Source organism: Bos grunniens, chromosome 5, assembly GCF_055505025.1.
Source record: "Bos grunniens cultivar Pamir isolate PY7600 chromosome 5, Bosgru_T2T1.0, whole genome shotgun sequence".
Lineage (NCBI taxonomy): Eukaryota > Metazoa > Chordata > Mammalia > Artiodactyla > Bovidae > Bos > Bos grunniens.
This window is the reverse complement of record NC_141169.1, coordinates 99,649,010-99,721,098: the sequence shown is the minus strand read 5'-3', so window position 1 is coordinate 99,721,098 and position 72,089 is coordinate 99,649,010. Positions and strand designations below refer to the sequence as shown.

General features: G+C 37.5%; 4 protein-coding genes and 1 pseudogene across 4 annotated transcripts; all 5 read right to left on the bottom strand.

Moving 5' to 3' along the window:
- Window positions 1–12,211: 12,211 nt before the first annotated feature.
- On the bottom strand, window positions 12,212–13,294 carry LOC147372698 (taste receptor type 2 member 7-like). Its single transcript, XM_086403658.1, has one exon. The coding sequence runs from the start codon at window positions 13,139–13,141 to the stop codon at window positions 12,212–12,214; it is 930 nt and encodes a 309-aa protein (XP_086259784.1). The 5' UTR covers window positions 13,142–13,294.
- A 16,008-nt stretch (window positions 13,295–29,302) lies between these two features.
- LOC147372697 (taste receptor type 2 member 20-like) lies at window positions 29,303–30,214 on the bottom strand. Its single transcript, XM_086403657.1, has one exon. The coding sequence runs from the start codon at window positions 30,212–30,214 to the stop codon at window positions 29,303–29,305; it is 912 nt and encodes a 303-aa protein (XP_086259783.1).
- Window positions 30,215–35,877: 5,663 nt separating this feature from the next.
- Window positions 35,878–42,151, bottom strand: LOC147372696 (taste receptor type 2 member 43-like; annotated as a pseudogene).
- Window positions 42,152–44,578: 2,427 nt separating this feature from the next.
- Window positions 44,579–49,129, bottom strand: LOC147372695 (taste receptor type 2 member 42-like). The gene is made up of 3 exons (XM_086404343.1): window positions 48,948–49,129; window positions 48,346–48,551; window positions 44,579–44,655 (listed from the first exon to the last, which is right to left on the bottom strand). Exons 1-3 carry the CDS (start codon window positions 49,127–49,129, stop codon window positions 44,579–44,581), a joined length of 465 nt encoding a protein of 154 aa, XP_086260469.1.
- A 3,175-nt stretch (window positions 49,130–52,304) lies between these two features.
- Window positions 52,305–53,147, bottom strand: LOC147372694 (taste receptor type 2 member 31-like). The gene has a single exon (XM_086403656.1). The coding sequence runs from the start codon at window positions 53,145–53,147 to the stop codon at window positions 52,305–52,307; it is 843 nt and encodes a 280-aa protein (XP_086259782.1).
- Window positions 53,148–72,089: the final 18,942 nt, after the last annotated feature.

Sequence of the window (72,089 nt, the reverse complement as noted above, 5' to 3'; positions counted from 1 at the left end):
CTCAACACGGGGGTCTCTGGAATCCCTGACAGTTTGTGCAATGTTCTTCTTGTGTTTCCACAAAGAATGGAGCAACAGGAGAAAGGAAATCAGGGAAAGAAAGAAGGGGGGAGGGACTCCATAGTGAAGATAATAATAAAATTTAAATTTTGATATTCATTCACATTGCATAACTCAGTCATATTTCTCTCATGCATCTTTTGGACATGACACCAGAAGACATCAACATTATATGGCCAAGGAAAACTTATGACTAGGAAGGGCACAGTTACCAGTGGAAGCATGAAAACAACCTTGTTAATTCTCCATTTTAGCCAAAGGAAAGGAGGATGGGAGAAACTGGCAATCTTCAGGAAATAAAAGACAGCAAGGCAAGTAGCAAGCCAAGTGCTTGAGTGACTGGTCAGTATCCAGATACAAAAAAAGATATATTTTCTTCCCACAGTACCAAAGCCTGCCTGATAGAACATCATTGAAAAGAACATGACAGTGGTTATCCATAATTGACTGATTCTGGCAAAGGCCAAACTAGTAAGAATGAAGTCAAGCAAGCTCAACTTCTGATTTCTAATCCAAGCAATGCAAGTTATGAGTCCAATAAATCCATTCCCTAAAATTCCTATTATAAATTCCCCACCAGTCACAACCATGAAAATCTTCTCCAATATATTCAACATGACTGCAAAGAGAAAACTCTGATCCATAGTTTGTTGACTAATTTCAAGATGATTTATGAGATAATGATATAGGCTTTGTGTTTGATTGTGCAATAGTTGTTCTTCTCCTTTTTTTTTTTTTTAATTGTGGCTCTTCTTTTTAGCTAGGAAGCCCAGCAATATGTAATAAAAGTGTGGAGTCACTTTCTGTAACACTCATTGGACATTTCCATACAGCTCTGCCAAGAATTTCCACTCTTGGTCCAGATGTCAGCTACAGTAATATTCTATGTACAGAGATGATTGAAAGGCCAAATTTTCATTTGCTACCATGTAAATTAAGGCCTGGATTGATTTTCACACTTTTGAATAAAAATTTGTTCTCCTCTCCCAAAGAATTATAACATTTGATATGCAAATTTGAATTGTGAAATAGGAACCTCCAACACCAACTTTCACATTAAAATTCTTTACCATGTAGATGTAACCAGAAAACCCTATTCTTTTGGTAAATTATGAAACATTCACAGTAGAGGTCACTGCATTACAGGATAAGATACAGTGTCTGAAGTTTTTAGGAAACTTGGCAGGCAATATATGAATCTAATCTCAGTATCATAATCCCCCTCCATTATGAAAGACAACTTACTGAGCGTTGTACCTCTTAACCACTAAAAAGGGTACAATATTTGACAGGCCTTTTGGATTTCAGAGTTAATAAAAACCTGAGTGTGCTACTTTCACTTGTTTGTTTGCAGAATAATCATAATGCTGCTAATTATGAGTAGGGCCTGAACAAGCTAAAGCTATTCAGAAAATCTAGGCTCTTCTATATGAATTGAGACAATTCAATGATCTATGAAGTGTGGATTAAAAGAGACCAGATAATGCAATTGGAATTGACATTAAAGTGGTCTACATCATCTGCTCATGTAATTCACTTGTGACTTTCAGACCTGTTCATAGAACCATTTAACTTCAGCTTCTTCATCATTACTGGTCAGGGCATAGACTTGGATTACTGTGATATTGAATGGCTTGCCTTGGAAACGAACAGAAATGATTCTGCTGTTTTTGAGATTGCACCCAAGTACTGCATTTCAGACTCTTTTGTTGACTATGAGGGCTACTTCATTTCTTCTAAGGGATTCTTGCCCACGGTAGTAGATATAATGGTCATCTGAGTTAAATTCACCCATTCCAGTCCACTTTAGTTCATGGATTCCTAAAGTGTTGATGTTCTCTCTTGCTGTCTCCTGTTTGACCATTTCCAATTTGCCTTGATTCATGGACCTAACATTCCAGGTTCCTATACAATAATCACTCTTTACAGCATCGGACTTTACTTCCATCACCCGTCACATCCACAATTGGGTGTTGTTTTGCTTTGGCTCCATCCATTCATTCTTTCTGGAATTATTTCTCCACTCTTCTCCGGTATTATATTAGGCACCTACTGAACTGGGGAGTTCATCTTTCAGTGTCATACTTTTTTTCCTTTTCACACTGTTCACGGGGTTCACAAGGCAAGAATACTGAAGTGGTTTGACGTTCCCTTCTCCAGGGGACCATGTTTTGTCAGAACTCTCTGCCATGACCCATCAACCTTGGGTGGCCCTGCATGGCATGTCTCATAGTTTCATTGAGTTAGACAAGGCTGTGGTCCATGTGATCAGTTTGGTTAGTTCTCTGTGATTGTGGTTTCATTCTGTCTGCCCTCTGATAGATAAGGATAAGAAGCTTATGGAAACTTCCTGATGGGAGAGACTGACTGAGGGGGAAACTGGGTCTTGTTCTGATGAGCCGTGTTCAGTAAATCTTTAATCCAATTTTCTGTCAATGGGTGAGGCTGTGTTTCCTCCCTGTTGCTTGACCTGAGGCCAAACTATGGTGGAGGTAATGAAGATAATGGTGACCTCCTTCAAAGGGTCCCCTGCACCCACTGCTGCACTCGGTGCCTCCGACTCTGCAGCAGGCCTCTGCCGACTCACGCCTCCTCCAGAGATTCTGGACACTCATGGGCATGTCTGGGTCAGTTTTTTGTGGGGTCACTGCTCTTTTCTCCTGGGTCCTGGTGCACGCAAGGTTTTGTTTGTGCCCTCCAAGAGTCTGTTTCCCCAGTCCTGTGTAAGTTCTGGTGGTTCTATGGTGGGGTTAATGGCGACCTCCTTCAAGAGGGCTTATGTCATACCCAGGTCTGCTGCACCCACAGCCCCTGCAGCAGGCCACTGCTGACCTGTATCTCCACAGGAGACAGTTCTGGCTCAGTCTCTTTGCGTTGGGCATACATTTTGTATGCCCACATCTGAGCAGCTCAGGCAACCAGGTGCTTGGTGAGCTCACTGTCCCAGGTGGGCTGTGCGTCTCAATCACCTCCCCAATCCCAACCACTCAGTTTTCTGGGTGTGCCACGACAGCACTATCTCAGATATGCCATATGTCTCCTTTGGAGAGCTGATCTCAGGCTGCAGCCTTCCTGGCAGAAGATGCCATCTCTGGGGCTGAGATTGTAGCAGCCCCTTGCCTTTGGGCTCTGGATGTCTCAAGCCTGCCTCTCTGCTCCTGGATGGGGAGGGGCTGGTACATAGCTGGTACACAGCTGGCTAGCTTTCCTTTGGTAGTCATTCAACCCTTTGTTCTGTGAGCGAGCCAGGATGCCCTTTAGGTTGTTAGGTTACAGTCTTTCATGGGAAAGTTCTTTTTTCTGCAGTTGCAGTTAGGTGTGTATTCTGTGGGGTGTGTTTTTTTTTTTTTTCCTTCTATTTTTTCTCCTGGTTATGTTGCCTTCTGATATTCCAAAAGTTCCCACAGACCCGCCTGTGAGAGGGTTTCCTACTGTGTGGAAACTTCTCCTCCTTCACGACTCTGTCCCCAGGAAGGTCTCCATCCTGACTACAGCCATGAAATTAAAAGATGCTTGTTCTTTGGAAGAAAAGCTATGACCAACCTAGACAGCATATTAAAAAGCAGAGACATTACTTTGCCAACCAAGTTCCATCTAGTCAAAGCTATGGTTTTTCATAGTCATGTATGGATGTGAGAGTTGGACTATAAAGAAAGCTGAGCACCGAAGAATTGATGCTTTTGAACGGTGGTATTGGAAAAAGCTCTTGAGAGTCCCTTGGACTGCAAGGAGATCCAACCAGTCCATCCTAAAGGAAATCAGTCCTGAATATTCATTGGAAGGACTTATGCTGAAGCTGAAGTTCCAATACTTTGGCCACCCGATGCAAAGAGCTATCTCATTGGAAAAGACCCTGATGCTGGGAAAGATTGAAGATGGGAGGAGAAGGGGACAACAGAAGATGAGATGGTTGGATGGCATCACTGATGTGATAGACATGAGTAGACTCTGGGAGTTGGTGATGGACAGGGAAGCCTGGTGTGCTGCAGTCCATGGGGTCACAAAGAGTTGGACACTACTGAACAACTGAACTAAACTGAACTTCAGATCTGTTCAAGATGTCTCTATTCTACATAATTCCTACTTAATTATAGATTGCAACTATCCATGCCCAGATTTGTGGCTTAGTGGCTCATATAACATCCAGTTCATGATGATCACATGAATAATGAACATCGGTGGCTCAGACGGTAAAAAAATCTGCCTACAGTGCAGGAGACCTGGGTTCGATCTCTGGGTTGGGAAGATCCCCCAGAGAAGGGAACAGCTGTCCACTCCAGTATTCTGGCCTGGAGAATTCCATGGACAGAGGAGGCTGATGGGATACAGTCCGTGGGGTCTCAAAGAGTTGGACACGACTGAGCGACTTTCACACACTTAAATAAAGTCTCTATGAGGACATAGTGGCATGATGGTTCTGCATGATATACCGTAGCCTTACAGATCCACCTGGGCTTTCCCAGGTGGTACTAGTGGTAAAGAGCCCTCCCACCAATGCAGGAGACATAAGAGAAGCAATTTCAATCCCTGGGTCAGGAAGATCCCTGGAGACAGGCATGACAACCACTCCTGTATTCTTGCCTATCAAAGAGGACCTCTATGTTAGGCTCTTCCAATAAAGGATGGTAGAAGGAGACTGTAAGGCTGATGAAGGAAAATGGGATTTGTTATCTCCCGTTTATTTCTGGCTGGATTCCTACACGCTCCCTGTCTACTCATTGTTTCTGTGAGCACCACTCCAGCAGTGTTTCTTCATCCTGTCAGCATTTCCTTCCCCTCGGAGCAACTGAATCCAGTTTTCAGTGTTTCTGGTGCTGTACTGAACCCTCCCTCTGTACACCAGCCTGCTCCCCCTCTTCTGAGTATAATCCCAGCACAACCTCTCCCTCATGTTCAGACCACTTCTATAGGCTGAGTCACAGTGCCAGTTGAGCAATGTATCTTCCTTAAGGTCTGAAATTCAGTGCCATGGGTTCCCTTTTCTAGGTTTCTAGGCTTTAATCATTTTAACCTCTCTCCTTTGTTCCTTAACCCTAGGAATGAGAGCTACTTCCTGTGGCTGCTCTCTTCATCACCCTGTAGGGTTCTCTTTCTACTCTTTTAGTTATTTTATTAACAACTCTATACCCAGTTAATAAGTCTATACATTAAAATATTCTTTTCAAATCGATATGATAGTTTCTTTCTTCTGATCTACTTTGGTTGATATATCCATCCATTTAAATCTTAATTTTAAATAGTATTATTTTAGTTCTTTGATGTCCATTTGTGATCCTTTCAAAGACTATTCCCAGGAAGCAGAGTTGTAGGCTTATTGTTAGGATAAAACTTTTTAATTGATTTGCTTCCACTTAATGACTTTTAATAAATTTAGTTCCTCTAAAGTTTAGGTTGGCAAATTATGGTCCACAGGCTGCTGCCTATTTTTGTAAATAAAGTTGTTGAAATACAGCTATGTCCATTCATTTATGTATTGGCTATGGCTGCTTTTGAGCTACAATGGCAGAACTCTGTAGTCACAGCTCCATATAACTTGAAAAACCTAAAATATTTACTCTCTGACTCTCTACAGAAAAATGTTCACTGACTTCTATGCTGGAGTCATGCCATCAGGCTAGCACAAGGCCTTGGCTCCCTCTAGTTTCACTTTTGCACACCCAGGTGTAAGCTGTGCAACAGGATGAAGGGGAGTTTCCCCAGTGGTTTGGAAGAGGCTTTGGAGACTTACTGAAGTGTCCTAGAAAGTCTGTACTAAAGATGATGATACCAGTTTTGTGGTTCTGTTTCCCTTAGCATGTCACCATATGATTAATATGGAAATTTAAGAGAAGAGGCTAAAAGAGATCATTTCTTTGAAGAGAATAATCAGTTTATCTCACCATCTAAATGAAAGGAGAAGCATGTATAGAAATTGACATATATCTCCTAGAGACTGGGGAACAAACAGCTGGGATTATACCTGAAAAAGTCTATAAGTCAAAATGTGGCTATAGAATGGTTAGAGCAGAGAGCACTGCTTGAGAATGGCTGCCCTTCCAGAGTTCACTGGGACAGGTTTCCTGTTTCTCACGGGACAGACATGATCTTTATAAAGGGAGCTTGACACGGATCACTTGAAAGGAAACTCCTAAAAATCATCTCATGAAAGAGAAAAGTAATCCAGGCAAATACCGTCCAGGTAAATTTCAACATCAGAAACCAGAATCATAATCATTTCTTATGATTCAGTACCTTTAAGGAATCAGCACAGGAACCTCAGATAGGACAGCCCATGTGAAAAGATTCCAATAAAACCCACAAAGGTACTGATGGTAAAGGGTCAATGCTGCAAACTCAGGGTGTTTCAACCTTGCATGTTCCAAAGAAAGATTTGACACTTGACTGGTTTCTGGAAGAGAACCTCTAAGCACTTGGAATATCCTACCTAGCAAGAGTATCTCTGTATACCTGGGGTCTTGAGTCACGCCAGATAGTCTAGTTTGTGCTAACAACGTCATCTATAGTGATTTCTTTTTTGTTTTCTTGGAGCTCAGAGCTATGCTGTTTCAATTTGAGCTGGAGACCAAGTAGCTACAATCAATCACATGGGTGCTCCATGTTTATGTCATGAATCCCTAATAAAACCCCTGGACACCAAGGCTCCAGTGAGTTTTTCTCATTGGCAATACTTTACATGTGTGGTCATACATTCATCATTACTGGGTGAACCAAGCACTGTTCCTCTCCACCAGGAGAGGACAATTTGAAAGTTGTGTCTGTTTTCTCCTGGGCTCCACTCTACTCTATGTACCTTTGGCCTTTGCTGATTTTCATCAATATCTTTTTATTTTAATAAAGTATAACACTGATTGTACTGAGCTCTCTGGGAGTCATTTAATGGGAGTCATCAAACCTCCAAGTGTCTTGGCAGAATGAATCTTCATTAAAATATTCAGGATGACTGATAGCTTTTGACAGCCCAAAAGAGAACTGTAGATAATGCTAGCTATAGATGGAACCATAAAGGAACCAAAAGCAGCACAGATGATAGGGAGATAAATAGCAATCTGCAAAAAATCCTCTCCTATGTTAGATTTCCAGGCTTAAATGGGGTCTGAAATTGCTGAGTGGGAGAACTTTTATACTGAGGGACAAATTTAAACTTTATTTTTAGTCTGGGCTGCACTTGATGTATAAGTGATGATAGAAGCTGTGGGGGCTGCCTAAGAGAAGGCAGAGTAGAATAAATTCTTATTCTTGAAAGAGAAGAATAACTCAGTAAAACAGGATTGAAGGGGCAGTGGCAAGAAAAAATAAATTTGCTTACTGGTTTTGGTGCTTGAAAACAAGTTGCTTTTACATCATATATAGACAAAGTCTTTCTATACTCTGCTCTCTAAAAATGCAGGCATTCCATATCTACATTAAATTGCCCCGGGACGGGATCAAAAGCAAAAACTTCTGTCAAAACATGGGATTCCTGAGAACAGCAGTGTTAATAAGTTGCACTCAGTACCCAAATTAGCACTCTATCTGGGAAATGAGAAGAATGAAAGACTACTCTGCGTTTTAAAGTATTCAATAATTTCTGTATTTTCTTCTTTCACAATAAACTCTACTGTGCCCTATGCTCTGGGCCATCTATTTTCTAAGTCCTGTGCTTTCACTCTTATTCATTTATTTATTTGAGACCACCTGATCAAGAAATAATCTGGTTCTAATGAGTGTTGCAACTGCACCTCTAGGCATCAGTGAAGGTTGTGTAGTAAATTTAACTGGAGAAGGCAATGGCACCCAGTCCAGTACTCTTGCCTGGAAAATCCCATGGATCGAGGAGCCTGGTAGGCTGCAGTCCACGGGGTCGCAAAGAGTCGGATACGACTGAGCGACTTCACTTTCACTTTTCACTTTCATGCATTGGAGAAGGAAATGGCAAACCACTCCAGTGTTCTTTCCTGGAGAATCCCAGGGATGGAGGAGCCTGGTGGGCTTCCGTCTATGGGGTTGCGCAGAGTCGGACATGACTGAAGTGACGAAGAAGCAGCAGCAGCAGCAGCAGTAAATTTAACATGCCAGTTCATTCTATGCTCATTATTTCTCTAGCACACTTTTGGTCATGTTGTTGTTGTTTTGTTGTTCAGTTGTGTCTGACCCCCAGGACCCCATGCACTGCAGACCACCAGGTTTCCCTGTCCTTCACTATCTCCCTGAGTTTGATCAAACTTCATGTCCATTGAGTTGGTGATGCCATCCAACTATTTCATTCTCTGTTGACCCCTTCTCCTCTGCCCTCAATCTTTCCCAGCATCAGGATCTTTTCCAGTGATTTGGCTCTTCCCATCAGGTGGCCAAAGTATTGCAGCTTCCACTTCGGCATCAGTCCTTCCAATGAATATTCAGGATTGATTTCCTTTGGAGTAACTGGTTTCATCTCCTTGCTGTCCAAGGGACTCTCAAGAGTCTTCTCCAGCACCACAGTTCAAAAACATCAATTCTTTGGCACTCAGCCTCCTTTATGGTCCAACTCTCACAGCTATACATGACTACTGGAAAAATCATAGCTTTGACTATATGGACCTTTGCCAGCAAAATGATGTCTCTGCTTTTTATTATGTTGTCTAGGTTTTTCATAGCTTTTCTTCCAAGGAGCAAACATCTTTTAATTTGGTGGCTGCAGTCACTGTCCACAGTGATTTTGGAGTCCAAGAAAAGAAAATTTATCACTGTTTCCACTTTTTCCCCATCTATTTGCCATGAAGTGATGGGACTGGATGCCATGATCTTAGTTTTTTAATATTGAGTTTTAAGCCAGCTTTTTCACTCTCGTCTTTCATCTTCATCAAAAGACTCTTTAGTTCCTCTTCCTTTTCTGTCATTAAAGTGGTATCATCTGTATACCTGATGCTGTTGATATTTCTTGTGGTCTTGATTTCAGCTTGTTCATCATCCAGCCTGGCATTTCTCATGATTACTCTGCATATAAATTAAATAAGCAGGGTAACAATATAAAATCTTGATGTATTCCTTTCCCAATTTTGAACAGGTCCATTGTTCCATATCCAGTTCTAACTGTTGCTTTTTGGCCTGCATACAGGTTTTTCAGGAGACAGGTAAGGTGGTAGTTTGGTATTCCTATCTCTTGAAGAATTTTCCATAGTTTGTTATGACTGACATAGTGAAAGGCTTTAGTGTAGTCAATGAATCAGATTGTTTTTTTAATGATGCAGCAGATTGTTTTTTAATGATCTTGCTTTTTCTGTGATCCAGGAGATGTTGGCAAATTGATCTCTGGTTCCTCTGCTTTTTCTAAATCCAATTTGTGCATCTGGACATTCTCAGTTCACATACTGCTGAAACCTTAGTTTGAAGGATTTTGAGCATAATCTTGCTAGCATGTGAAATGAGTGCAATTGTATGGTAGTTTGAATATTCTTTGGCACCGCCTTTCTTTGGGATTGGAATGAAAACTGACCTTTTCCGATCCTGTGACCACTGCTGAGTTTTTCAAATTTGCTGGCACGTTGAGTGCAGCACTTTCACAGAATCTTTTAAGATTTTAAATAACTCAGCTGGAATTCCATCATCTTCACTAGCTTTGTTCGTAGTAATGTTTTCTAAGGTCCACTTGACTTCACATTCTAGGATGTTTGACTCTAGGTGAGTTGAACACACCATCATGGTTATCCTGGTCATTAAGAACTTTTCTGTATATTCTTGCCACCTCTTATGTTTCTGTAAGGTCCTTGCATTTCTGCTCTCTAGTGTGCCCATCTTTGAGTGGAATGTTCCCTTGGTATTTCCAATTTTCTTAAAGAGATCTCTAGTCTTTTCCATTTATTGTTTTCCTCTATTTCTTTGCATTGTTTACTTAAGAAGGCTTTCTGATCTCTCCTTAGTACTCTCTGAAATTCTGCATTCAGTTGAGTAAATCTTTCCCTTTTTCCTTTGCCTTTAGCTTATCTTCTTTTCTCAACTATTTGTAAGACCTCCTCAGACAACCACTCTGCTTTCTTGTATTTCTTTTTCTGGGGGATGGCTTTGGTCACCATCTCCTGTACACTGTTACAAACCTCTGTCCACAGTTCTTCATGCACTCTGCCTACCAGATCTAATCCCCTGAGTCTATTTGTCACCTCCACTGTTAATACATTAGCCACAGTAATGAGTTGTTATAATTTCCAAATAGTCATTGCATTGTCTTGGGGTTTTTTACATCTCTGAGACTTGCTACCAGAGCTTTTATAGTTGTAATCTAGCCACAAATAAATACCTTTCTTTCCAAGCACTGCTCTTATATCTCATCAAAATTCCCAATGTCTTAGTGATATTTGGAACACATTTTGAATCTGTTCATCTACCCATCCAAAACATACTTGCTAAATACCAAGAAGGTGAGAAAGATAGTCTTTCCTGGTAAGCAAGTCTGCTTTTTAAGTGTTATGCTCTTCTTGGTTTAAAATCATGCTGGGCAATTGGTGACAATATCAAAATAATGAAGCATCAGAATATCCTACATTATGAGAGAGAGAGGAGGAAGAGAGGATCATGGAACCAATAAGTAATTGAAGAAAATATTGAAAATTAAGTCTGAGTGCATCAGAAAAACAGAAATAGTTTGGGGTCTCTGGAGTCTAGATATTTTTCTATTTTAGCTTTTATTTTACCAATTTGAGTTTTTATATTTTTGCTTTTAAAAGATGTATTGGAATAGTGTTGAAAATTTATCAAATGATTCTTTAGTATTAATCATTGAAACATTTTTCCTGTTTACATGCAATATCCTCCTGCTTGAGAACTTATCCCAGTTGTTTGCCAAAGTCAGCTTGATATTCAACGGTTCTCTGGGATGATGTTTTGTCATTTTCCTTTTGCCATGTGTTAATTGCTCCCTGATCCTTGGTTGTATTTTTGTTTTTATTGCACTCATTCTTTACTAAATCTAAATATTTAATCTATGTGTATATGTGTGCTCAGCTGCTCGGTCATGTCTGGCTATCTGCGACCCCATGGACCATAGCCCACCAGGCTCCTCGGTCCATGGGATTTTCTAGGCAAGAATACTAGAGTGGATCGCCATTTCCTACTCCAGGTGATCTTTCTAATCCAGGGATCAAACCCATGTCTCCTGTGTCTCCTGCATTGGTCAGCAGATTTGTTACCACTGAGCCACCTGTGGTCACCCATAATTTTTTTTTAGCATTGAGGAATTTGTTTCCTTGTTAAGAGATTTTCACAAAATGCAATTTGGAATATTGCCATCCCCTGGATATCCTTGCATTTTCTGACATATATCATTCCTTTTAGCTTCTATAGCCTTAGATGATTTCACTAATCATATTATATCATTAATTAGATGATATATATTCCAAATTCTAAGTCTACTAGTTAATCCACTTTTGTATGGTTGAAACACTTAATTGTTTCTTGATGCATTTTATTTGAAATATTAACAAGTCATGGCTTATACCAAGAAGTAGTCACTAATGACCTGAGGCTTTAAAACAACTTTATTTTTGTGTTCAGATATTCACCTTTTATTTTTAATTAAAATGTCAACATATTCCTGAACATATTTACTCTCCTTATTTTGGTGCTCTTTTCTATTTTTAAATGAAAACTTAAAATAATTACCTTTCTTTAGGAATTAAATCTCTATATATTTTTTCAGGTATAAATATATCTACATTAATACATATTTATGGCTATTCTTTATATATACATATGTTTTTGTGAAATCAATATAGTACAAATTAAGTGAGATTAAACTAATATTTTGCCTAACATAAAATGCATAATTTTACTGTTTGTTATATCATCACTATCTTGATGGAAACACAGCAAAATCCTTTTCTTTTGGCATTTTCCTGGAAGATTTTTTTTCCTGTCATTTGTTGTTCAGTCACTCAGTTGTGTCCAATTCTTTGAGACCCCATGGACTGCAGCAGGCCAGGCTTCCAGTTACACTGTGCAGCTTTCAGGATCCAACTTGGGACTGAATCCAGGCCACAGCAGTAAAAGGCCAGAATCCTAACCACTAAGCTACCAAGGGAACTCCTAAGATATTTTCAATAAGGCTCAATCACCCATCACAGAATAGAATTTAAACAGTCAGGATGAAAATAAAAACATAAATATGAAGTCCTGTTTGTTGTCTTCATTCTTGAGAAGGTCATCATCGCTTCAGGCTTCTTTTTGGAAGAGCAGGTTTTCTTAGATTCATGTAACCCTTCAGCTTCCTTAGGACACAGAGTGAAGCCTGTTTCAATTTGCTGTTCCACAAAATCAGAAGCAAAGTATGGCCAGAAGGACAGAAAAATAACAGCATGTTCACAAAAATCTTTGCCACGAAACTACCTAGAATGTGATTGGCCCACACAGTTATAATATTGCTCAAATAGTATAGAACGAAGAGGAGTAGGAATGAAATCATAGCCTTCAGGGCTCTCACATGGGCCTCCGAGCTACAGTCTACACCGTTCATACGCCTGAGATGACCACATAAGGAGAGGATTAAAAGGAGAAAGGAGGCCAGGGACACTACAAAGGGGATGAGGAACATTATGGTAAGGAACAAATCATATTTTATCATTAGAAAGTCCAACGTCACATTGTTTTCGCTGTTTACCTGGTTTTGGAGCCGGCTTTCAACTACCACATCCTTTTGAAGAAGGCACAAGCAGAAAGAGAAGACAGCCCCCAGTGCAATAATGAGAAGCACCTTGTGAATTCTCCGTTTCATCCAGAGGAAAAGGAAATTCGAAAAGTTGGCTATTCTGAGGAGATAGAAGACACTGATGCAGGTGGTGCAGACTATGGAGAAATAATTGGATCCTGTCCAGAGGAACCTCAAATTTATTAGGAGATTCTTATTGTACTGTATTTCCTTAGAGATTACATATAAACTTGTACTTGAAATCATTATGCACAGCACACATATTCTGGAAATAGCCAAGCAGGTGAGAATAAAGTCAATCAGGGAGAACTTCCTACTCCTGATCCAATCAATACAGTTAACCAGAACAATGAATCCATTTCCCAAAATACCCAGTAAGAACTCTCCAGCATAAATGATCGTAAGTATATTGTTCAATGTTCTCTCCATGCCTGCTGATAGGAAATCTCTGCCTTCAGTACTCCACTGACTTATAAATGAGGCATTACAGATATATGCATTCAAAGCTCTAATGTTCAATAAATTCCTTTTCCTTGCACTTTAATACTCACTGGCAAAAAAATCAAAGCCTTCAAGATGCTCCCAAAGTCTTAGTTATCTTCAGGAAACCACCTTTACTCCTCTCAAGGTCTCAGCTAGTGATTTTCAAGGCAAATATTATGTATGTGTCACCACTGCTGTAACACTGCTTATAATTTCCATGTAAAGTTATACATTAGAATTTGAATCTTGGTTTGCTAACACACAAGACAGAGATCAATTTTTAGATTTTTTTTTTTCCTTAGGATTTAGACACTTTTTTGTTTCATTCAGCTCAGTTACAAGCCAGAAACACTAAACTCCAATCTAGAAAAAGTCTTGTCTCAATCTGGATGCTCCGAGAAACAGGGCATTACTGAGGAAAGTGCCTGGACAGTAGAAGGTGTCTGGGGAGCTGTTATACTAGCATGTAAGTCTGACTCTTGGGGAGGGAGAGGGAATGAAAAAAGAAAAGTTGTAGTAAGCAATCCTAACAAGTTCTAAGAAAGTTCTAAGAAGGCCAGTGGGCAGTGTCAAGGCAATCGTGCACATCAGAGGGGTCCTGAGCCTCCTGGGAGCAGGACTGCCATTGAATCTCTGCTCTGTTCAGTCACTGACTGGGAGCCACTTGTAGGAGGGAATGGGATTGCAGGGCATGGGACAAAGGCTTACCAACTGCTGGGGAAATATAATTAAAAGCAAAATCTCCTCCCAACCTGGAAAATCTTACCACAAGGTAGTAGAGAAAGAATACAACTTTGTTATTGAATAACAAACTATAAAAATAAAAAAGCTATAACAAACCTAGCCAGTGTATTAAAAAGCACAGACATCACTTTGCCAACAAAGGTCTGTCTAATCAAAGCTATGTTTTTTCCAGTAGTCATGTATGGATGTGAGAGCTGGACCATAATGAAGGCTGAGCACCAAAGAGTTGATGTTTTCAAACTGTGGTCCTGGAGAAGACTCTTGAAAGTCCCTTGGACTGCAAGGAAATCCAACCAGTCAATTCTAACCTGAACATTCATTGGAAGGACTGATGCTGAAGTGGAAGCTGCAATACTTTGGCCATCTGATGGGAAGAGCCAACTCATTGGAAAAGACCCTATGGTTAGCAAGGACTGAAGGCAGGAGGATTAGAAGGTAACAGAGGATGAGATGGTTCGATAGCATCACTAATTCAATGGACATGAATTTGAGCAAACTCTGGGAGACAGTGAAGGACATAGAAGCCTGGCATGTTGCAGTCCATTGGGTCACAAAGAGTCGGGCACAACTTAATGACTGAACAATACTGTTATTGTGACTTTTCTTAAACCCATAAAATATTTTTTAATGTATGTATAAATTTCCATTTACATGGAATTTTAAAACTTTTAATTATTAATTTCTATCAAAATTGAATTAAAATAAAATATTATACTTCATAGGTTGGTAAGTCATGACATCTGTTACAATTTGTTTCACAGCATGTAGATGGCCAGTTTCAGTAAATGTTTTTCCTTAAAATAATGTGTATGTGTAGTTTTGGGTAAACTGTTTCATACAACCATTGAATCAATTTGTTAATCATGTTGTTTAAATCCTATTTATCTTTTTTGAATTTTGTCTTCTTGTTCCATCATTTATTGAGATTTAAAGTTAAATTATTCTACTCTGGGTACGGATTTTTCAATTTCTGTTTGAAATGTTGTCAATTTTTGCTTTACATATTTTGATGCCAAGCTATTTAGTGGTAGAATTGTAGTATCTGCACACTAAATTTAACCTCTTGCTGTATAAACTGACAGTGTCTGCTCTAGTGGTTTCTTTGTTTTTGTTTTTGTTTTTTTAAAGTTTACTTTGATATTAAAATAATTATATTAGCTTATTATCACTTGTATTTCATGGCATAATCTTCTAAATTTTGCTTTTAATTTGTTCTATATCATCAGAGTTTAGATATATATCTTGAAAGTAGTATAGAGATAGTGAAATAGGAATTAAGGCTCTACTTTTAACCTTCCATTTCTTATAGGATTCCAAGAAATGTAATTCTTGTAGGGTTCCCCTATCCCTTTGATGTAGTATATTGTCATGTGAACTTCTTGACCAATAAAGTATTGTGGAAATGAAGTCTTGTTTCTGGATGAGAGCACTGACTCACCAATTCAAGATTCTGCAGTGTTCCTGTGTTATTATGGGTCAAGAAAGAGCTTCTGTTAGCCTGTGACAACTTTGTCACTACTCTGAGCACTGGATATAGAGCAGAATCTAAAAACAAAAACAAATAAAATTTTTCATGAGGTCTCTGAGGTTTGAGAGTTCTGTTATTGTAACATAGCCTAAGCTACCTTCATTAGATACCTTAGAATTGGTCTCTTCAGGTGGGGTCTGCCAAAACTAAATACCTAAAATAGGTAATATTGGCTTAATATTTAATTAGTTGGAATGAGTGGCAAGAAAACCATGGCTGGTTCCTGGAAAACATGCTAAGAAGTGGCAAAATATTTCACAAACCACTTCATGTAAATACTTAGAAAACAGATTACATATTTGAGGATTTTGTAACTCTAGGCTGAGAGGATTATAAGTGAATAGCAGTAGTGGTACATTTGACAACACATTTTTAAAAACTGAGCTCAGACATAATTATCTTCTTTGAAAGCAGAAACAAATAGTATTAGAATCTAGGAAATATGGGATCTTACAGAGCCGGAAGAGGTCATTGCTTCTCAATACTGGATAGTACTGGTTAAGAACTGCCTTCAGGCTAAGATGATCTCAAAGGTACGACTGTCATATCCATATTAAAACTTCTAAGTGAATTAAATTTACAGGTAAAAGTCCAATTAATAGTGATTATATCCAATGCATCCCTTCATTTTGACAAAGTAACTAAAGGCAGAAACACTAGGGATCTGATTTTCCCACTGAAGCTTCGTAAACTGAATATATCTGCTATAAGTTCAAGAGAATAGGCACAGGGTTGAAAAACCAATCGAGTACAGTAAGAGAAATGCTTGGCTGGAGGAAGCACAAGCTGAAATCAAGATTGCTGGGAGAAATATCAATAACCTCAGATATGCAGATGACACCACCCTTATGGCAGAAAGTGAAGAACTAAAGAGCCTCTTGATGAAAGTGAAAGAGGAGAATGAAAAAGTTGGTTTAAAGCTCAACATTCAGAAAACTAAGATTATGGCATCTGGTCCCATCACTTACTGGGAAATAGATGGGGAAACAGTGGAGACAGTGGCTGACTTTATTTTACTGGGCTCCAAAATCACTGCAGATGGTGATTGCAGCCATGAAATTAAAAGACGCTTACTCCTTGGAAGGAAAGTTATGACCAACCTAGACAGCATATTAAAAAGCAGAGACATTATTTTGCCAACAAAGGTCCAATCTAGTCAAGGCTATGGTTTTTCCAGTGGTTATGTATGGATGTGAGAGTTAGACTATAAAGAAAGCTGAGCGCTGAAGAATTGATGCTTTTGAACTGTGGTGTTGGAGAAGACTCTTGAGAGTCCCTTGGACTGCAAGGAGATCCAATGAGTCCATCCTAAAGGAGATCCATCCTGGGTGTTCCTTACTTTGGACACCTGATGCAAAGAGCTGATTCACTGGAAAAGACCCTGATGCTGGGAAAGATTGAAGGCAGGAGGAGAAGGGGACCTCAGAGGATAAGATGGTTGGATGGCATCATCAACTCAACGGACATGGGTTTGGATGGACTCTGGGAGTTGATGATGGACAGGGAGGCCTGGCATGCTGTGGTTCATGGGGTCCCAAAGAGTTGGACATAACTGAGCGACTGAACTGAACTGAACAGTAAGTATAAGAAGGATAACTAGGAGAAAACTGTGAGTTTTTCTGGTAGCACATAAAGCTGGCTGGAATCAAATAGGTAAAGCACTACGTTTTCAAAAGAGCTATGATTCTTTGAAAGAACTGCCAGCCAAGACTAGGCTGCATGCTGACATAAAATTCCTAATCCAGAGATAGATTTTAACACAGTATAAAGACAAATGGGTGAATATAGAAGATAGGAGCAAATCTTATAACTATTATATTTTGTCTTTTTCTACTTCTGAAAGTGGGCTTTCCTGATGCTTCAGCGGTAAAGAATCTACCTACCCGTGCAGCAGACTCGGGTTAGGAAAATCCACTGGAGATCCCTAGGTCAGGAAAAGCCCCTGGAGCAGGAAATGGCAACTCACTCCAGTGTTCTTGCCTGGGAAATACCATGGACAGAGGAGCCTGGCAGGCTAAAGTCCATGTCGTGGCAAAAAATCGGACACAACCGAGCACACACATGCTTCTGAAAGTACATCTCTATTTATAAGAAATTTATGTTCTTCTTTCCTTTCAAGACAACTTCAACTATCCTTGGCCTTAACAGAGACCAGTCACAGCTAGAAGATCCTAGAAATACAACAATAACACCCAGCTTATTTAACGTATATGCAGAATACATTGTGTGAAATGCTGGGCTGGATGAAGCACAATCTGGCATCAAGACTGCCAGGAAAAATATCAATCATCTTAGGTATGCAGATGACACCACCCTTATGGCAGAAACTGAAGAGGAACTGAAGAGTCTCTTGATGGAAGTGAAAGAAGAGAGTAAAAAAGTTGGCTTAAAACTCAAAATTCAAAAAACTAAAATCATGGCAACTGGTTGCATCACCTCATGGCAAATAGATGGGGAAACAATGAAAACTGTGAGAGACTTTATTTTCTTGGGCTCCAAAATCACTGCAGATGGTGACTCCAGCCATGAAATTAAAAGACGCTTGCTCCTTGGAAGAAAAGCTGTGACCAACCTAGACAACATATTAAAAAGCAGACATTACCTTGCTGACAAAAGTCTGTCTAGTCAAAGCTATGATTTTTCCAGTAGTCATGTATGAATGCAAAAGTTGGACCATAAAGAAAGCTCAGCGCTGAAGAATTGATGCTTTGAACTGTGGTGTTGGAGAAGACTCTTGAGAATCCCTTGGACTGCAAGGAGATCCAAGCAGTCAATCCTGAAGGAAATCAACCCTGAATATTCATCAGAAGGACTGATGCTGAAGCTGAAGCTCCAATATTCTGGCCACCTGATGTGAAGAACTAACTCATTAGAAAAAGACCCTGATGATAGGAAAGATTGAAGGCAGGAGGACAATGGGATGTCAGAGGATGAAATGGTTGGATGGCATTACCAACTCAATGGATATGAGTTTGAGCAAGCTCTGAGAGTTGTTGATGGACAGGGAAGCCTGGCATGCTACCGTCCATGAGGTCTCAAAGAGTCGGACATGACTGAGTGACTGAACTGAAGAAACATATAAATCCTTACATTAGCTAAGGGAGAGTTTAGTGGAAGGAAGGAGATATCACTGAGAAAAAAAGAAAGCTGAGGCAGGTGACAGACCTAACAGTTATGTACAGGAATCAGTCAGTAATCCAAGCAACCTCGTTACTGAATTAGCTCACTGTTCTTTCTCTAGTGAAAGCATCATGAACTCCACAGTTAGTACCACCATGAAAATGCCTTCCTCTAGAGAGAGAAAGCCCCAGATATTTTAGTAGTGTCTCATGAGTTAAGGGATTGATAGTCAATATTTATTGTTTTTGTACTTCTCTGTTGCTATTTCATTTGATCCACAAAAAAGAAAATTCCATTCTACTGTGGGATAGGGCCACATCCGTGTTTATGAAAGCATTAACACTCATTTTCAAACGACTCAGCTAGCAATTTGGTTCTAGCAAGTACATCTTCTATTTTCTTTGATGAATCATGGGTTATATTTTTCCATATTCAAAAGAGTATCCAAAAAATTAAGTGCAGTGTTTTCAGATGCAAATATGGGCCCAGATTTCCTTTCACTGTTTTCACCCTCGAATGAACTTATGAACACTTTATGATCCCCAGCTAGGTTGGAAAGAAATAGCAGATTGAATAACAGAATTGACAGATTTCTGAATTTAGAGATGGCAATTTGGCATCCCCATCACTACCAGCATCATTATTTGTTCATTCTTGAAGTGCTTAGTGAAAGAGGTAAACTAGCAATGAGGAGTTTGGATTCAAAATCATGTGTGACATTCCGTTAGCTATAAACATCACTGTAAAAATCAAAATTTAAATATTAAAGAAATACTGGAAAAGGTCAGTTTTCATTCCAATCCCAAATAAGGGCAATGCCAAAGAATGTTCAACTACCACATGATGGCACACATTTCCCATGTTAGCAAGGTAGTGCTCAAATTCCTCCAAGGTCGGCTTCGACAGTACATGAATGAGAAATTCCAGGTGTACAAGCTGGGCTTAGAAAAGGCAGAAGAGATTAGTTGTTTGTCAGTTGCTTCATTTGCTATTATTTTCTCCCATTCTGAAGGCTGCCTTTTCACCTTGCTAATAGTTTCCTTTGTTGTGCAGAAGCTTTTAAGTTTAATTAGGTCCCATTTGTTTATTTCTGCTTTTATTTCCAATATTCTGGGAGGTGGGTCATAGAAGATCCTGCTGTGATGTATGTCGGAGAGTGTTTTGCCTATGTTCTCCTCTAGGAGTTTTATAGTTTCTGGTCTTACATTGAGATCTTTAATCCATTTTGAGTTTATTTTTGTGTATGGTGTTAGAAAGTGTTCTAGTTTCATTCTTTTACAAGTGGTTGACCAGTTTTCCCAGCACCACTTGTTAAAGAGATTGTCTTTAATCCATTGTATATTCTTGCCTCTTTTGTCAAAGATAAGGTGTCCATATGTGCGTGGATTTATCTCTGGGCTTTCTATTTTGTTCCATTGATCCATATTTCTGTCTTTGTGCCAGTACCATACTGTCTTGATAACTGTGGCTTTGTAGTACAGCCTGAAGTCAGGTAGGTTGATTCCTCCAGTTCCATTCTTCTTTCTCAAGATAGCTTTGGCTATTCGAGGTTTTTTGTATTTCCATACAAATTGTGAAATTATTTGTTCTAGCTCTGTGAAGAATACTGTTGGTAGCTTGATAGGGATTGCATTGAATCTATAAATTGCTTTGGGTAGTATACTCATTTTCACTATATTGATTCTTCCAATCCATGAACATGGTATATTTCTCCATCTATTAGTGTCCTCTTTGATTTCTTTCACCAGTGTTTTATAGTTTTCTATATATAGGTCTTTAATGGGAGAAAATAATAGCAAGTGAAGCAACTGACAAACAACTCATCTCAAAAATATACAAGCAACTCCTATAGCTCAATTCCAGAAAAATAAATGACCCAATCAAAAAATGGGCCAAAGAACTAAATAGACATTTCTCCAAAGAAGACATACTGATGGCTAACAAACACATGAAAAGATGCTCAACATCACTCATTATCAGAGAAATGCAAATCAAAACCACTATGAGGTACCATTTCACACCAGTCAGAATGGCTGCGATCCAAAAGTCTATGAGCAATAAATGCTGGAGAGGGTGTGGAGAAAAGGGAACTCTCTTACACTGTTGGTGGGAATGTAAACTAGTACAGCCACTATGGAGAACAGTGTGGAGATTCCTTAAAAAACTGGAAATAGAACTGCCTTATGATCCAGCAATCCCACTGCTGGGCATACACACTGAGGAAACCAGAAGGGAAAGAGACACGTGTACCCCACTGTTCATCGCACCACTGTTTATAATAGCCAGGACATGAAAACAACCTAGATGTCCATCAGCAGATGAATGGATAAGAAAGCTGTGGTACATATACACAATGGAGTATTACTCAGCCATTAAAAAGAATACATTTGAATCAGTTCTAATGAGATGGGTGGAACTGGAACCTATTATTACAGAGTGAAGTAAGCCAGAAAGAAAAACACCAGTACAGTATACTAACGCACATATATGGAATTTAGAAAGATGGTAACAATAACCCTGTATACAAGACAGCAAAAGAGAAACTGATGTATAGATCAGTCTTATGGACTCTGTGGGAGAGGGAGAGGGTGGGGAGATTTGGGAGAATGGCATTGAAACATGTATAATATCATGTATGAAACGAGTTGCCAGTCCAGGTTCGATGCACGATGCTGGATGCTTGGGGCTGGTGCACTGGGACGACCCAGAGGGAGGGTGTGGGGAGGGAGGAGGGAGGAGGGTTCAGGATGAGGAACACAGGTATACCTGTGGCAGATTCATTTCAATATTTGGCAAAACTAATACAATATTGTAAAGTTTAAAAGTAAAATAAAAATAATAAAAGATAAAAAAAAAAAAGAAGAAAAGGCAGAGGAACCAGAGATCAAATTGTCAACACCTGCTGAATCATAGAAAAAGCAAGAGAATTCCAGAACAACTTCTGCTTCGTCGACTACACTAAAGCCTCTGATTGTGTGAATCACAACAAATTGTGGAAAATTTTTAAAGAGATGGGAATATCAGACCACCTGCCTCCTGAGAAACCTGTATGCAGGTCAAGAAGCAAACAGAAAAGGACATGGAACGACGGACAGGTTCAGAATTGGGAAAGGAATACGTTAAGGCTGTATAGTGTTACTCTGCTTATTTAACTTTTATGCAGAGTACATCATCCAAAATGCTGGGCTGGATGAAGCACAAGCTGGAATCAAGATTTCCAGAAGATATATTACTAACCTCAGATAGGCAGATGACACCACCCTTACGGCAGAAACCAAAGAGGAACTAAAGAGCCTCTTGATGAAGGTGAAAGAGGAGAGTGAACAAGCTGGCTTAAAATTCAGCATTCAAAAGCAAAGATCATGGCGTCCAGTCCAATCACTTAATGGCAAATAGAAGGGGAAACAATGGAAACAATGAGACTATTTTCTTGTGCTCCAAAAATCACTGCTAATGGTGACTGCAGCCATGAAATTAAAAGGTGCTTGCTCCTTGGAAGAAAAGCTATGACAAACCTAGACAGCACATTAAAAAGCAGAGACATCACTTTGCTAACAAAGGTCTGTATAATCAAAGCTATGATTTTCCAACAGTTATGTACAGATGTGAGATTTGGACCATAAAGAAGGCTGGGCGCTGAAGAATTTATGCTTTTGAATTGTGATGCTAGTGAAGAGCCTCGAGAGTCCCTTGAACTGCAAGGAGATCAGACCACTCAATCCTAAAGGAAATCAATCCTGAATATTCATTGGAAGGACTGATGTTGAAGCTGAAGCCCCGATACTTAGGTCACCTGATGTGAAGAGCCAACTCATTGGAAGAAAAGACCCTGAGGCTGGGAAAGATTGAAGGCAAAAGGAGAATTGGGCAACAGAGGCATCACTGACTTAGTGGACATGAATCTGATCAAACTCTAGGAGACAGTGAAAGACAGGGGAGCCTGACATGCTGCAGTCCATGGGGTCACAAAGAGTCATACACAACTTAGCAACTGAACAACATCAAACTTCTTTACAATTTTATTTCTCATTTTTTCAGTTCTTGAGTTGACTCCATGACTCATTATTTTGGCAAATACTTTTTTCTAATACATGAAATAGTGGATGTGAATTTTTAGCTTTAGCATATATGGAGTTTGATTATACAGAGCATTTTTTATTTCGTCGAGTTCTAAATGTTTATCTCTTACTTAGAAACTTAAAAGAGAGGGTTTCATTTCTGAATTTATCTTTAAATTTTCTTTAGCATTTTATTGCACTATAATTTATGTAAGATCTCTCCTATAGAATCTGCTGAGACATTTATTGTTAGAGTATCACACATGGTCCGTGTGTGTAAATGTTTTATACATATTTGAAATGATTGTGTAAAGATTTCTGTCAAGTACCTATCCCACATAAAATCATTTGATCAATTTTGGTAATTGTATCCTTCAAAATTTTCATGTCATTAATTTGCTTGTTATAGTACCTTATGGAAAGCATGTTAAATTCTATTCGTGTACTCATCAGCTTCTCCGTGTGATGAAGGAGAACTCCTTTTAATTTTGCTCTATTTGTTTTACCTAATGCACTGTTCATTGTTGCTGTTGTTGTTTAGTCACTAAGGTGTCCAAATCTTGCAAAGCAATGGACTGCAGCCCACCAAGATGCTCTATTCATGCTATTTCCCAGGCAAGAACACTGGAATGGGTTGCCATTTCCTTCTCCAGGGGATCTTCCCAACCCAGGGATTAAACCTGTATCTCCTGCATTGGCAGGTCGAATCTTAACCACTGAACCACCAAGGAAGCCCCAGTGCATTGTTAGGTGTGTTTAAATTTATGATTATCACATCTTTTCCATAGATGCTTTCTATCATTCTTACTCAGAAATAATACTTCTTTACCCATTGGTGCTGTTTTCCATAAATATCCTTTGTCTTATACATCCCTTTCTGTAGTATATTAGTTATAATTTGGCTAGATATGACCAATATAAACAGATAAACAAGATATTTAATGCTAGTAACTTAACCATATAAAAAGAACATCTATTTCTTCTATAACTAAAAAGCACACAGATAAGCATTTGTAGCGCAACTATGTCAGAAAGAATAGTGAGATTCTATCCCTACAAAAGGGGAGGATAATAGATAATAGGAGACAAGCAGTAGTCACTATGGTTATTAATACATGGTACATTTTTATCCATTTATTTCCAATCATTATGGTTTTCTGCTTTAGGTATACTCTTGTAAGAAGAATATAGCTGTGTTTTGTTTTTTATTTTGAAATTAGATCTTTTGACTGGAAACAAAATAAATCTATTTAAATTCAGGTCAATCTCTAATAACACTGGACTCTTTTTTTTTTTTTTACCATTTTATCAGATTTTTGCTCAGTTCACTTCAGTTGCTCAGTTGTGTACAACTTTTTGTGACCCCATGGACTGCAGCACATCAGGCTTCTCTGTCCATCATCAACACCTAGAGCTTGTTCAAACTCATGTCCATCGAGTCGGTGATGCCATCAACCATCTCATCCTCTATTGTCCCCTTCTCCTCATGCCCTCAATCTTTCCCAGCATCAGAGTCTTTTCTGATGAATCAGTTCTTCACATCAGGTGGCTAAAATATTGGAGTTTCAGCTTCAGCATCAGTCTTTCCAATGAATATTCAGGACTGATTTACTTTAGGATTGACTTTTTTTTTTAATTTTATTTTATTTTTAAACTTTACAAAATTGTATTAGTTTTGCCAAATATCGAAATGAATCCGCCACAGGTATACATGTGTTCCCCATCCTGAACCCTCCTCCCTCCTCCCTCCTCCCTCCCCTTGATCTCCTTGCAGTCCAAGGGACTCTCAAGAGCTTCTCTTGAGATTTTTTCTGGTTATCAATTTTCTTTATTTGTTCTCTTTTCTTGCTTTTGGATTAGACTGATAGAATTCTTTTTATTCCCTCCTATATCTATTCTCAGTATCTATTTCTGAATCATCAACCACCCCCAAAATTAGTGGATTAAAATCGCAGCTTATTTTTCTCATGGTTCTGTTGATTCCCTAGCCATGACAAGACAGTTCTTAATTCTGACCTTTCATTTAGTTGCCATCAGATGATGACTGGGACCACTCATTTGCCGGCCCAAATTGGATGGACATATGACAAGGTCAGTCCAATGGCTGAGAGTTGACTAAGGCTGTCAGCAAGGAGCTCAGCAGCAACTGTCCACTGAGATGCCTACAATGGCCTCTCCCCGTAGCTTGGCTTCTCACAGTTTGGTGGCTGGGTTCTACAAATGGATGTTTCAAAGACAGGGAGAGGAGAATATCAGTATCATAAAGCTGGATCTAGACATTGGGAATAGCACCACTTATGCCATATTCTACTGATGAAAGCAGTTACAGAATCTGCCCACATTCAAAGAGAGGCGATGGAGATCCCCTTCTCAACAGTAGGAATGGCAGAGATTGGAGCCATTTTTAACCCTCCATATCATCTTCAACTTTTAAAATTATACCTTATTTTCCTATTAATTCAAACTATTTACACCTGTCAAATATGAACTTTTTTATTTTTTCAAAAAGCAAATTATAGCTCCATTTTTCTATTCTCCTCCAATCAAGACTAATTCTATGGTATCCAGATGCACTTTACCTTCCTTTATATTTTAAAATATTCTACAATTCTTCCAATATTTGAAGCTTGTCCCTGTAGGAAAATTATATTTCAAATAACATAAATTTGAAAAATTGTTTAAAAGCTATTGGAAATTATAGCATTTAATGAATATATCATAACAGTATATTTGTTTATGCATGATTTCTATATTATATATATATCATTTATATATCATATAACAATATGATACATTCACCTTGAACAGTAGCAGAAAGTTAAAGGACATTTTGCTTTAACATGAAAGAGACAGAAATAAGGGAGCCAATGTCTTGAATAATATAATAAATATATTTAACACTGTTTGTATATGTCAAATTTTGAAACTTGAAGCAAAAAGCACATTATTTTTTGTGGAATTGATTTAAAGAAAACAAAATAAGAAGACAGAATTACACAGTGTACTTTTGTAAATCACATTCTTATAACCCTATAAAATATTTTAAAATAGAAATCTAATACAAATCACATCATTTATATTTTTGAAATATTTACATAATGTAAACACCTGATCAACAACAAAGGTCCATCTAGTAAAAGCTATGGTTTTTCCAGTAGTCGTGTATGGATGTGAGAGTTGGACTATAAAGAAAGCTGAGGACCGAAGAATTGATGCTTTTGAACTGTGGTGTTGGAAGAGACTCTTGAGAGTCCCTTGGACTTCAAGGAGATCCAACAAATCCATCCTAAAGGAGATCGGTACTGAATATTCATTGGAAGGACTGATGCTGAAGCTGAAACTCCAATTCTTTGGCCATCTGATGTGAAGAGCAACTCATTGGAAAAGACCCTGATGCTGGGAAAGATTGAAGGTGGGAGAAGAGGACGACAGAACACGAGATGCTTGGACTGCATCACCAACTCAATGGACATGAGTTTGAGTAAACTCTGGGAGTTGGTGATGGACAGGGAGGCCTGGCATGCTGCAGTCCATGGGATTGCAAAGAGTTGGACATGATTGAGCAACTAAGCTGAACTGAACTGAAACACCTAGTCAAAAATAAAACTGAAATTCACTGACAATTTTGAAAATAAAATAGCGTGAACAAACATGTGGAAACTGATGTGATTCAATTGAAATAATAGTTAGAGGATGGTGGATGATTTTAGTGGCTCAGCCGGTAAAGAATCTGCCTACAATGCAGGAGACCCAGATTCAGTCCCTGAGTCAGGAAGATACCCTGAAAAAGGGAATGGCAACCCACTCCAGTATTCTTGCCTGGAGAATTCCATGGACAAAGGAGCCCGGCAGGCTACAGTCCATGGAGTTGCAGAGAGTCAGAAACAATGAAGAAACTTTAACTAACACTGGATGATTTTACAAACCAAGAAATACTGAAAATAAATTAAGAAATAAATTCAAATAATTAGAAAAGGAGAAATAAAATAAACTTGAGAGAGCAGAAATAAGTTAATTAAAATAAATAAAAGCAATAAAAGATGAAAGAAAATTACTCATAAATTCAAGACTAACAATAGTAACTTCTTGAAGATACCATAAAATTGAAAGTCTGTGAAAATACCTAGATTACAGAAGGAATACCATCTTAGGATTAATTAAGTAAAGCTCAAGAAAAGTATTTAAAAAGAGGGGACATTTTTTCCTACATACTGAAAAAATAAAGTGGAAGAGGGGCAGTTTCTATAGATAAAAAGCACAAAATGAGTTATGATGTACAAAATGGCATTAAAGTATATTAAACATATGTTAAAGTACTTAAAAATCTAAGTAGAATATCAGAAATTCAACAGAGAATTAACTCTTCCTCAAAATTGCTGTATATACATGGCTTCATAGAAGATTTCCTCGAATAATAGTTCTTTATTGTGACAACATATACAAAATATTGAAGAGAAATAGCCAAAGTTTTTAAATAAAAAGAAACAATCACTATATGAATACTCTAATAAAGATAATAACTAATAGATCTCACTTGAAGAAATAAAACATTGTCAAACAAATTCAAGTGCTTATTTGATTCTAGTGGGTACAAACAAATTACTAGTTAGATGATGATCAAGCAGGCTTTATTCCAAAAATATTAAGGGATGTTCATTATTTCTTTTAATAAATAAGAAGTGGGGGAAATTATGATCATCTCAAAGAACACCAATGTTGTCTGTTGCCTTCTAATAAAAAAGGAACAAAATAAAGATGCCTATCAATATAGTGGATAGTCTTATTTACCATTAGACTAAGCAATATGTAAAAGAGAGAATACATATTCAAATGGAAAGAGTAAAATTGTCAGTACATACAGATGTCTTTTACTACCCATAAAAGGACAGAGAATCAACTAAAGACAAAAATAAAGAAAACACATTGTAACAAGTTAATACCATAACTGGTTACTAATGCAATTTTTAAAATCTTTGTGATTACACAATAAGCAGCCAGCAAATATCATAAGTAACCATTCATAAAGGAATCAAAAGATGTATTGATGGCAACCACTTGATGTTTTTCATAGTTCTGATTTATTTCCTTTTAGATTATAAAACCAGCTTTTTTTTCCTGTGATGTGCTCCCCTGGTGATATATTGTCCGCATCACAAGAGTCTGGTGCTGCAGGTGCTAGAAATGCTTGAACTCATGAAGTTCAAGTTTATAAACTGAGTCTGAGAAATCTCTGCAAGTCTTCAGGTTTGGTGAATAAGGCCAAGCTCATTCTTCCAATTCTAGTATATATAATTCATTCAGTTATTCATTCACTTACTAACTGGTCAAATATTTATTGAACTACTTTGTATACCAAGATCTCTTTTAGGTCCTCAGGCTCACTAATGAACAAGACTACCAAGTTTGTTGGTCTTACAGATCACACTTTTTACTATAGACACAGAGACTAATAGATAGCCTCTCATTACATTCATAAGTTAACATTACTCCCTGACAAAGTTTATCCTTTATCTCTCTTTTGAACTTGATTTTAAGTTGTTGTTCATTTGGTAAGTTGTGACCAATGCTTTGTGACCCGATGAACTGCAGCATGCCAGACTTCCCTGTCCATCACCATCTCCCAGAGTTTGATCAAACTTGTGTCCATTGGGTTGGTGATGCCATCCAACCATCTCATCCTCTGTCACCCCACTCTCTTCCTTCCTTCAGTCTTTCCCAGCAACAAGTCTTTTCCAATGGGTCAGCTCTTCTCATCAGATGGCCAAAGTATTGGAGCTTCAGCTTCAGCATCAGTCCTTCCAATGAATATTCAGAGTTGATTTCCTTTAGGATTGACTAATTTGATTGCAAGTAAAATTTGACATATTATACTAAGTCTTATCTTCTTCACACAATTAAATCAGTCCTAGAAAAGTCACATCTTAATGTCCTGTTTTCCACTCACCCATAACCCAGAAGTTCATGATCAGGTAAAATATACATTTAAAAAACAAAACAAGGAATTAAGATTTCAAGCTCATTGACAACTATAAGTGAAAACATTGGAAATTTATGCATCATAGTCTAAATTGTGTATCTATTTAAAGATTGCAGTAGGACATATAAATCAATTAATTCCTAAGAAAATTTGCAAATTCCTGATAATTTATAAATACACATTTCATGAATCATTGAATGAAAAGGTACTAAAGTGAACAAGTAAGTGAAATACAAGTTGCTCCATGATTCTGAGGAAAATCTAACAAATATTTATAAATTAATTCTTGTAATTGAAAAACCAATATGCATGAAAAGTATAGCTTTCACATTTTATTAAATATATGTCTATCATGTATATTTTTGACATTTTAATTGAAAATTTCCAAAGAAGTAAAAACTGAAATACTATTTACACCATCTGTTGCTGACAAAAGTTTTTATAGATAGTCCATTTAACTTTTCACTTGTATATGTTAAATACATATATATGTATATATACATGTAACTAACATTTAATAAGCATGGAAAAGAGCCTATTGCAGATAAACATTTAAAAATATTCACTATCATGCATTACAGAAGAACACTGAAGAATTGTAAAAAAATATTCAACTTTTTCCTCTTAGAATATATGTATGCTCTCCAGAATGGTCTATGAATCTGAAGGTTTCCTAGCTTTCAGCCACACCTCAACTGCCACAGCACCAAAAGTGAAGCTTTTCTTAGCTTGTCATTTCCCAGAATCAGGACAAATGAGTGAACTGAAGGGTAAATAGTTCCAAGAGTTTCAGCAAGCATAAAGGCCAGTTCACTCTGTATCACATTGTGATGAAAAGTTGTCATGAGATGAGATAGGAAGTGAATGGCAAGTAGTATGAGAAAAGATATCACCATGATCATGGCTCTGACGTAGGCTTTGCTGCTGGGATCTCTGAATCCTGTTGCATGGCTCCTCATCTTCTTGACATGTTTCAGTAGGGAGAACATTAACAGGAGAAAACAACTCAGGGATATAATAAAAGGTAAGAAAGATCCTACGGTGAATATAATTAATTTGGAAAAGGTTTCAGTGTCACGCCTTTTAGAATTTAAAGTCGTATTTCTTTCATACAGATGTATCTTGATATTAATATAGCTGCTCACCAGAGTAAGACTTAAAGGCAGCAATACTAATGTCCCCAGAAACATTACCATAACTACCATTCCAATTCTAAACTTTAGGTGAAGAAAAACAGCATTTGAAAAATTGACTATCTTGAGGAAATAGAAGAGGCTGAGGCCTGTGGCAAGCCAGACACTAAAATGATTGGCCAAGAGCCCAGCAATACTAAAAAGTATGACTTTATTTCCCTTTATGTCTAAAGATGAAGATGGATAAGACTCCTTTGTAAACAAACTCACCATTATTACCAAAATCAGACCAATTCTGGAAATTGCCAAAGCAGTGAGGATTTGATCAGCCAAGGAGACCTTTTGCATCTTGATCCAGTCAATGCAGTTCACCAGTGTTATGAACCCATTCCCCAGAATGCCAGTTATGAATTCTGAATTTATTAAAATGATAAAGATGTTTTCCAAGGAATCTTCCATGTCTGCAAAAAGAGATCTTCAATCTCTAATTGCAATATTGACCGTTTCTTGATTTATTATGTTTAAGTGGTATATGTATACCCTTATTTATGAGATATGCAGTTAGTTTCTTCCTTTAAAAAAATTATAGGCTAAAGACCAAATCAAAAAGCACCGAAGAGGTATTAATGAATAGGCACATAGCTCTCTTTGTCAGAATTGTTTTCTCCCAGACAGATAGCTGCACTCTGAGCCAGGTAGTGTGTGTTCTAAACACAAACTGAAATTTCTCATACTTGATGGTGAAAGAAAAACATTTGTTAAAATGCAAGTAAATGCATATTCTGTTTATTTTGCACTGCTTGCTTTATTTAATCTCCACCCAACTTGTTCACCAATTTGAGTTATGACCAATAACTTAAAAAAATGTATATTACCATATGTGAAATAGATGACCAGTCCAAGTTCAATGCATGAAACAGGGCACTCAAAGCCAGTGCACTGGGACAACAGTGAGGGATGAGATGGAAGGGAGGTGGAGGTGGGAGGGGGGTTCAGGATGGAGGACACGTGTACACTCATGGCAGATTCATGTCAATGTATGTTCAAAAACCACTACAATTTGTAAAGTAATTCGCCTCCAATTTAAATAAATTAAATTTTTTAAATGCAATGCAGAGAGCTTCATTTGGATTTAAAACTTCTTACTTTTTTCTTTAATAGCTCAGATTTTAATCCCTCATTGATACTTATGAAGATTTTCTTGATGTTAAAAATCATATTAGATAGCAAAATACTTTAAAACATTATTAATCTTTGTATTATTTAATATTTAAAACCATTTACAGGGCTTTTGAGAAGTGATAGAACTATTTATATCCCACAACATTCTCTCAGTTAAAGCCAGATATGTACAATAGTGAAAAGAGAAGAAAATCATCTACAAAGCATAAATCGTCCTCATTTTGTGTCTCTTCGCCACTCAGTAATAGCACTCACCAACAGTCATCAGCAAGGTCATACGAGTGAATGAGAAAACCGTGCCCCGCACACGAAGGGTAAGAAGAGTACCTGTCCCTATCGGTAAGATTACATGCTACAGACTGACAGTTGTATCGTCTTCAAATTTATCTGTTAACTCCTAACTCCCAATGTGGTGGGATTTGAGGTGGGGCCACTGGGTGATTAGTTTATGACTGTGGAGTCTTCATAAGTGGAAGTAGGATCCTTATAAATTGAAAAGCTGCTCAGTCATAATAAAGAACGAAATTTTGTCACCTGAAACAATGTGAATGGACATGGAGGGTTTTATGCTTAGTGAAAGAAGTCCAATAAAGACAAATACTGTATGATATCACTCATAGGTGAAATCTAAAAAACACCACAAACTAGTGAATATAACATAAAAGAAACAGACTTGCAGAAATAGAGAACAAACCAGTGGTTACCAGTGGGGAAGGCGAAGGGGGAGGTGGGATCAGAGTAGGAGATAAAGAGGTACAAGCTACCATGTAAAAAATAAGCTTCAAGGATATATTGTACAGCACAGGGAATATAGCCAATATTTTATAATGTTGCTGCTGCTGCTGCTAAGTCACTTCAGTCGTGTCCGACTCTGTGCGACCCCATAGACGGCAGCCCACCAGGCTCCCCCGTCCCTGGGATTCTCCAGGCAAGAACACTGGAATGGGTTGCCATTTCCTTCTCCAATGCATGAAAGTGAAAAGTGAAAGTGAAGTCGCTCAGTCGTGTCCGACTCTAGCGACCCCATGGACTGCAGCCTACCAAGCTCCTCCGTCCATGGGATTTTCCAGGCAAGAGTACTGGAGTGGGGTGCCATAGAGTATAATCTATAAAAATTTTGTATCTCTCTCTATATATAAAAATATATATCTCTCTATCTTTTTGCAGGTCTGCAAAAAGCAGTAAAATATGACCCAAAATAAGAAAAATCAAATGTACATCAATTAAGAAAAGCCACTTCAGAGGGATCCTTTGCCCCTTCTTCCACATAAGGACGCAGGAGATGAACATCTGTGAACCAAGAAATGGGATCTCATCAGACAGCAAAATTGCCAGCTCCTTGAGCTTGGACTTCCAGCCTCTAGGACTATGAGAAATAGATTTCAGTTGTTTATAAACCACCCAGTCTTTGGGTATTTTTGTTACAGCAGGCAAAATGGAATAAGACTCTGGAAAAAAACACATTTCACAGGGCATCGGATTGAATGACTAGAAAAGTGTTTCCTCGATGATGGAAAACAATTAGCTCCTTTTAACACTGCTCTTGGCCGTGTCTAACAAATCTTAAAAGCATAACCCCAAAGGATTAATTCCCAGTAATTTAACTGCATCTCAGAACAAAGCTTATGAATAACTAGAGGAATATAAAAATGTCAAGCATTTCACTAAACAGGGTCAAATTCATAATTCTTGATATCAAGTTATCAATTATCAGGTCTGCAAAAAAACAGTACAATATGACCCAAAATAAGAAAAATCAAACAAACGGCAACTTGATACTGTTACAGATATTAGAGTTAGCAGAGGAGGACATTACATTGAAACAGTTATTATAAGTATATTCCAGGTGTCCAAAAACTTAAGATACAAAGAGGGTATTAAAAAAAAACAAAACTCAAATTGAGTTTCTAGAGATTAAAACTACATCTGAGATGCAAAAGGCACTAATGGGATTAATAGATTTGACACTATAGGAAAAAGATCAGTGAACATGAAAACATAGCAGTAGAAACTATCCAAAATGAAACACAAGAAGTAATAGAATTTTGGAAAAAAAAAAAGAGGCATCATTGATCTTTGGAGAAGTTCAAGGTGCCTTATGGATGTGTAGCTAGAGTGGCCTAAAATGTGGGGCTGGGGAGAAGACATAATGACCAAAATTTTTATAAATATGATAAGAACTATAAACCAATAGACCCAAGAATCTCAATACATCCCAAGCACAAGAAACAAAACAAAAATACACTAAGACACATCATAATCAAATTTATCAAAAGTAGTTTTAAAGGGAAAATATTAACAGTAGCCAGATAAAAAGATGTTACGTTCAGAGGAACAAATAAGATAGATTTCCCATCAGAAATAGTATAACCAAGAATTTGCTGTAGCAACATATTTAAAATACTTAAATAGGAAAAAAATCTCTCAACCTAGAATACCCAGACAAATATTTTTCAAAACTGAAGGAGAAATATAGACTTCTTCAGACAAAAAACAAAAAGAGCACACAAGCAGCAGAACCACACTATAAGGACCTCTTCCAGGCAGAATGAAAATAATACATAATGGAAATAAGAATCAATACAAAGATTAAATAGCATTATATATGGTAACTATATGAGTAAGTATATAAGATTCTACTTTTTAAAAAAAATTTTTTTTAAGATAACTTTTTTGTTGTTTTGTTTTGTTTTTTGGGTTTTTTTTATTATTTTATTTTATTTTTTAACTTTACAATACTGTATTGGTTTTGCCATATATCAACATGAATCTGCCTCAGGTATACACGTGTTCCCCATCCTGAACCCTCCTCCCTCCTCCCTCCCCGTACCATTCCCAACAGTAACAATGGATGGTGGGATTTTTAATATTCAGTCCAGTTCAGTTGCTCAGTCATGTCTGACTCTTTACAACCCCATGGACTCAGCACACCAGGCTTCCCTGTCCATCACTAACTCCTGGAGCCTACTGAAACTCATGTCCATCATGTCGGTGACGCCATCCAACCATCTCATCCTCTGTCGTCCCCTTCTCCCACCTTCAATCTTATATGCAAAGGTAAAACATATGGTAGTATGCTTTTCTAGAATAAACTAGATAATAATAACTCTTTAAAATGGGATATGATAAAGAAGTAGAGGATATGTAGTTAAACAAATTCTCCTACATTAGACACTGATGTTTGACACCATCCAGGATTAAAAAAAAATGAAACTCATCTTATGCCTCTTCCTGATCACACCACCTGTTTTACTCCCAAACAGAAATCATAATCCTGTGTGGAAGTAATTTCTATAGCTTTCTTTGCTGTTTAACTACCTACATATGATTTCTAGATATTATACAGGCACATCTTGGAGATATTGCAGGTTCAGCTCCAGACCACCACAATAAAGCAAATATCACAAGGAAGTCACACAATTATTTTGGTTTTTCAGTACATAGAATTGTTATGTTTATACTACAATCTGTTAGGTGTGCAATAGTATTATACCTCAAAAATGTGCATACCATAAATTAAAAATATTTTATTGCAAAAAATACTCACCATCATCTGAGCCTTTATCTAGTAACATCAAAGATCACTGATCACTAATCCACTTCATAAATACTATAATAATGAAAAAGTTTGAAATGTTGTTAGAATTATCCAAGTGTGACCCAGAGACACGAAGTGAGCAAGTACTGTTGGGAAAATGACACCAATATTCTTGCTTGGTGCAGGGTTGCCACAACTTTCAGTTTGTAAAAAAAAAAAAGAAACACAATAGAGTGAAATGAAATACATAAGGCATGCCTATAGTTTAGTTGTGCCAGCAACTAGATTTTAGGAAATTGGAATTATTTATTTAGTTTTCTTTTTAAGGAAGTGCATGGGAAAAGTTAAGTTCCATTTATTTGAAAATACATTTTATATGAAATAATTATCACAAGGTGGTATGTAATTATAGTTTATTTTTGTTATTGAATAGTATTCAACTGGATGAATTTACCACTTTTATTGATCCATTCTGTTGTCAATGGATTATACTCATAATAGTGCTGGTGAACATATTAGCATCACTTTTTAATCTTTATTAAAAGTACTTCATGATTTTATGATTATTTAGGATAAATTCAGGATATCTATTCTTTATTCTCCATGAAAATCCAGTGTACCAGTTTAATCAAGTTATTTAGTAAAATTATTCCCAAACTGGAGGTTAGCATCTGATTTACTTTATTAAAGATAAGCATTATCAATATCTTAATACACATGAGAGTATTAACAGATTATAAGGTATATACAGTGCTTGTTAAACAAAAATAATAAATATTCTGCCTAGTAACTAAATCTTACATAAATGTGTATATATTCATATTTCACACTTTGTTTTTTATTTTAATATCTTTGAATAAATGAATCTGAATGAAAGTAAGGCTGGAAAAGCAAATTAAATCAAATAAAAGAAAAAAAGTCTTCAAGTCGTAGAAATTTCTCTATGAAGCCTTAGTGAAGGCTTAGTGAAGTCAAAAGACTCTTCACTTTTTACTATGTATATATTTACCTAAAGAATACTAATACAGAAATGTGTAACATCATTAACCACAGATCTTGGCTATAGATTTTCTCCTTCATGTTATTTTTCTTCATCCTTCTCATACAACTTGAATTTCTTAAGTGTTTTACCTACCTGTAGTAAATTTAGTCTTCCTTATTTGTACCAAGTCATTATTAATTATAGTCACACACATATAAAGTTTATAAAGATCATAGTTTGTTTTCAGCTAGAAGACACATCATGCCCACTTATTTCCTTTCTTTTAGCCATCAACTCAGCTGCTGCAGAAATGACAGGAAGGACTGTCCTAGTGTCTGCTTTCCCCATGTCAGGATAAGTGAAGGACATATGATTCCAAAAGCCTGGCATGCCATGATAACCAAGTTGTTCCACTGCCTATTAGAACTTCAAACAGAAAATTAGAACCCGGAAGCAAACGGCAAATAGAAAACAGATGACAGTTTGCATGGCTTTTATATGGACCTTGGTGCTGGGATCTTGGGGTCCTTTACCACTGAGCTGCATCTTCCTGAAATGTTTCCATGGGGAAAAGATAAACAGCAGAAAAGAACTCAGGGACATAGCAAAGGGTGTGAAGTTTACTAGCACGAACAGAGTCATATTTCAAAGGTGTAAAATGTCCCTCAGCTTGGTCTTCTGAGTGATGTTTCCTTCATAGTCATTTGTCTGGATAGTCTTGTTTACATTTACACCATGAATTAATAAAACCAAACAGGACAAAGTGAACAAGAAGAACATTTTTAATTCTCCATTTTAGGTAAAGAAAAATAATATTGGAAAATTGGCTATCTTGAGCAAATAAAATATGCTGAGGATAGCAGCAAGCCAGGTACCAAAACAGTTGCTTATTATCCAGGCAATAATAATAATTCTTGCTCTTAAATTGTCTAAAGCTGGGATTAAACACATTTTCACACCAATTTATTAATGTTACTCAGAGCAAACCAATTCTGGAGACTGCCAGAGCAGTGAGAATCCCATCTGCTGAAGAGATTTTTTGTCTCTTGACCAGTCAATGCAGTTCACCAGTGACATGAAACCACTGGCAAAATTTCTTAGAATAAATTCTATTACTAGGATGGAAAAAATGTAGTAAAGTTGTCATCTGTAGAAAAATAGGTAAGTTCAATATCACCGGTCAAGATTTCTTTAATATTCTGACCACAGACTCTACATGAGCTAATTTTTCTGGATATGAGGTAAAGTCCTTATTTCTTTTAAATTCTGTGACCAGTGTCAGGAAGGAAAGCATTAGCATGCTAATGGAAGAGCTCAGTGTTGACATGATAAAAATCACTGTTATTCCCTGGTAGCTCAGATTAACTTCTATTTACACACTTTATGACCTTGCTGTAGCCTGAAATATTCATATTCGTGTTGAAGTGAAAGTTGAAGTCTCATGTGCTAACATGCAAATAAAACCATATCCTCTTTCACTGCTTTGCGATTTGTTTCTTGTTTCGCATCTCCATAATTTGTGTTCATCAGCTTTACTTGTCATATAGTAAAATTTTAAAACCCAATACATAGAATATACAGTGACTGTTTTGTTAGATGGAGCTTGGTCATAACTAAGATCTTCACCATTATGAATTTCTTTAATGTCAGAATTATGTAGAAAGAATTCAATCTTTTTCTATCAAAATATCAAAGTTTTCTTGGGAATCCTTATAAGTTAAATACTCTTTAAAGGCTGCTGCTGCTGCTAAGTCACTTCATTCGTGTCTGACTCTGTGCGACCCCATAGACGGCAGCCCACCAGGCCCCCCCGTCCCTGGGATTCTCCAGGCAAGAACACTGGAGTGGGTTGCCATTTCCTTCTCCAGTGCATGAAAGTGAAAAGTGAAAGTGAAGTCGGGCAGTCGTGTCTGACTCTTCGCGATCCCATGGACTGGGCTCCTCCATCCATGGGGTTTTCCAGGCAAGAGTACTGGAGTGGGGTGCCATCGCCTTCTCCCTTTACAGGCTAGTTGTTGATAAATAGCATTTACGTATAGTTTATTGTTTACAAGCTCATAAGTGTACACACAGACATACACATCTGTATTTCATGGATACAAGTTATTATTGTCCTATAATTTCCAAAATAGAAAATAAGTCTCAGAGAGGCCATCTGCCCTTAAAAAAATCTTTTCTCTCATTCAGGCTTTTCATCCCATTATTAATAGTTATCATATATCTCATGATTAGGCTTTTGATAAAGTTTCTCTCCTGAGTCTATTTATATTTAAATATCAATTATTTAATTTAAAATACTCAAGAATGATATAAATATTCCTCAGAAACTTAAAAAGTACATTTAATTCCTGCTATAAAGTCTAGGCTTCTCTCTGCATAAGTATTCAGTTTTATTTTTCCTGTTTAGTTATTAGACTATTAAAATTGGATATTTTTGTGACCTTGGAATAAGGAAAGATTCCTTAGCTAGGACACATATAAACACACACACATGTGCACACACAAAAAGTTAATAAAAGCAATGATCACTATAAAGAAACTATAGTGAGACTATAAAGACACTAAAAAGACAACAAAAATATTTATCATAGAATGAGAGAACAAAATACACATATATATTACAAAGTACACACTCATATATATTATATATTATTTATTATATATATATTAAACATTCCTTTAACTCAATACTAAAAGACAATCTCAATTTAAGGAAAGTAAGCAAAAAATTTCAAAAGACCCTCAACAAAGAAGATACAATAAACCAATAAAAAAGTTCTTAGTATCATTACATACAAGGGAAATGCAAATTTAAACTGCAATGAAATATCACTTCAAACCCACTAGCGTGCTAAAAATAAAGAAACTGACTGGGCCAGATTTGGGCAATGATGTGAAACAACTGGAACGCTCATATATTCCTGCTGAGCACTAAAGAGTACAGCCACCTTGGAGAATTATTTGACCGTTCCTAAAAAGGCTACAAATACTGTTGGGCTGCACCCCACAGGACTACAAGGCCTACACTTGCCCAGTTTTAGAACCAAAAACAGAGCCTGGAGTCAGCAACAGAGACATCGATGGTTTAGTGGATGAAGGAGCTTATATGTCTGAAGCAAGGTCCTGGAGTGACATCCCTCTGTAGCAGAAGGTGGGCAGGACATAGCCGCAGGTTTCACAACTGAGGACAAGGGGAGATTACCAATTGATGTCAGATTGGTTTATTAGTTACCAGGAAAATGGGCAGATGGGCATGCCCCCTCACGACCCCTTTGATAAGCTATTACTAGCTGGGGCCTGGGGCAAGTACATAAAAAGGTCAGTCATGTGCACAGGATGTAGATGAAGCAGGCACTGATCAGGCAGGGGATGTACAGAGAACAAGAGAATGGCCATCTTCAGTGGCCTGACCACACACAACACACTGCCCACTATCCAGCTATTCCACTCTTATATATATATAGTCATTGAAAATAAATAAAAATATGTCCACAAAAGACTGATAGAAGAATGTTAACACCAGCTTTACTCATTAAATCCATTACTAAAAACAACCTAAACATATTTATATCAACCAGGTGATAAAAGAACAAATTGTGGAATATTCATAGAGTGAAATAGCACTCCACAATAAAAGAAATAAACTACTCATATACACAACAATACAAATTAGTCTCAAAAAATATGATTGAAAAAAAGAGCTAGACAAAAAAAACACAAAAACCCAAAACCGAAATCTATATGTATGATATGATTTCTAAAACAAGCAAAACTAAGACAGAAAGCACAAAAGCAGTTTTCTGGAACCTGATCTAAAAAGGGCATGAAATAACTTTGAAGGGGTGAAACAATTATTCTATATTTTATCATGGCGATTGTTTCAAAGATGCATACAATAGTTAAAGCTCATCAAACTATATACTTAAAGACAGCATATTTTACTATTTGTAAATTTTACCTCCATAAAGTTAATTTTGGAAGGACTGATGCTGAAGCTGAAACTCCAATACTTTGGCCACCTCATGCGAAGAGTTGACTCATTGGAAAAGACCCTGATGCTGGGAGGGAATGGGGGCAGGAGTAGAAAGGGATGACAGAGGATGAGATGGCTGGATGGCATCACCGAATCCATGGACATGAGTTTGAGTAAACTCCGGGAGTTGGTGATGGACAGGGAGGCCTGGCGGTGCTGCGATCATGGTGTCGCAAAGAGTTGGACACGACTGAGCGACTGAACTGAACTGAACTGAACTGAAAGTTAATATTAAAAGTAAATACAATAAATAAAAACGAGAGAAAAATGGACATTTTCAGAAGAAAAAAAAAAAAAATCTGGCTTGACCTCCCTAATGGAAAGTCAAGCAGATCCTCTTCAAGAAGATCTGACCCCACGTGGAAAGTCAGAGATATGGAATCAATCTTAGCATTGTTATTTTCCACATTGATGAGTTAAAGAAATCTTTGACACATTGTTGTTTTATATTTTTAGAAGACTCGTGTTTTCGACGTTTTTAAAAATTATACGTTGACTCTTGTCACGGTCAGAATATACCCATATGCCCAAGAGGACACATGTGGCACACGTCACGCATGTTAGAGTCAACTAGGTAAACTATGTGGCCCCAGAAAAGCCTGTTGTGAGCTGTGCAAGCCCAGGCATGTCTCTTCCAGGTGCTGGGTATGTCCTGAGTAGAAGCAGAATTGGATTTTCACCAACTCTGTGTTTCTCTTTTCTTCCTGAATCTGTGCTTTTATTTTTGATTCTGAACATTGGCCAAGTTTGGTTCTGGGTCTAATTTGTGCACAGTCAATATATTATAAAAATATCATATGATATTACTTACATGTGAAATCCAAAGAAGAGATACAAATGAACTTATTTACAAAACAGAAATATATCCACACACATAGAACATAAACTTAAGGATACCAAAGGGAAAAGGGATTGGAGGGAAGGATAAGTAAGCAGATTGGGAGTACACATACAAGCTACGATATATAAAATAGATAACCCAACTGAAACTATCATAACATTGTTAATCAGCTATATTTCAATGCAAAATAAAATGATTAAAAAATAAAAATATTTACTATATGTTGAAATGATAATATGTTGGATAAAATATATTTAAAATAAATTTTAATGCTGTACAAAAAAAAAAAGATAACCAACAAGGACCTACAGTATGGCATAGGAAATTATATTCAATATTTTGTAATAAGCTATAAGAGGAAAGAAATGAAAAAAGAATATATATATATTCAGTGATATACATTCAGTGATATATATACCTTCAGTGATACATATATATATATATATATATATATATAAATCATGGAATCACTATGCTGTCCACCTGAAACTAATACAACATTGTAAATCAACTTCATTTCAATAAAATATAAATAAATAAATAATTTTTAAGAAGAGCCAGTGGGCACTTTCCCTGCATTCTCCTTCTGACTTGCTTCATTAATAAAATCAAATCACCAGCTTCTCCCTGGAAGGAACTTGTCTACACATTTTGTGCCCCAACTTTTATGGCTGAGGGATAGGATCTAAGGGATAAGACCTGAAATCAACTAGCTCAGCTATCCAATGGGGCTCAGCATTCAGGAGTTTCATAGGACTGAAGCAAACAAAGCATGAGGATTTAAATGGGTGTGCAAGCATTTCTTACAGCTATGCTGTCAATCTTGGCACAGAGGGAAAAGGCAAAATACCCATCTCCTATTGTTTTCCTGGAAGGAGTTTGCATACTGGGGACAGCTGCTGCCTGAGGGTCTGGCTTCTGATCAGCCTACAACTAGGTACTGACTGAAATCATTCTGGAGACCAAAAAAGCCGGTGGGCACTTTCCCAGCATTCTCCCCCAGCTCAGGCAATAATACCAAGTTGCCAGCTTTTTTCTGGAGGGAGTTTGTCCACACATCTAGCACCCCAACTTCTGCAACTGATACCCAAGAAACTAGTCCTTCAAATCACCTAGTTCTGATAACCAACAGGGCTCAGCATTCATGATTTATACAGGATAACATTAAATTAAAAAAAAAAAAAACAATTTTCAAACTGCACTCAAGCACTTTCCACAGAAATCTATTCCCCCAAGTTCAGTGCAGAGGGAGTAGGCAAATATGTCCACCTTACAGTTTTTCCTGGAAGGAATTAGAATGCATACTTTTCCAGCTGCTGCCTGTGATTTCAGATTAAAATCAGTCTGTATGGGGGTGGGGGTGGGAACCTGACTGGGATCCTCCGGAGAGTCTGAAGAACAAGAGCCATATCACTTCAATAATAAAACCAAATCTCCAGCTTCTCCCTGGAAGAGGCATGTCCACACATTTAGCACTAGAACCACTGCAGCTGCCACCCAAGGGATTGGCTCTCAAATGATATAGCTCTGAGAGCTAAGAGTGCTCAGCATTCAAGACTACACAAGACAGAACCACACAAAACAAGCAGGCAGTTATACTTGGGCCACAGGCACTCCCAGGGACAGTTCCTTCTGGCTCAGCACAGAGTGAGTGAGCAAAAACACCCAGCTCACAATTTCTCCCTGATATGGGCTAGACTGTTGAATGTTCTCACTTTCTCAGCTGCATCTAAAGGCTGGGTTTCCAATTAGCCTGCGTCGGGAGCTGAAGGGGAAGACAATTAGTACTTACCTGGGAGCCTGACCAGGTAAGTGGGCATTTCGCAAGCCTTTGGGACATTGATAGGTCTTGACACACCTTCGTGTACTAGGAGCCATGGAGAACAAAGATAGCAGCTTTCAGTTCAGTTCAGTTCAGTCACTCAGTCGTGTCCAACTCTTTGCGACCCCATGAATCGCAGCACTCCAGGCCTCCCTGTACATCACGAACTCCCGAAGTTCACTCAGACTCACGTCCATCAAGTCAGTGATGCCATCCAGCCATCTAATCCTCTGTCGTACCCTTCTCCTCCTGCCCCCAATTCCTCCCAGCATCAGAGTCTTTTCCAATGAGTCAACTCTTCACATGAGGTGGCCAAAGTACTGGAGTTTCAGCTTTAGCATCTTTCCTTCCAAAGAACACCCAGGGCTGATCTCCTTCAGAATGGACTGGTTGGATTTCCTTGCAGTCCAAGGGACTCTCAAGAGTCTTCTCCAACACCACAGTTCAAAAGCATCAATTCTTCGGCGCTCAGCTTTCATCACAGTCCAACTCTCACATCCATACATGACTACTGGAAAAACCATAGCCTTGACTAGACGGACCTTTGTTGGCAAAGTAATGTCTCTGCTTTTCAATATGCTATCTAGGTTGGTCATAACTTTCCTTCCAAGGAGTAAGCGTCTTTTAATTTCATGGCTGCAATCACCATCTGCAGTGATTTTGGAGCCCCCCAAAATAAAGTCTGACATTGTTTCCACTGTTTCCCCATCTATTTCCCATGAAGTGATGGGACCAGATGCCATGATCTTAGTTTTCTGAATGTTGAGCTTTAAGCCAATTTTTTCACTCTCCTCTTTCACTTTCATCAAGAGACTTTTTAGTTCCTCTTCACTTTCTGCCATAAGGGTGCAGCAGCTTGGATGATCACAAAACCTTAAGCGGCAACCAGGTTCTCAGTTCAGGCTGACTGATAAGGTTCATCTCCTACATGAGGCAAGTCAGTCAACACTAGGAGAGGGCTGTTTCATCTAATGTGTAAAGACCAACACAGTCAAGGAAAATGAAGAAATAGGGGAGTAGATTTCAAACAAAAGAACAAGATAAATCACTAGAAACCAATCTTAATGAAAGGGAGATAAGTGATTTATTTACTAGATAGTTCAAAACAAAGGTCATAAAGATGCTCACTGAGGTCTGGAGAGCAGTGTATGAACAAAATAGGAATTTCAGCAAAGAGACAGAAAATATTCAAAGGTACCAAACAGGGAATTCCCCTGCAGCCTAATGGTTAGGACTCCACGCTTCCACTGCTTAGGGCCTAGGTTCAATCCCTGGTCAGGGAATTAAGATCCCACAAGTCTCATGGTGTGAGGAGGGAGGGAAGAGAGAAAAAGGGTATGGAGGTAAATGTATTATTAAAAAATAGAAAAATAACAATAAAAGTACCAAACAGAAATCATAGCACTGAAAAATATAATAACTGAATTTAAAAAAGTTTAATAGAAAAATTCAACAGACTAGTCAGGAGGAAAATAGTGAATAGTGAATAGTTGGCCTTCCCTTGTAGCTCAGTTGGTAAAGGATCTGCCTGCAGTGCAGGAGACCTGGGTTGGGAAGATCCCCTGGAGAAGGAAATGGCAACCCACTCCAGTATCCTTACTTGGAAAATCTCATGGACAGAGGAGCCTGGTGGGCTGCAGTCCAATAGAAAAATAACAATAAAAGTACCAAACAGAAATCATAGAGCTGAAAAATATAGTAACTGAACTGAAAAAAGTTTGATAGAAAAGTTCAACAGACTAGTCAAGAGGAAAATAGTCTCTCTGAACTCAAAGACAAAGCAGTAGAGATCATCCAATCAGAGGGGCAAAAAGAAAGGCGAATGAAAGGAGTGAAGATTGTTAAGAGACCTGTGGGTCACCACCAAGCATGACAGAATCAGTTTACAGATCTTTGTCAAGTAGATAACTTATCTTTTTAGTTTCTTGATTACCAGATGAAGAGAAGACATAGCTAAATAAGATATAGATAATAAGATCCTGGAATTCAAGAATAATGCTGTAACTGAATGAAACTTTGGACATGCTCAGATAGAAATGAGCATGTTTTGTATATGAGAGAAGTGTGAAAAAATCAAGAGGATATACTGAAATAGATTGCCTCATTTTCATGAAATTCTTTAATCCTCACTGTACCTATACCTTTGGGAAATAATTTTGTTGTATCCTTACCATGGGTTTCCCAGGTGGCACAGTGGCACAGTAGTAAATCTGCCTGCCACTGCAGGAAACGCAGATTCAATCCTTGGGTTGGGAAGATCCCCCAGAGAAGGAAATGGCTAGGCACTCCAGTATTTTTGCATGGACATTCCCATGGACAGAGGAGCCTCGTGGGCTACAGTTTATGGGGTCACTAGGAGTGGGACACGACTGAGCATGCATGCACACACATGCACATCCTCCACTACAGGCACATCATATAGGTTTTAAATGGTTTCCACACTGGGGCTGCCCCGGGCTTGCTCATCTTTAATCACCATGAAAACATGCCCAGGCAAGTACCCTGATCCCAAAAGGAGAATAAGTGAATCATTGAATCAAGCTTTTCCAGAAAGATTTAACCTAATCTTTCTTTCCAGAAAGATTTAACCTAAACTTACAATCAGGGTCTTCCCAGGTGATTCAGTGGTAAAGAATTTGCCTGTCAATGCAGGAGCCACAGGAGACATGAGTTTGATCCCTGGTCAGGAAGACCATCTGGAGAAGAAAATGGCAACCAGTATTCTTGCTGGGATAATCTGATGGACACAGGAGCTTAGCAGGCTACAGCCCTTGGAGTCACAGAGACCCAGACACTACTGAATAACTGAGCACGCATGCAAACTGACAATCAGCCAAACTGTAACTGGCTCCCAGATACATTTCTCATTTAAAAATCATTTGAACAGCTGTTTCTTTTAATATAATCTACTCTTTCTCTCTGGTTACTTGAGAGATTTCCTCCTGGTTTCTAATGGTGTTAAGTTAAATTGTCTCCATCATACTGTCTGAAATTCAATAATTTTTTTTTAATTAATGCCTTGAACATTTTGAAAAAATCTGGACAACATTGGTTCCACTCCAATATTTTCTCTCCCACTTCTCAGAAATACAGAAATGTGTCAGAATTTCAGTCTATAACCTTCATATCTCCTCCCCTCTAACCTGTATTGTGCATCTCTGTCTCTTTATGCCTCATTCTGGGTAGTAATCATCTAATTCACTAATTTGTTTTTCAACAATGTCTAATTGGTTATTAAATATGTCTGTTGAGCTTTTAATTTTGAATATTCATTTTACCAGTCCTGTTGTTTCAATTGATAAGAACAGTCTCTTACTCTTCTATCCATTGTCTTTGGTGGGGAAACTGAAAAAAAAAAAAAAAAAAGGATACCAACATCTTAAAGAAAGCCTTTTAATTTTAGTAGTGTTAAGGAAAAATAGGAAGCATTCCCTTCTGTTTCCAAAATTTAGTCACAGTGTAGGTAAAATCATGATCTAGTCATTCTTCACCAAGTTGGATGGCAGCTTGTCTACTGCTCAGTTGTTACTACAGGCTCTCACTCAGGAAAGTCAAGGAACAGAACTTCATCCCAAATGCCATTCAAATAAGCAAAATTTAATACATTATCACAGAGACACCATTCTATTCCATGGCTTTTATTTTTCAGTAGTCTTTATTCACTACCTCTAATGTTAGAAAGAAGGTTTGGGGACTTAACCCTGTAATTTTAAGATTACCTATCAATAATTAGCTCAAGTAATACACAAACTAAAGACTACTCAATTTCTAATGTATTCAACTTGAGTTAAACTTTACTATTTTCACTAAGGTTAAATTATCTACAGTGATCTTTAGAAAATTATTTAGACATTTTTTAACTTTTTATTAAATATTTCAAATATAAATCATTAAATATAATTATGACACAACTAAATTGGAGAATTCTAACTGATAGATATGTATTTGTCTAGTTTTCTAATTGTCAGAGAACACTGCAATCTTCTCTATGGTCTTAGGATACTTACATCATTCTCAGCACCAGGGCTAATTTGAAAGAATACTTTCACTCATGACTTCATCAAGAACATTAAAACTAACATACTTAAAATGATTTACTTGTTATTTTTTCTCTGCTTACTCTAAATTTATGGCAAACAAAACAACACTTTACTTTTATTGCATTTTTATATGGATATGTCTATATACTCTGCTTGATAATACAGTCTGTATACTTCTTTCATATTTAATAGCACCATTAGCAAGCAAAATTCTCCCATCTGCTTATTTGTGTTCTGACTTATGAATGAATCTGGAGTATTTTATTACAGTAGTAAAAGCATCAATACATAAACACAAATATATACAAACATTACACAAAATATGTACTATGCTTTGCAAATTTGCTTCTCTACATGTATGTCTTTTGTTCTTTAACAAAGAACTAAAAAATGTTATGGATCTAATTTGTTCCTTTTCATTGTTGTATCAGTTGCCACAGTATATTTGTATCCGTATGCCACAATATACTTATTCATTTTTTACTGATGGACTGTTATGTAACTTCTCAATTTCAGCTAAGAAAAAGAGTAATATGCACATTTTTGCATATATATATTGGTGCATATATATCAAAGATTTCTTTGTGTATAAAAATAAGAGTGAAATTACTGTCTTAGGTTTAGACAGCATATTAAAAAGCAGAGACATTGCCAACAAAGGTCCATCTAGTCAAGGCTATGGTTTTTCCAGTGGTCATGTATGGATATGAGTTGGACTACAAAGAAGGCTGAGCACTGAAGAATTGATGCTTTTGAACTGTGGTGTTGGAGAAGACTCTTGAGAGTCCCTTGGACTGAAAGGAGATCCAACCAGTCCATCCTTAGGGAGATCAGTCCTGGGTATTCATTGGAGGGACTGACGTTGAAGCTGAAACTCCAATACTTTGTCCACCTGATGAGAAGAGCTGACTCATTTGAAAAGACCCTGATGCTGGGAAAGATTGAGGACAGGAGGAGAAGGGGATGACAGAGGATAAGATGGTTGGATGGCATCACTGACTCTATGGGCATGGGTTTGGGTGGACTCTGGGAGTTGGTAATGGACAGGGAGGCCTGGCATGCTGCGGTTCATGGGGTCACAAAGAGTCGGACACGACTGAGCAACTGAACTGAACTGAACTGTCTTAGGTTTAGCGTGTTCACCCTAACTACTTAAAGTCACACTATTGCATAAAGTTGTTTTACATATGTGTAATTCTATGAATGGTGTATGAAATTTTCAACTGTTTCAGATCCTTTCCAAAATTAGTAACATCAGAGTAATATTTATACTTTTATATTTATATAAACATTTATTGCACTTATTACACTCTAAATTTTAAAAAAATATTTTACTATTCTAATTTTAAATTTACTTTTAGTTTAAAATTGCATTACTCTTTTCTCTTTCTATGACTGTGATTTCATATACATTTATTCATATGTAATTGTGTTGAACACATATGCTTATTAGATTTCATTGTACAGTTTTATAAGCTTTCTTCTTCAGGTTCCAAATAATCCTTTGTTAAGAGCAAATGTTACAGCAGAAGCAATTTCCTTAATTGAACATTATATCAGATGACTTTGAGAAAATATAATTAGGTAACAGCATGTTGTAAGGCAAACCAGTGCAGTTTAATAACACTTAAAAGGATTAATAAAAGAAAAACTAGGAATTAAAAATGAACATACAAAGTCTTCTATTAAGGTATTTCCATGTAGAATACAGAAAGTTTTTTTAATGTCTATTAAGCTAAAGGTTTTGGTTAGTTTTTAGAGAACTTAAGACCCCACAATAGTCTGAAAGCAATCTGCCTTAGCTTGCTGTTTCCCAAAATTATAACAAACGAGTGGCCGGATGAAAAGAGAGTTGGAATCACCATGACAAACATCATGACCTCATACCAGTGTAGCTTAAAGAAGATCCAATTTCCAATTAGAATGGAAATAAAGTAAACGATGACAAGGTGGAGAAATGTTGTCACCATTTTCGTGGCCCTTTTATCAGCCTCTGTGCTGAAGTCTCTCAAGTGGTTCAAGTTGACTTGGAAATTCTTGATGTGTCTCACCAGGGAAAGAAAGAAAAGCAGGAAAGAAGCCAAGGAGAGAAGAAAAGGGATAACATATGTCAATCTGAGAAGAATAAGGCTTTTAAGATAGAAAATTTTACTTGCATCTAAATGCAAAGTCATGTTCCTTTCAGGTTCTCTAAAGGTGTTCATCCACAGCTCACCAAGAGCATCCTGCATTAAGAGGTCAAAAGATAATAAAAAGAAAAAGGCCAGGAAAAGCACCAGAAGCACTCGGTTCATTCTCCATTTCAGCCACATGGAAAAGAAGTGAGAGAAATTGGCTATCTTAAGGAAGTAGAATACGCTTAGGCAGATGGCAAACCAGATAGTTAAGTGATTTGTTAGTGCCCAACCCCACTCCAGTACTCTTGCCTGGAAAATCCCATGGACAGAGGAGCCTGGTAGGCTGTAGTCCATGGCATCGGTAAGAGTCGGACACGACTGAGCGACTTCACTTTCACTTTTCACTTTCATGCATTGTTGGAGGAAATGGCAACCCACTCCAGTGTTCTTGCCTGGAGAATCCCAGGGACGGGGGAGCCTGGTGGGCTGCCATCTATGGGGTCGCACAGAGTCGGACACGACTGAAGCAACTTAGCAGCAGCAGCAGCAAAGAATAAAAACTACTTTTACTAGTTTGCCTGTGGCATACAGATGTGGAGCTAATCCTACTGTAAATGAATCCAAAAGTGTTACCCACAGAACCCCCAGAATGGTTCTGGCCACAGCCAGGAAGGTAAGGATGAAATCAGCTGATGAGACGTTTCCATTCTTGACCCACGGGATGCAGTTTACCGGTCCAATGAACCCATTTCCCAGTACTCCTAAGATCAGTTCTCCTGTTGACACCACTAGAAAGAAGACCCTTGTTCCAACTGACATTTGTATATTTCTAATGTCACTGAAGCGACTTAGCAGCAGCAGCAGCAGCAATGTCACTGAAAACTTTAAACAGTTGCAGACTGACATTCACTTATATTTTCTTTAGTATTTTCACCATAATTCCAGGAAGTAAAGCCAAAATTCTGCTATGTGATTTACATGCACAGATCGTTGCAAAACAGTAGTTTATTCTTTTTATATTGTAATTCCAGTGCTACACCAAACAGTTCTGTCAGCAGGTAACAAAGCTTCATGAATACCTTTCTTATGACTTACAGTCAGTTGCTACATAATTTTCAGAATAAATGCTAACAGTGTCTGCTTATCCTTGACACCAGCTGCAGTTTCTCATTTCTGCTAATGACTAAAAGAATAAGGTCAGGTATGTCAACATGCAAATATGAGAGAGACTTGTTTCCACTAATTTGTACTTTCACTTTCCCCAAGTCATACATTTGAATGCAAATATATTAAATTTTGAATAGGAATTTCTAGAAAAAATATGTAATTCAGTTTATATTTCTCACTCATCAATAAGATCCTTCTAGCTCGCAAGAATTTTGTAGAATCAATATGATTTATAGGAATAAGAAAATTATTTATATTTCAAAAAGGGCACACAGGTACAAGGACAAATATATTAGTACATATATATAGTATGTAGTACTAATTATATTAGTACAAGATAGTGTAGAAGCTAAGTCAGAAATTATAAGCAAAATAAAGTGGCAATATACATGAGGACTGTAAAGTGCTACAGTGCAGAATCAATTATGATTTTCTGAGGAAATGAACATGTAGTGTAAACATGACTCTTTTGAAATTTAGGAAGAAATAGAAGGAAATAAAAAGAACTTAAGCCTGATGTAAGGACATGTTAGTATTATCAAAATGACGTGAACAGGCTACATTATGCTCTGAATAGAGACACTTGCTTCCTTTTACAAGAACTTGTTGCTGTTTTCCTTGGAATCTGACTAAGTGCCCTCCCACTTCCATGTCCTCAATTCCATGTTCTTCTCTTATTTCTGGGCTAGAGGTGACCACATTCCCAGCTTTTGTTACAGATTGTTGTGGCAATGTGATCAAAATCTGAGAAATGTTATGTAAGTGAAAATTATGAGCACAATTTTAGGCCCATCCCTGCTAAATATACCCATGCACAGTCTTCCCTATGCCTTTTTCTTGCAGCTTTCTTGAAAGGGAGATAACTCCAAGCATTCTTGGAAGCAGCATGCTAAGGATGACAAACTTCTGATTAGCCTGATTCATGAATAACTGCCTAGAGAAGGCTGCTCTGACATATCACTACTCTCAAAAGAGCAATATTAAATGTGCGTTGTGTTGGAGTTACGTGATGCTTGGGAGCTTATTCGGGGGCAGTTTGTCTACCCAGTCTAATGCAGAGATTGGAATTGAGACTGTTTAGACTTGTGTAGGAGCAATTGAATGGTGAGGAAACAAAATTAGGAAAGTTTGTGAAGCGTATGTGATGAGTTTCATTTTCATCGGTTTCTAGCCCTCATAGTTTATTCATCCATTTAATGACTAGAATATCATTTGGAGGAACTCTTCTATAGACTAACTTTATATCCAGGAATGGAGCAGGAAGCAGGATAAACATGATTCACCCATTGTAGGGTTTACATTATCCTGGGACAGAGAGATAATTAAAACCAATGAATAAGTCAGATGTGGAAATTATTTACCTTAAGGTAAATAATGATGTTACAATTTCATAACTAAGAATTAATATAGACATGTAAATACAGTTGTCAAACAAGGTTATATGTTTCTTTCCTGTAGTGAAAATTGCTATCAATACTACATCAACACCCTTTCTATTTCAGCATTTTCCCCAAGATTGTCATAAAACAGGTTTTGAAGACATTTCCTATAATTATTATATAGACATCATAGATACCACTCTAATACATGCAGAAAAGCCACTGACTCATGTAGCATAATTTTTTACTATTCTTATATTGAATGTGTTTTTAAAATAGGGAAGATCCGAGTCTTCTCACCTTAAGATTAAAAGGAAATTTTAGGCAGCAAAATGGAGGAGATGCTTAGCATTTCAGAGGAAGCCTCAAGATGGTTTAGGGAGAAAATGAATAATTTGACATCAGATGTCGACTTCAACACATATCTTCTTAGCTAAAAAGTCTAAAAAGTTATTTTTATAACTTCATGTGGAAATATAGCAAAACTTAAAATAAGTCATGATTATTTTATTCTTCATTCATATAACAGAACTTGATTTTTTCCTAAGTTTTTGTAAAAGTGCTAGTTGCTTGTCATTTCCAACTCTTTGCAACTCTATGGACCATAGCCCATCAGGCCCCTGTCCACGGAATTCTCCAAGCAAGAATACTAGAGTAGGTTGCCATTCCCTTCTCTGGGGGACCTTTCCAACCAGGAATTGAACCTGGGTCTCCCATGTTGCAGGCAAATTCTTTACTGTCTGAGACACTAGGGAAGTTCATAAATCTAATATTCTTTCGTAGAACTTATTGTACACATATGTAAAATGTATCTGAATATGATTGCTATTCTTGAATTTTAGTGTGAGCATATTTACCTAAGAATATTGCTAATTATTCTCCAATAACCATGAAGTAAGTGATCATGATGGATAAAAATCTATCTCAAATATACATCCTCATGTTGATTCAGAATTGAAGGTCATTACATTCCAAATGATTGGAGGCTCAAACAGTAGAATGTAAACAATTTCCTGAGATAAGTTGTCAGTTGTATAAAATTCATAAATATACATATTTTTTCAGCAGAAAAGTGGTAGTATAGAATATGTAAGTGAAATATGCATTGCTACATAATCCTGAGGCATTTCACATAATATTTGTAAAATTAGATTGCTTATCTGAAATATATTGGTTAATAGTATGGTAATCTTATCTGTTTTATATCTTTCATAAACACATGCATACACACTTTTCTAAGAAGCTTAGGTAAAGGACTTTTCTAAGTAAACCTTTAGATATTACTCACTTATATGCATATTTAAAACATCAATAGAAGGTATAAGACATTATAGACTTCATCCCTTAATTTTATGCTAAAAGACATACGTTTCCACCTATTTCCTTTCCTTCAGCCAGCATCTTGACTGCCACAGAAATGACAGAAAGGCTTGAGTTAATTTCCCGTTTCACCAGATCAAGATACATGAGTGGATTGAAGGATACATGATTAAAATGACATCATAAAGCATTTGGACTGGTTCTTTCTGCAGCTGATTAGAATTCCAAACTGATAAAATTAGAGCCAGAATGTAAATAACAAACAGGAAAAGAAAGGAGATGACAGTTTGCATGGCTTTTATGTGGACCTTGGTGCTGGGATCTTGGGATCCTTTACCATTGAGCTGCATCTGCCTAAGATGTTTCCACAGGGAAAAGATTAGCAGCAGAAAAGATGTCAAGAACATAGTGAAGGGTATAAAGTTTGTTAGTGTGAACAGAGTCACATTTGAAAGGTGTAAAGTGTCCCTTAGTTTGATCTTCTGAGTGGTGTTTCCTTCATATTCATTTGTCTGAATAGCCTCATCCATGCTTAACACTGCAACTTGAAAAAATAAGAACAATGACGTCCCCAACATCATCATGAGAACTACACTTTTAACTCTCCACTTCAGGTGAAGAAAAATTAGGCTGGAGAAATTGGCTATCTTCAACAAATAAAATATACTGAGGCTAGTAGCAAGCCAGTTACTAAAATGGTTGCTTACTGTCAAGGCAACATGAACAATCATTTTTACTTCTGAATTATATAGAGTTAAATTATACACAATTACATACCAATTTATTAACATTGCCCAGAACATAACAATTCTGCAGAATGCCAGAGCAGTGAGAATCCCATCAGCTGAGATCTTTGGTCTCTTGGTCCAGTCATTGCAGTTCACCAGTGCTAAGAGGACATTGGCAAAATTTCCCAGAACAAATTCTGTCATTAATAGAATGGAAACAATGTTTGACATAAACATTATCATGTCTAAAAAAAATCCAAGTCTAATGTCACTGTTGTGATTCTTTCAATATTCTGACCTTAAATTCTTTGTACAGCTGATTTGGATGTACAGTGAAATTCCTGTTTCTTATAAATTCTTTGATGAATATCAAGCAGGAAAGCATCAGGAAATAATATTGGAAGAGCTCATTGCTGTCTGGATGAAAAACATTGCTATTTCCTAATATTTCGAATTGACTCTATTCATATTCTCTGTGGCCTTGAAATGGGACGGATTACTTCTTAACTGATGTTGAAGTAAAATATGAATTCTGATTTGTTAACATGCAAATAAGGACTTATCATTGTGCTAATTTCTCCTGTGTAACCTCTCCATAATTTGTGTTCATCAACTTCAGTTGTTAGTAAGGAAAATTTTAAAACCCAATACGTAGTATATACAGTGAAAGCTAAACCATTAGATGAAGCTTGGTCATAACTACATTCAACATATTAGGATCATAATCACTAGGATCTTGATGTTATAAGTAATGCAAGGCAGACATCTAATATAGTGATGGAAACTGTCTTTTCCTAGATGGAATCAGGGACATTTTGTAAATTTTAAATATGGAGTTAAGGGTGGACATGGGAAGCTGAATAAGTGGGCAATATTGGACAACTGCTATTACTTTCAGTCACCCGGGGACTGAATCCTCTTCCTGAAGCATGCACTATGAGATCTATCTCTCATTTTAGGAAACTAAACTGAAATACTTGCCCAGTCTGCATTGAAAAGCTGCCACTTCAAACAAAGAAAAATAGGATGGGAAAAGTGGCTGTCTTCAAGAAAGAGAAGATGCTGAGGCAGATTTCAAACTACACACTCAAGTGGTTGATCACAATGCAAACAGAATTATAAGTTTTCCAGCTTGACCAAAGTTATGTAGATCTGCAATGAACACTATAGAAATTAATCCATCAGTACCATGATTAAAAACACATTCTGTTTATGGATAAACTGGTGAGAATGAGGGTAATGAAGTTGATTTTCCAGTGTCTTACCCAGTTGGTTCAGGTCATTATTCCCATCAATCCATTTCCCCAAATGCCTATTATGGATTTCATAGATTAAAAAAAAAAAAAAGACCTTATCCTGTGTGCTTCACATTTCCTCTGAGTGAAAAACCCCCATCCCAAATACCACTACTGATGAATTAATGGATTGAAAATTAAGAGTCTTATGGTGCTTTTCTGATTTTATTGTGGCTTCCTTTCCATTTCAATAAATACAGGCTTCTATTATCACACTGGTCCTCAGCTAACATTGTGAAAACCATTTCTTTTCCTCTCAAATGTTTTAGTATGTGATCTCCCTGCCAACAAGTATGGGTATTTCTTCTTTTATAGTAATATCTGCTGTAAGTTTTCATGTTGTATGTGTTAAAGAAGAGAATTTACTTTGTATAGATGTTAATGAAGGAACATTGTCTTCCAGTGCCTTTCCCTAAAATGCACAAAAAAAGCATGAAAACCTCCATGTTTAAAGAGTCATTTGCAGAATTTAAATTGTTGTGGAAAACTGAATGCAGGGATGAAATTTTATCATCATCATCATAATCAGCAATATCATTTGACTAAGGAACAGAAGACACATCAGTTCAGTTGCTCAGTCATGTGCAACTCTTTGTGACCCCATGAATCACAGCACACCAGGCCTCCCTGTCCATCACCAACTCCCAGAGTTCACTCAAACTCATGTCCATCGAGTCGGTCATGCCATCTAGCCATCTCATCCTCTGTCGTCCCCTTCTCCTCCTGCCCCCAATCCTTCCCAGCATCAGAGTCTTTTCCAATGAGTCAAATCTTCACATGAAGTGGCCAAAGTATTGGAGCTTCAGCTTCAGCATCGTCCTTCCAATGAATATTCAGGGCTGATTTCCTTTAGGATGGACTGGTTGGATCTCCTTGCAGTCCAAGGGACTCTCAAGAGTCTTCTCCAACACCACAGTTCAAAAGTATCACTTCTGCGCTCAGCTTTCTTTATAGTCCAAGTATAGGACTTTTGTTGGCAAAGTAATATCTCTGCTTTTGAATATGCTATCTAGGTTGGTCATAACTTTCCTTCCAAGGAGTAAGCATCTTTTAATTTCATGGCTGCAATCACCATCTGCAGTGATTTTGGAGCCCAAAAAAATAAAGTCTGACACTGTTTCCACGGTTTCCCCTCTATTTCCCATGAAGAGATGGGACCAGATGCCACGATCTTAGTTTTCTGAATGTTGAGCTTTAAGCCAACTTTTTCACTCTCATCTTTCACTTTCATCAAGAGGCTCTTTAGTTCCTCTTCACTTTCTGCCATAAGGGTGGTGTCATCTGCATATCTGAGGTTATTGATATTTCTCCCAGCAGTCTTGATTCGAGCTTGTGCTTCTTCCAGCCCAGCATTTCTCACGATGTACTCTGCATATAAGTTAAATAAGCAGGTGACAATATACAGCCTTGACGTACTCCTTTTCCTGTTTGGAACCAGTCTGTTGTTCCATGTCCAGTTCTAACTGTTGCTTCCTGACCGGCATATAGGTTTCTCAAGAGGTAGGTCAGAAGACACATAAAAAGAACCAATAATTGAACTCTACCTAGGCTGAATGAAGGTAGATGACTGCATAGAATCCGTAAATTAAAAAAAAAGTTGGTACAGATGAATTTCAGTATTTAAGTTTAAAGTAAATATATTTTAACCAGAATATTTATATTTTGATGTTACATTGATGATAATCAATATTCTCTAGATATGTGCCTATATTACAAGGACTTTTTGTCACTGAAATCAGACTTGCTTCTTAAAAAACATCATTTAGTAGAAATTTGAAGATTATTCTATTTTGAAAAATGTGTGACCTGAGATTATAGAATTTATACAGTTTGCTCAAGATACATCAAGATCACATAGCTACATATTAGGCCTTAAATGAGATCTTTGAATAAGAGTATCCTTCTCTTATATTCCTACTATGTGGTTGCATCCAAACTGACACAGGGTTCATGTGTGAGACCCTAGAAGTTTTACTGGGGATGTATCGTCAGAGTTCAAAGAATCTGGAGGACCCTAAACCCTTCCATTCTACTGATCCTCCTTTGTCAGATGAATCATCCTTTCTCCCCTCACTGAGGAGATTGGTCCTCCCTCTCCAGAAAAAGTGTGGTGACTTCTCCTAAGTTGGATGTCTTATGGAGGAATGCTGACCCCCCTCAAGATACATCCCTACCTCTTCTTTGTCCTCTTAGGGCTTCAACCTACAATCACACTTAACTCCCACCCCACAAATGATAAAGTGTAATGCATGAGAAGGTAAAATACACAACAGAAGAATTATAAGATATTGTATATTAACACACATTTTAAGAGTATGAATGAGAATGGATCTTACAGATGGTAGGAATTAAAAACTGCAAGACATCAGATATAATAACTAACGTATTTTCTTTAAGTGTCATACAAATAAAAGAGTCAAATAAGTAGTTCATGTGCAAAGGAAAAGAATTTTTTTTCCCAGTTTAACATCAGAATATAGAAGTGGTTAAAAAAACAGTAGAAAGCAATTTTTTTCTAAAAAATTCACAAATAGTATTCAATAAAACTAATTCTTGAGATAAATGCCTTAGGATAAAGTCACCCAAGGTAATCTGATATGTGAGCTTATAACTAATCTAATTCAAGAATACTCTCAATTTCCAAAAACATATATAATGAAGTCTCCTAATTCTATCATCAGCAACAATACTCTGCAAATCAACTGAAATTCCTAAAGAGGAAAAAATCCTAATCCCTAAGGTATAATTAATAGTTTGCTTCATGTTCTTCCATATCGTGTACAATGTGGCCAATATGTGATGCTTTAATGAAGAGTTTTAATCTAAAAATCCTTCAAACATATTATGGCAAAACATCTGTGTTAATTTCCTGTTCTGTATCTGGACCTCCTGTTGTGAGACAACTCATGCAAGTGGTCATTACTGTGCCTCACCAGGGCTGGCAATTTTGGTCAATGGTTTTGTAACATCAGGTTCCCTAATACATACCTCATACTTCACTGTACAGTTTTAATCTAGAAATCCTTCAGACTTGCTGTGGGCAACAAAATCTGTACTAACACATATGTTATTGCTTCTTGCAAATAGTTGTGCTGACATATACAATGGTGGCTCAGACGAATCCGCCTGCAATGTGGGAGACCTGAGTTTGACCCCTGGGTTGGGAAGATCCCCTAGAGGAGGGCATGGTCACCCACTCCAGTTTTCTTGCCTGGAGAATCCCCATGGACGGAGGAGTTTGGCAGGCTACAGTCCGTGTGGTCTTCAGGAGTTTGTTGAGCAACTAAGCACAAAACATATACAATAACCCTCCAACACTGCTAACAATTGAAAGGCTGAATTCCATTTGATTTTCATGCAAATGTGAGTAAGAGTGACTTGCACTGATGTGCAATATTCTTTTTGCCCTAAGTCATTGAATCCTGGTACCAGTTTTCAGAATTTCCACACATATTTTTAAAAAAAAGCAAAACAGGTTGAAAACTTGTTTTAACTTGTTATATGTTAAAGCTTTTTGTATAACTCATGATACAGGGGCTACAAGTGGATTTTCTCACTTGAGGCAAAACCAAAAGAAACCTAGAAGAATGCTCACAAGTCTTTTCAATAAGATCCTAAAGCAATTAAATTTTTAAAAATCAAAACTAGAATTCATTGTCAAATATAAAAAACATAGAGAAGAGATAAGTCGTTTCAGAAGAAATACCCAGAGAGTGCAGAGTAATTGTTAGTACACTTATGTTTTAATTTTAGGGGAGAAACTGTGTAACTATTATATAAATGCAAATATTCATGAAGAGAATAGAAACCACCACCATTGATACTATTCTTTCCCTCTCTGTCTTTCTACCCTCTGGTTCGCCTAGTTAAAATTCCTGATGATTTCCAGTATGTTCTTGAAATAACACCAAAGCCTCATAATGGTTTTTCTTGCCCTCTTCTTCCCCATGTAACAGATATTTTATGTGGCCATGTTGCTAACAGGTGTCCAGTATTTCTTTCACACAAATTCAAGTTAGTGTAATTGAAAGAAGAGTTTTAACAGAGTGGCAAGAAAAGAAAGCAGTGTAAGTGGAGGTAGACATCTGAGTTTTTCAGTGTTTGTAGTTGAAAAGTTTGGGGTTGATTATTTCTGTGATATTGAGTGAGCAAGTACATTACTCTTTTAGTTTTCAGAAGAGATGGATAGTGTCAGTGATATTCTTCTGGAATTGACTTGCTTTCTCTATGATCCAACGAATGTTGGCAATTTGATTTCTGGTTCCTCTGCTCTTTTTACACCCAGCTTGTATATCTGGAGGTTCTCGGTTCGTGTACCGTTGAAGACTAGTTTGAAGGATTTTGAGCATTACCTTGCTAGCTTGTGAAATGAGTGCAATCATGCAGTAGTTTGAATATTCTTTGGCACTGCCCTTCTTTGGGATTGGAATGAAAACTGAGGGGCCACAACTGTTGAGACTGGAGATTGTGGAATGGGTTGCTTGAAATTATAGAGTTTAATCAAATCTGCCAGATAAATTTCAGAGCAATAAGTTTAATTGATGAAACAGTCAAGCAATTGGTTCAATGTATAAAACAAAGTTCTGTACCTGATAAATATGCCCAGTCTGGCTGAAATTGATCTGCCAACTAGCTGCAGGAGATGACTAGATAACTATTCTGGAATTTGAGTTGTCCTTTTCGGAAGATATTTATGCAATGAACAGAAAACAAGTGTTTGGATAATGTGTGAATATGGTTTAGATTGGATAGACATCACAAGTTACAATGGTGAAAAATTCAGTGCGTTTTTAATAAAATGTAATATTTATTTCTTGTTGCTGGTGATAAATTACCACAAAGTTTGTAACTGAAACAAAACAAATTTGATGCCATATAGTTCTTGAGAAGCCAGGAAAGATCCCACTGGGCTAACATCAATGTGGGCTGAAAGAAAGGTGTTGGAAAGTATGGATTCCATCCAGAGGCTTTAGGGGAGAATCCATTCCTAGACTGTTCCAAGTCCTAGAGGTTGGCTGCATCCCTTAGCTCAAGGATGCCTCTCTTCTTTGAAGCCAACAGTCATGGTCTTCTGATCTCTGGTTACATCTTCCTATCTTCTTCATTCATTCTGACTGTCCTGTCTCTCTTCCAATGAAAAGGATCTTTGGGATTCCAATGGATAATCGAGGACATTCCCCAGATTTCAGTCAGTTGACTAGCACCCTTAATCCCATCTGCAACATTAATCTCCCCTTGCCTTGCACATAACATTATGCACAGGTTCTAGGGATTAGGATATAGACTGTTGAGGGGCCAGTATTTAACCTACCACACAAGGGAAGGCTGTTAAATGTACTAAAAAATAACACCATTGATAGAGACTCTATCTACTTGAGATGAATATAGGAGTCATATTCTGTCAAGTAAGTTGACAGATTTATTCTAATGTTACTAATGAGGTTAAGAACAAGTGTGCTGATTTTCAAGATTTATCTTTGGGCTTGGAGAGTTTTCTTGTTCATCTAAATCAGTTCAGTTCAGTTCAGTCACTCAGTCGTGTCTGACTTTTTGCGACCCCATGTATTGCAGCACATCAGGCCTCCCTGTCCATCACCAATTCCCAGAGTTCACTCAGACTCATGTCCATTGAGTCGGTGATGCCATCCAGCCACCTCATCCTCTGTCGCCCCCTTTTCCTGCTGCCCCCAATCCCTCCCAGCATCAGGGTTTTTTTCAAATGAGTCAGCTCTTCACATGAGGTGTCCAAAGTATTGGAGTTTCAGCTTCAGCATCAGTCCTTCCAGTGAACACCCAGGACTAATCTCCTTTAGGATGGACTGGTTGGATCTCCTTGCAGTCAAAGGAAATTGCAAGAGTCTTCTCCAACAACACAGTTCAAAAGCATCAGTTCTTTGGCACTCAGCTTTCTTCACAGCCCAACTCTCACATCCATACACGACCACTGGAAAAACCATAGCCTTGACTAGATGGACCTTTGTTGGCAAAGTAATGTCTCTGCTTTTCAATATGCTATCTAGATTGGTCATAACTTTCCTTCCAAAAGCGTCTTTTAATTTCATAGCTGCAATCATCATCTGCAGTGATTTTGGAGCCCCCAAAAATAAAGTTTGACACTATTTCCACTGTTTCCCCATCTATTTCCCATGAAGTGATGGGACCGGATGCCATGATCTTCGTTTTCTGAATGTTGAGCTTTAAGCCAACTATTTCATTCTCCTCTTTCACTTTCATCAAGAGGCTCTTTAGTTCTTCTTCACTTTCTACCATAAGGGTGGTGTCATCTGCATATCTGAGCTTATTGATATTTCTCCCGGCAATCTTGATTCCAGCTTGTGCTTCTTCCAGCCCAGTGTTTCTCATGATGTACTCTGCATATAAGTTAAATTAGCAGGGTGACAATATACAGCCCTGATGTACTCCTTTTCCTATTTGGAACCAGTCTGTTGTTCCATGTCCAGTTCTAACTGTTTCCTCCTGACCTGCATATAGATTTCTCAAGAGGCAGGTCAGGTGGTCTGGTATTCCCATCTCTTGAAGAATCTTCCACAGTTTATTGTGATCCACACAGTCAAAGGCTTTGGCATGTTCATCTAAATATAGCCATATAAAATAGGTCTTATCCTTGGAACTTTCACTTGTGTAATCCATAATTTTGCTTGAATTACTTTTCTCTTACTTAAAACTTAAATATCCTTCACTAATATAAGGAAATCCACACTCTGTAGTCCCAAGTTGACATTAATAGTTATGTCATAAGATAGATTTGGGAATCTTTGCACAGTTTTTAATGAAAAGTGCAACCATATTGGAGGTAAGACACTCCTGGGCTCTTTCCAGCCTAAAAAGAAGATAAGCCTGAATTCCATTCCTGGCTCTGACAAGAACTGTGGGTTCTTCAATTCAGTTCAGTTGCTCAGTCGTGTCCGACTCTTTGTGACCCCATGAACCACAGCATGCCAGGGCTCCCTGTCCATCACCAACTCCCAGAGTTTACCCAAACTCATGTCCATTGAGTCGGTGATGCCATCCAACCATCTCATCTTCTGTCGTCCCCTTCTCCTCCTGCCCTCAATCTTTCCCAGCATCAGGGTCTTTTCCAATGAGTCAGCTCCTCACATGAGGTGGCCAAAGTATTGGAGTTTCAGCTTCAGCATAACTCCTTCCAATGAACACCCAGGTTCTTGGTCCCATATTATTTGCTAAGATGAAAACATAAAGCAGTAATTGGCCATGGACACATTTCTGGCATATTTTTTGAATTTCAATATATTTATCCGCATATAGTTGGCTTTTTTTTTTTTAGCTACTTAAAGTAATGATACTATGAGCATTCTTTTACATATTATTGATATACTTCGTATATGCTTAAAAGTAGAGTTTTTCTTCTAGATTTACTGAATATGAAACTCTAAACTGCCTCACCAAAAAGAAAAGATTCAAAAAATAGTTCAACTAAAATTCTCAGTCTATATGCTGCTATTCTTATATTTTATTTATTATACATATATTTAACCCCACAAAATATGGCCTCCATACAGTCAACATTCATTTAAACTCACATATATTTACTATTTCAATTAATTTTCAGTCATTTTATGACTACAACTATGTATATACAATAATTTTTCTTATATCTGAAAGATATCTTTTTTAATTCCTATTATGAAAAGTCAGCTTTTCTTTTGAAACACGCTGAAGATATTCTGTGCAGTTTAGCTACCATTATTTCTTTTTTTATTTAATTTTTTTCTATTTTTTAATTGAAGGATAATTACTTTACAGAATTTGTGGTTTTCTGTCATACATCAAGAAGAATCGGCCATAGGTATACCCATGCCCGCTCCCTCCAAGACCTTCTTCTACCATCTCCCTTCTCACTCTACCCTTCAGCCTGTCGCAGAGGCCCTGTTTAAGTTTCCTGAGTCTTACAGCAAATTCCCATTGACTATCTGTTTTACACATGGTGTTATAAATTTCTATGTTACTCTTTCCATACATCTCCCCTTCTCCCTCCTCTCCTCCCACCTTGTCCATAGGTCTGTTCTCTATGCCTTTTTCTCCACCACTGCCCTGAAAACAAATTCATCAGAACCATCTTTCTAGATTCCAAATATATACATTAGTATATGATAGTTATATTTCTCTTTCTGACTTACTTCACTCTGTATAATGGGCTCTAGTTTAATCTACCTTATTAGAACAGATTCAAATGTGCTCCTTTTTATGGCTGAGTACTATTCCACTGTGTATATGTACTACAGCTTCTTTATCCATTCATCTATCAAATATTAGATGGATAACTTAGATGATGGACATCCAAGTTGCTTCTACGTTCTAGCTGCAGTGAATATTGGGGTACATGTGTGTTTTTCAGTTTGGATTTCCTCAGGGTACATGCCTAGAAGTGGGAATCCTGGGTCATATGGTGGTTTTATTCCTAGCTTTTTAAGGAGTCTCCATACTGTCTTCCATAGTAAACTGTATCAGTTTACATTCCACCAGCAATGCAAGAGTGTTGCATTTTCTCCATACCCTTTTCTCCATACCCTCTCCAGCACTTATTGTTTGCAGACTTTTTGATGATGGCCATTCTGACTGGTGTGAGATGGTATCTCATTGTAATTTTGATTTGCATTTCTCTGACAATGAGTGATGTTGAGTATCTTTTCATGTGTTTGTTAGCCATCTGTATGTCTTTGGAGAAATGTCTTTTCAGGTCCCTTTCCCACTTTTTGACTGGGTTGTTTGCTTTTCTTGTATTGAGTTGTATAAGCTGCTTGTATATTTTGGAAATTAATTCTTTATCAGTTGTTTCCCATTCTGAGGGTTGTCTTTTCACCTTGCTTGTAGTTTCCTTTGTTGTGCAAAAGCTTTTACGTTTAATTAGGTCCCGCTTGTTTATTTTTGTTTTTATTTCCATTACTCTAGGAGGTGGGTCATAGAAGATCTTGCTGTGATTTATGCCATTGAGTGTTCTGCCTATGTTCTCCTCTAAGAGTTTAATAGTTTTTGGTCTTATATTCAGGTCTTTAATCTATTTTGAGTTTATCTTTGTGTGTGGCATTACGTAGTGATCTGATTTCATTCTTTTGCATGTAGTTGTCCAGTTTTCCCAGCACCACTTATTGAAGAGGCTGTCTTTGCCCCATTGCATATTATTGCCTCCTTTGTCAAAAATAAGTTAGCCATAGGTGCATGGATTTATTTCTGGGCTTTCTATCTTGTTCCATTGGTCTATATTTCTGTTTTTGTGCCAGTACCCTAGTGTCTTGATGACTGTAGCTTTGTCTGAATTCAGAAAGGTTGACTCCTCCAGCTCCATTCTTTTTTCTTAAGACTGCTTTGGCTATTCAGGGTCTTTTGTGTTTCCATATGAATTGTGAAATTTTATGTTCTAGTTCTGTGAAAAATGTCATTGATAATTTGATAGGGATTACAATGAATCTGTAGATTGCATTTGGTAGTATCATCATTTTCACAATATTGATTCTTCCCACCCAGGAACATGGAATAACTCTCCATCTGTTTATATCGTCTTTGACTTCTTTCATTAGTGTCTTATAGTTTTTTGTATGCAGATCTTTTCTTTCCTTAGGTGGGTTTATTCCTAGATATTTTATTCTTTTTGTTGCAATAATGAATGGTATTTATTCCTTAATTTCTCTCTCTGATTTTTCATTGTTAGTATATAGGAGTGCAAGTGGTCTCTGTGTATTGACCTTGTATCCCACAACTTTGTTGAATTCACTGATTAGCTCTAGTAATTTTCTGATAGTTTCTTTTGGGTTTTCTATGTGTAGTATCATTTGCAAGCAGTGAGAGTTTTACTTCTTCTTTTCTGATCTAGATTCCTTTTATTTCTTTTTCTTCTCTAATTGATGTAGCTAGGACTTCCAAAACTATGTTGAATAATAGAGATGAGAGTGGACATCCTTGTCTTGTTCCTGATCTTAGAGGGAAAGCTTTTAGTTTTTCACCATTGAGAATAATGTTTGCTGTGGGCTTTTCATACATGGCCTTTACTATGTTGAGGTAGGCTCCTTCTATGCCCATTTTTTGAAGCATTTTTTTTTTAATCATAAATGGATGCTGGATTCTGTTGAAGGCTTTTTCTGCAGCTATTGAGATGATCAATTGGTTTTTATCTTTCAATTTGTTGGTGTGGTGTATCACATTGATTGACTTGCATATAATGAAGAATTTTTGCACCCCTGGAATAAACCTGACTTGATCATGGTGTATGAACTTTTTAATGTGTTGTTGGATTTGTGTTTGCTAGAATTTTGTTGAAGATTTTTGCATCTATGTTCATCAGTGATATTGGCCTGTAATTTTCTTTTTTTGTGTTGTCTTTTCCTGTTTGTTGTTGTTGTTGTTTGTTTTGTATCAGGGCGATTGTGGCCTCATAGAATGAGTTTGGAAGTGTTCCTTCCTCTTCAATTTTTTGGAAGCATTTCAGAAAAATAGGCATTAGCTCTTCGCTGAATGTTTGATAGAATTCCCCTGTGAAGCATCTGGCCCTGGGCTTTTGTTTTTTGGGAAATTTTTGATCACTGTTTCAATTTCAGTGTTTGCAATTGGGTTGTTCATAATTTCTATTTCTTCCTGGTTCAGCCTTGGGAGGCTGATCTTTTCTAAGTATCTGTCCGTTTCCTCTAGGTTGTCCATTTTATTAGCATATAGTTGCTCATAATATTCTATGATTCTTTGTATTTCTGTGTTGTTTGTTGTAACCTCTACTTTTTATGTCTAATTTTATTGATTTGATTTTTCTCCCTTTTTTTCTTGATGAGTCTGGCTAATGGTTTGTCAATTTTATTAATCTTTTTAAAGAATCAGCTTTTAGTTTTATTAGTCTTTGCTATTGTTTCCTTCTTTTTTTTTTTCATTTATTTCTGCTCTGATTTTTATGATCTCCTTCCTTATGCTGATTTTTGGGGGGTTTTGCTCTTCTTTTTCCAGCTGCTTCAGATGTAGAGATAGGCTGTCTCAATTCAATGCTTTTCTTGCTTCTTGAGGTATGATTATATCACTATAAACCTTCCTCTTAGAACTGCTTTTGCTGAGTCTCATAGGTTTTGGGTCATCGTGTTTTCATTGTCATTTGCTTCTAGGAATATTTTGATTTTTAAAAAATTTCTTCAGTAACCTCTTTGTTATTTAGTAATGTATTGTCTAAATCTTCATGAGTTTGTGTTTTGTTTTGTTTCCTTTAGTTGATATCTAGTCTCATAATGTTATGGTTAGAGAAGATACTTGATACAATTTCAGTTTTCTTAAATTTACTGAGGCTTGATTTGTGGCCCAAAATGTGGTCTATTCTAGAGAATGTTCCATGTACATTTGAGAAGAAAGTGTATTCTTCTGCATTTGGATGGAAAGTCCTGAAGATATCAATTAGGTCCATTTGGCCTAATGTTTCATTTAAGGTTTGTGTTTCCTTATTGATTCTCTGTTTTGATGATCTGTCCATTGATGACAGTGGGGTGTTAAAGTCCCCTACTATTATTGTGTTGCTGTCAATTTCTCCTCTTATGTCTGTTAGTGTTTGCCTTATGTATTGAGGTGCTGCTATGTTGGGTGCATAGACATTTACAATTGTTATGTCTTCTTCTGAGATTGATCCCTTGATCATTTTGTAGTGTCCTTCTTTGTCTCTTATGATATTCTTTATTTTAAAGTCTATTTTGTCTGAAATAAGGATTGCCACTCCAGCTTTCTTTTGGTTTCCATTCTCATGGACTATCTTTTTTCATCCTTTTACTTTCATTCTGTATGTGTCTCTAGGTCTGAAGTGGGTCTCCTGTAGGCAGCATATATATGGGTCTTGTTTTTGTATCCATTCAGTCAGTCTGTATCTTTTGTTGGTGCATTTAATCCATTTACATTTAAGGTAACTATTGATACATATGTTCCTACTGGCATTTTCTTGATTGTTTTGGGTTTGTTTTTGTAGGTCTTTCCTTTCTCTTGTGTTTACTTGCTATGTATGGCCCTTTAGTATTTGTTGCAAGGCTTGTTTGGTGGTGCTGAATTCTCTTAATTTCTGCATGTCTGTAAAGCTTTTGATTTCTCCATAAATTTTGAATGAGATCTTTGCCAAGTATAGTAATCATGGTTGTAGGTTTTTCTCTTTCAGTACTTTAAATATATCCTGCCATTCCCTTCTGGCCTGTAGAGTTTCTGCTGAAAGATCTGCTTTTAATCGTATGGGTTTTCCCATGTATGTTACTTTTTGCTTTTCCCTTGTTGCTTTTAATATTCTTTCTTTGTGCTTACTGTCTGTTAGCTTGATTAATATGTGTCTCAATGTGTTCTCCTTGGGTTTAACCTGTAGGGGACTCTGCACTTCTTGTACTTCATTGTCTATTTCCTTTCCCACATTGGGGAAGTTTTCAACTATAATTTCTTCAAAAATTTTCTCAGTGCCTTTCTTTTTTTCTTCTTCCTCTAGGACCCATATAACTTGAGTATTTGTGTGTTTAATATTGTCCCAAAGCTCTCTGAGGCTTTCCTCAATTCTTTCCATTCCTTTCCCTTTATTCTGCTCTTCAGCAGTTATTTCCACCATTCTATCCTCCAGCTCACTTATCCTTTATTCTGCCTGTTATTCTGCTATTGGTTTCTTCTAGAGTATTTTTAATTTCAATAATTGTGTTTGTTATTCATCTCTGCTTGCTTTTTCTTTATTTCTTCTTTGTCCTTGGTAATTGTATTAACTGTGTTAAATGCTTCCTGCATTTTCTCCATTCTATTTTCAAGTCTTTGGAGCATCTTTATTATCATTTTCTGAATTTTCTTTCAGGGAGATTACTTATTTCCTCTTCATTTATTTGGTCTTGTGTTTCTACCTTGCTCTTTTATTTGTGTTGTATTTCTCTGTCTTTTCATTGTCTTTTTTTTTTTTTTTCCTAACTTACTCCACTTGAGGTCTCTTTTTCCCAGGCTTTAGAGTTGTATTACTTCTTCCTTTTGATGTTTGCCCTTGGAGGGAAATGTTGGTTGGGTGGTTTGTGTTGATTTCTTGTTGTGGATGTCTTGTGCCTGTGTTCTGGTGGGAGGAGATCAAGTAGGTAATTAGAGAAATACTGGGAAGTACTGGGACTGACACACACTTCCACACATACAGTTATAACCAAAGCATTCTAAAGAAGACAGTACAGGAGATTGACCTGGTGAGCAAGGGAAACCAGAGGTGATATCAACCAGTTGAAAGCAGAGTTAGCTAATGCTCAATCTAGAAATCTGAGCATGAGCAGAAGGCCCACAGGGGAATACAGCATAGAGAGCTCAGCAATTTAACTTACTTGGTGAAAGAAGAAAGAGTGAAGGAGAAAAGGGAGAATAAAAAAAGAGAGAGAGAGAAAAGAAAGAGGAGAAGGGAAGGAAAAAAGAAAAGGAAAGAGTGGTGAAGAGGATTAAAAAGATTTTAAAAAGAGAAAAGAAAAGATAGAAAAGTAAAGATGAATGTGTGGAAAAGATTTATATATACTCAGGAATGGCTACAGCTGGTAAAGAACAGTAGGAAAAGCAGTTGAATTTATTTAAAACAAAATCCAAAACACTCATCAAGAAAAAAGAAAAACAAAAAGTGAGGAGAAAAAAAAAAAAAAAAAAAACTAAAATGAATTTTTTCTTGCTTTTTTTTTTCTTGCTTTTTTTGACAAGAAACACAAAGAGGAAAAATCCACAGTACCGCAAAAGGCTAATATGAATGTGGAAATATGTAGCGGGAATAAAACATGTGATTTATATGAAAAAAAGAAAAAAAAACTTAAAAGGAAAACACCACAGCACTGCAAAAAGCTAATGTGATGGTGGAAATATGTTTCAGAATAAGCAGTGTGATTATAAGAAGAAAGAATCCTAATTTTTTTTTTTTTAATAAAAAAACGAGGAAAACTCCACAGCACTGCTAAATGCTAGTGTGAAGGTGGATATATGTTGGAGGAATAAACAGTGTGATTTATAACAGAAAAAAAAATTTTTTAAGGGTTTTCAAGGTCAGTTCTTGGCTGTCAAGTCTGCCTCAGTGGATAGGGTTGGGTTAGTATCCTGAGACTTTTTCCTGGTCGGCGGAGCTTGTGCCTGTGTTCTGGTTGATGGAGTTGGATCTCCTCTCTTTGAAGGGCAGTGCAGTGTCCAGTAGTAGGTTTTGGAGTGTCTTTGGTTTCAGTATGCTTTTGGGCAGTCGTTCTGGCTTTTGCGGTGTTAGGTGCGTCTACTTCCGCAGCAGTTTCAAAGTGACTCTCAGCGTAACTGCAGTGCAGCCAGTCCCCTACTTGTCCCTGGGATCATTGCTGGTACATCTGTTCCCCTGTCCCACCCTGCGTTGCTGGCAGAAACTTGCTAGATAGGTGCTTGTGTGGATCCTTCTGCGTCACAGCAACTTGTGTGGGCAACCCTCAGCCTCCTAAGCTCACCTGCTGTGTTGCAGGGCTGTGTGCACTTGATTCTCAGTTCCCGAAGTCCACCCTCTGAGTCGTCGGCTTGTGCACTTGTCTCAGGGCCCGGCTGGTCTCTGCGTCGAGGAGCTAGTGTGGACTTGTTTCGGCTCCCCGTGCCCGCCCTCTGTGTCATGGGGTTTATGTGCACTTCTTAGGTCTCACTGACTGCAATCTTTGTCGCGGGGGTTATTTGTTCTTCTTTTGGCTGTGCTGGGAGGGTTGTATGCATTGCCCAAGTCTGTATGCCTCCCCTCTATCAGCACCACAGTCCCGCCCTTTGCACCGGCTGTGTTTGTCTGCCGGCTACCTGGGCCCGCCCTCTGTGCCATAGGTTTGTATGCGGTGTCACACTCAGCTACCTAGGCCTGCCCTCTGTGCTGCAAGGGTTGTGTGCGCTGGCTGGGTTTGTATGCCGCACCTCTCTCGGTTCATCTCACACGCTAGCTAAGTAATGCTCAAAATTCTTTAAGCCAGATTTCAACAGTACTGTCCAAAAATACACAAATATGTGAAGATTTTCTGACTATAACCTTCATGTTTCTCACCCTGTGGGTTTTATTTTTTATATCTTTGTGGTTTTGTGTTTCATTCTGGATAGCTATCTCCCAGTTCACTGATTTTCTCTTAAATTGTTTCTGGTTGCTAAATAAATCAGGAACTCCTGATTCCTGGGACTTCCTTGACATTTCAATGATTAAGACTCCACGTTCTCAATGCAGGGGGCATGTGTTCAATTCCTGGTGGAGGATCTGGGATCCTACATGCTACTGGTGGGGCCAAAATAAATGAAATTTTTAAAATGAAATTAAAAGATACATCTACTGAATTCTTAACCTTGATTATTCATTCTTATCTTGATTCTTCATTTTCTTAAGCGTATTTTTTCAGTGACAGGAATTATCTTTTGCTCTTACATAAAATATCTTCTATGGGGAAACTGAATAAAATACTAGGAACACAAGCTCTTAAAGAAAGTATCTTCTCCTTTTTTGTAGTGTTAGCTAGAATATGTCAACATCTGCCTTCTATTCTGAGTGCTTTGGTTACCAATAGGATAAAATCATGATTTAGTCATTCTACACCACTTTGGAAGAAACTGAGAGTGGATGACTTCACGTTCTAGGATGTCTGGCTCTAGGGGAGTGATCACACCATCGTGATTATCTTGGCCTTACAAAGCATCACTAGGAACAAAGCTAGTGGAGGTGTTGGAATTCCAGTTGAGCTATTTCAGATCCTGGAAGATGATGCTGTGAAAGTGCTGCTCTCAATATGCCAGCAAATTTGGAAAACTCAGCAGTGGCCACAGGACTGGAAAAGATCAGTTTTCATTCCAATCCCAAAGAAAGACAATGCCAAAGAATGCTCAAAATACCGCACAATTGCACTCATCTCACATACTAGTAAAGTAATGCTCAAAATTCTCCAAGCCAGGCTTTAGCAATATGTGAACTATGAAATTCTAGATGTTCAAGCTGGTTTTAGAAAAGGCAAAGGAACCAGAGATCAAATTGCAAACATCTGCTGGATCATCAAAAAAGCAAGAGCATTCCAGAAAAACATCTATTTCTGCTTTATTGACTATGCCAAAGCCTTTGACTGTGTGGATCCCAATAAACTGTGGAAAATTCTGAAAGAGATGGGAATATCAGACCACCTGACCTGCCTCTTGAGAAACCTATGCACAGGTCAGGAAGCAACAGTTAGAACTGGACATGGAAAAACAGACTGGTTCCAAATAGGAAAAGGAGTACGTCAGGCTGTATATTGTCACCCTGCTTATTTACCTTCTATGCAGAATACATCATGAGAAATGCTGGGCTGGAAGAAGCACAAGCTGGAATCAAGATTGCCAAGAGAAATATCAGTAACCTCAGATATGCAGATGACACCACCCTTATGGCAGAAAGTGAAGAGGAACTCAAAAGGCTCTTGATGAAAGTGAAAGTGGAAAGTGAAAAAGTTGGCTTAAAGCTCAACATTCAGAAAACAAAGATCATGGCATCTGGTCCCATCACTTCATGGGAAATAGATGGGGAAAGAGTGGAAACAGTGTCAGCCTTTATTTTGGGGGGCTCCAAAATCACTGCAGATGGTGACTGCAGCCATGAAATTAAAAGACGCTTACTCCTTGGAAGGAAAGTTAGGACCAACCTAGATAGCATATTCAAAAGCAGAGACATTACTTTGCCAACAAAGGTCCGTCCAGTCAAGGCTATGGTTTTTCCAGTGGTCATGTATGGATGTGAGAGTTGGACTGTGAAGAAAGCTGAGCACCAAAGAATTGATGCTTTTGAACTGTGGTGCTGGAGAAGCCTCTTGAGAGTCCCTTGGACTGCAAGGAGCTCCAACCAGTCCATTCTGAAGGAGATCAGCCCTGGGTGTTCTTTGGAAGGAATGATGCTAAAGCTGAAACTCCAGTACTTTGGCTACCTCATGTGAAGAGTTGACTCATTGGACAAGACTCTGATACTGGGAAGGATTGGGGGCAGGAGGAAAAGGGGACGACAGAGGATGAAATAGCTGGATGGCATCACTGACTCAATGGACGTGAGACTCAGTGAACTCCGGGAGTTCGTGATGGACAGGGAGGCCTGGTGTGCTGCGATTCATGGGGTCTCAAAGAGTCGGACACGACTGAGTGACTGAACTGAACTAAAGTGTTAATAATGTGGATTTATAATTCCTTTATCACATCCTCATTTTTTCAGTTAATTTAAATCATTTGTAAAATTTAACTAAGATTTAATACTACCATAATCCTGTATTCCTCTTTATTTAGCAATAACTCAAATTACTATGTTATCTATGAGAATATATGGTTCCTGCCTAATATTATTTTCAATAATTTTCTTTCTTTTTTTATGCCATCTAAGCATTTAAATTACTGTAAAATGGAAGACCAATATTGATTGTAAGAAAACAAAAATGCATAGGAATCAAAAAATTATACTGCTGACACTGTGCTACATTTGACTCATAAAATAGTATTTTGCCAGCTATTTAGACCTCCCCATATATTCCTTCTTTTCATAACATTTCTCTTCCCTCCAGACCTCCCTACTATCCCAATTGTTACAATAATTACTCATTTGTTTAACTTGAGAGTTTTGCCACTAATCTTAAAAGTTTCAAAAACTATACAGTTTACCTATTTTTAACTATATGAGTCTGGAATTTCAGTGCATTTTTTTATATCTTGATATTTCCCCTCAATTTCCTATGTGCATTATTATCTATATAGCTCTGATTTGTTGATTTTTTGTTATGTAAATTCAATTAAAAACATATAGCTCTATTTTTTCATTTCATTGCTGTGTAGTATTCTATTATACCAGTATTCTATAGTACCCAATTCATCAATGATGGAAACTTTGGTGACATCTCAATTCTAGCCACTCAAGACAATAGCGATATGCACATTTCTATATGTGTATCTT

Bases quoted from the DNA above. Each gene is read 5' to 3' on its own strand.
- LOC147372698 (XM_086403658.1), bottom strand. From the start codon at position 13,141: ATGGAGAGAACATTGAACAATATACTTACGATCATTTATGCTGGAGAG.
- LOC147372697 (XM_086403657.1), bottom strand. From the start codon at position 30,214: ATGGAAGATTCCTTGGAAAACATCTTTATCATTTTAATAAATTCAGAA.
- LOC147372695 (XM_086404343.1), bottom strand. From the start codon at position 49,129: ATGTCAGTTGGAACAAGGGTCTTCTTTCTAGTGGTGTCAACAGGAGAA. The intron at 48,552-48,947 runs GTGGGTAACACT...CATCTGCCTAAG, and splicing joins AGAACCATTCTGGGGGTTCT to CGTATTCTACTTCCTTAAGA. The intron at 44,656-48,345 runs GTAAAATTTTCT...TTTTGGGATCAG, and splicing joins GACTTTGCATTTAGATGCAA to GGTACTTGCCTGGGCATGTT.
- LOC147372694 (XM_086403656.1), bottom strand. From the start codon at position 53,147: ATGATAATGTTTATGTCAAACATTGTTTCCATTCTATTAATGACAGAA.